This window comes from Phasianus colchicus, chromosome 8 (genome assembly GCF_987193195.1).
Source record: "Phasianus colchicus chromosome 8, bPhaCol1.hap1.1, whole genome shotgun sequence".
In the NCBI taxonomy this organism is placed as follows: domain Eukaryota; kingdom Metazoa; phylum Chordata; class Aves; order Galliformes; family Phasianidae; genus Phasianus; species Phasianus colchicus.
In genome coordinates this window covers 938,775-998,204 of record NC_143443.1, presented here as the reverse complement: position 1 = coordinate 998,204, position 59,430 = coordinate 938,775, and the positions used below count along the sequence as shown (strand labels likewise).

The 59,430-nt window shown below is 54.1% G+C and overlaps 10 protein-coding genes across 13 annotated transcripts; 9 read left to right on the top strand and 1 right to left on the bottom strand.

Annotated features, from left to right (window-relative positions):
• The first annotated feature begins 1,700 nt into the window (after positions 1 to 1,700).
• Positions 1,701 to 4,949, top strand: LOC149916970 (uncharacterized). Its single transcript, XM_090144639.1, has 4 exons — positions 1,701 to 1,727; positions 2,045 to 2,185; positions 3,359 to 3,972; positions 4,838 to 4,949. Exons 1-4 carry the CDS (start codon positions 1,701 to 1,703, stop codon positions 4,947 to 4,949), a joined length of 894 nt encoding a protein of 297 aa, XP_090000765.1.
• Positions 4,950 to 6,075: 1,126 nt separating this feature from the next.
• Positions 6,076 to 7,473, bottom strand: LOC149916969 (angiogenin-like). 4 transcript variants are annotated; one of them, XM_090144658.1, is made up of 2 exons: positions 7,350 to 7,473; positions 6,076 to 6,833 (listed from the first exon to the last, which is right to left on the bottom strand). In XM_090144658.1, the coding sequence occupies exon 2, from the start codon at positions 6,825 to 6,827 to the stop codon at positions 6,408 to 6,410; it is 420 nt and encodes a 139-aa protein (XP_090000784.1). In that variant the 5' UTR covers positions 6,828 to 6,833; positions 7,350 to 7,473; the 3' UTR covers positions 6,076 to 6,407. The 4 variants fall into 4 exon arrangements, with proteins under 4 accessions (XP_090000784.1, XP_090000783.1, XP_090000785.1 ...); XM_090144657.1 differs by having other exon boundaries at positions 7,361 to 7,447; XM_090144659.1 differs by having other exon boundaries at positions 6,076 to 6,829; positions 7,350 to 7,432.
• Positions 7,474 to 22,704: 15,231 nt separating this feature from the next.
• Positions 22,705 to 23,034, top strand: LOC149916968 (beta-keratin-related protein). Its single transcript, XM_090144638.1, has one exon. It carries the CDS (start codon positions 22,705 to 22,707, stop codon positions 23,032 to 23,034), a length of 330 nt encoding a protein of 109 aa, XP_090000764.1.
• Positions 23,035 to 27,813: 4,779 nt separating this feature from the next.
• LOC149916967 (beta-keratin-related protein) lies at positions 27,814 to 28,143 on the top strand. Its single transcript, XM_090144687.1, has one exon. It carries the CDS (start codon positions 27,814 to 27,816, stop codon positions 28,141 to 28,143), a length of 330 nt encoding a protein of 109 aa, XP_090000813.1.
• Positions 28,144 to 32,922: 4,779 nt separating this feature from the next.
• On the top strand, positions 32,923 to 33,252 carry LOC149916966 (beta-keratin-related protein). The gene has a single exon (XM_090144686.1). It carries the CDS (start codon positions 32,923 to 32,925, stop codon positions 33,250 to 33,252), a length of 330 nt encoding a protein of 109 aa, XP_090000812.1.
• Positions 33,253 to 38,031: 4,779 nt separating this feature from the next.
• Positions 38,032 to 38,361, top strand: LOC149916965 (beta-keratin-related protein). Its single transcript, XM_090144685.1, has one exon. The coding sequence runs from the start codon at positions 38,032 to 38,034 to the stop codon at positions 38,359 to 38,361; it is 330 nt and encodes a 109-aa protein (XP_090000811.1).
• Positions 38,362 to 43,140: 4,779 nt separating this feature from the next.
• Positions 43,141 to 43,470, top strand: LOC149916964 (beta-keratin-related protein). Its single transcript, XM_090144684.1, has one exon. The coding sequence runs from the start codon at positions 43,141 to 43,143 to the stop codon at positions 43,468 to 43,470; it is 330 nt and encodes a 109-aa protein (XP_090000810.1).
• A 4,779-nt stretch (positions 43,471 to 48,249) lies between these two features.
• On the top strand, positions 48,250 to 48,579 carry LOC149916963 (beta-keratin-related protein). Its single transcript, XM_090144683.1, has one exon. It carries the CDS (start codon positions 48,250 to 48,252, stop codon positions 48,577 to 48,579), a length of 330 nt encoding a protein of 109 aa, XP_090000809.1.
• A 4,779-nt stretch (positions 48,580 to 53,358) lies between these two features.
• Positions 53,359 to 53,688, top strand: LOC149916962 (beta-keratin-related protein). The gene has a single exon (XM_090144682.1). The coding sequence runs from the start codon at positions 53,359 to 53,361 to the stop codon at positions 53,686 to 53,688; it is 330 nt and encodes a 109-aa protein (XP_090000808.1).
• Positions 53,689 to 58,467: 4,779 nt separating this feature from the next.
• LOC149916961 (beta-keratin-related protein) lies at positions 58,468 to 58,797 on the top strand. The gene has a single exon (XM_090144681.1). The coding sequence runs from the start codon at positions 58,468 to 58,470 to the stop codon at positions 58,795 to 58,797; it is 330 nt and encodes a 109-aa protein (XP_090000807.1).
• The last annotated feature ends 633 nt before the right edge of the window (positions 58,798 to 59,430 follow it).

Here is a 59,430-nt window from a genome sequence, read left to right as displayed (position 1 = left end):
ATCCAGAAGGAGTGGTGAACCACATTTCATTTTTCTGTGAAGCCTGAAAACCATCCCTCGTGACTCCCTGCTTTTGGATCCATCCAAGGCTGATGACTGTGTGTTATCTGCTTCCCTAATAAGATATCACCTGGCAAAAACTGGAGACTCAGACTGAGGGTCCCAAAACACCATGCTAGTGCACAGGTCACTGGCTGTGGTGAGTGCCAGAGCCTGGCCTTTGCAGTGCTAGGTGATGGAGACAGCACTTGTGAAAGAGGTGACCAGCTAAATGACTTACTCAGCCTTGTGGTTGACCTGAAGGAGGAGGTGAAGAGGCTGAAGACCAGAAAGGAATGTGAGAGGGAGTTTGATTGGTGGTCCCAGTCCCTATCAGCTCCGAGATCTTAGCAGCCAGCTGAGGCTCCACATGGAGCACGTCACCCCTTGCCACCTTGCAAACAGGTGGTAGAGGGGAACCGGCAGGCAGGCAGCGTTCCTGCTGCAGTGAGCCCCCTGTCCTCTCCTCCCCCTAGCAACAAGAGTGAAGAATTGGGGGGTGTGGGGCAGTGGCAAAAGCAGCGTAACTCTCTCCCAAATAGGCATCAAGATGATATTCACCAGATAATGGTGGACCCCCTGCAGTGCCATTGCCAAGCAGAGCAAGGCAATTTGAGAGGAGGAGAGTGGAAACATACCAGCTTGGCAAAGTGGGCGTCCCCCATCCCAACCATCCTCGATTCCCCAGGTGCCTCTGTGAAATAGATTTGAGGCCCTGGAACTTGAGGGAGAGGTGAGTGAGGGTGTGGAGAGAGGTCTACCTGTGAGGTTGCCTCGGGTGAAGTGGTCGACCCCACGCCTCAAGACTGCCTCCACCTGGCAGGACAGAAGGGTGGTTATCATAGGTGACTCCCTTCTGAGAGGAACGGAAGGCCCTGTATGTCAGCCTGACCCTACCCATAGGGAGGTGTGCTGCCTCCCTGGGGCACAGGTCAGGGACATTTTTAGGAGACTTCATGGACTGATTCACCCTTCTATTTATTACCCATTATTTTTAGTTCAGGCTGGCAGTGACGAAGTCGCTGAGAAAAGCCTGGGGGCTATCAAAAAAGACTTCAGGGGTCTGGGGCGGATAGTTGATGGAACAGGCATGCAGGTGGTGTTTTCTTCTGTACCTTCAGTGGCAGGGAAGGATACTGAGAGGATCCAAAAAAACTCACCTCATAAATAAATGGCTTAGAGGTGCAAGCACAGATTTTTGTTTTTTTTTGACAATTTACTCAGCACCTGGCATGGTGGCTGCAGATGGAAGTAGCCTGTCTCCAAGGGGTAAGAGGATCCTAGCTGAGGAACTGGCAGGACTCATTGAAAGCTCTTTAAACTAGGTATGAAGGGAGAAGGGGACAAAACGAGGGCCACTGGGGTTGAGCAGGTAGTTTGAGGGCTCATACCAAACTTGATGTGCGAAGAGGGTGCAGTACAAAGGGATGGATTAGGGCAGGGGGATGCTGGGGATGCTGCTGTTCTAGGGGATCCTAGATCCTCTACGAAGGCAGTGAGATATAAAGCCCAGCTGAAGTGCCTTTATACCAAGGCACACAGCTTGGGAAATAAGCAGGACAAGTTGGAAACCGTGATGCACTTGGAAAGCTATGACCTTGTTGCTATCACAGAAACATGGTGGGATGACTCCCATAACTGGAATACCTCCCCTGAGGGGTATGGGCTCTTTAGAAGGGATAGACAAGGTAGGAAGGGTGGGGAGTTGCCCTCTATGTCAGAGAGTGGATAGAGTGTGAGGAGGTCGCTCTGAGGAACAGGTTGAGAGCCTGTGGGTTAGAATTAGGGCAGGACTAATAAAGGCCAGCTGGTGATAGGGGTATACTACAGGCCACCTGATCAATGGGAGGCTTTCTTGCTTCAGATGCAGGAGGCATTGTGCTCACAGGCCCTCATCCTGGTGGGAGACTTCAACCATCCGGATATCTGTTGGAAAGACCACACTGTGGGCTGCAAGAGGTCTAGGAGGCTCCTGGAATCCACTGATGACAACTTTCTGTTTCAGGTATTGAACAGACTGACGAGAGGTGAAGCGTTGCTGGACACGCTACTCACCAGTGTGGAGGAGATCATTAAAGGTGTTGAGGTTGGAGGCTGCCTGGGCTGCATTGACCATGCCCTGGTTGAGTTTGTTATCTCGAGGAATGTGGGCCTGCCAAAGAGTGGGGTCAGGACTCTGAACTTCGGAAGAGTGAACTTTAAGCTGTTCAAGGAATTGTTGGCCAAGATCCCCTGGGATGCTGTCCTTAAAGATGTTGAGGAGAGCTGGCTACTCTTCAAGAATGTCTTTCTGAGTGCACAAGAGCTCTCCATTCCTCTGAATAAGAAAGTGGGCAGAGGAGGTAGGAAATCGGCATGAACCTGCTGGGCATACCGAGGGCAAAGAAAGGTGCATACTGGAAACAAGGGTGTGTCACCTGGGAAGAATACAGGGGCTCCATCTGGACTTGCAGATATGGGATCAGGAAAGCCAAGGCACAGGCGGAATTGAACTTGTCGAGGGACACGAAAAACAATAGGAAGACTTTCTACAGGTACATTGGCCAGAAGAGACAGACCAAAATGAGTGTACTTCCTCTGGTAAATGTAAAAGGAGAACTGGCTTCAATGGATGAAGGCTGAGGTACTGAATGAGTTTTTTGCCTCGGTTTACACTGGCAGCCAGAATTCCAGTATTTCTCACATCCCTGAGCCCTGCATCCCTAGACCTCTAGGTGGGGACCGGCGCAGTAAATCCCCCCCCACACTGTAAGGGCAGAGCAAGTCTGAGACTGCCTCATGAGACTAAATGTGTCCAAGTCTATGGGGCCGGATGGCGTGCATCCCAGGGTTCTGAAGGAGCTGGCTGAGCTGATTGCTGAGCCCCTCTCCATCATGTTTGAAAAGTTGTGGCTGTCAGGTGAGGTCCCAGATGACTGGAGGAAGGGTCACATCACTCCCATTTACAAGAAAGGGAGCAAGGAGGACCCAGGGAACTACGGGCTGGTGAGTCTCACCTCTGCCTGGGAAGATCATGGAACAGATCCTCCTGGACGACATGCTTGATCATACAAGTGTGATCTGAGACAGCCAGCACGATTTCACCAGGGGAAGGTCATGCTTAATCAACCTGGTGGCCTTCTGTGATGGAGTGACGGCATTGGTGGACAAGGGAAAGGTGACCGATGTCATTTACCTGGACTTGAGCAAGGCCTTTGACATGGTCCCCCACCACATCCTTATCTCCAAATTGGAGGGTTGTGGATTTGATGGGTGGACCACTCGATGGATAAGAAATTGGTTAAAAGGCTGCAGACAGAGGGTGGTGGTTAATGGTCAGGGGTCTGCCTTGGGACCTACATTCTTTAACATCTTTATCAATGACATCAACGATGGAATCGAGTGCACCCTCAGCAAGTTTGCTGACGACACCAAGCTGAATGGTGCGGTTGACATGGTAGAAGGAAGGGATGCCATTCAGAGGGACCTCAACAGACTAGAAAGGTGGACCCGGGTGAACGTAGTGAGATTCAGCATAGCAAAGTGCAAGATTTTGCACTTGGGCCGGAGGAATCCAAGGCATTTATACAGACTGGAAGGAGTAGTCCTTGAGAGCAGCCCTGCGGAGAAGGACCTGGGGATCCTGATGGATGAAAAGCTTAACATGAGCCAGCAGTGTGCTGTTGCAGCTCAGAAAGCAAATGGTATCCTGGGCTCCATCAGAAGAGGGGTGGCCAACAAGGACAGGGAGGTGATTGTCTCTCTCTACTCTGCTCTTATGATGCCCCATCTGCAGTACTGCATCCAGGTCTGGAGTCCCCAGTACAAGAAAGACAGAGAGCTGTTGGAGAGAGTCCAGAGGAGAGCCACAAAGATGATCAGGGGACTGGAGCACCTCCCCTACGAAGAGAGGCTGATGGAGCTGGGCTTGTTCAGCCTGGAGAAAAGAAGGCTGTGGGGTGACCTTATTGCAGCCTTCCAGTATCTAAAGGGAGCCTATGAACAGGAAGGGAGTCAACTCTTTGAAAGGGTAGATAACAGCAGGACAAGAGGAAATGGTTTTAAGTTGAGGGAGGGGAGATATGGGTTGGATGTCAGGGGGAAGTTCTTTACTATGAGAATGGTGAGGTGCTGGAACAGCTGCCCAGAGAGGCTGTGGATGCCCCGTCCCTGGAGGTGTTCAAGGCCAAATTGGATGGGCCCCTGAGCAACCTGGTCTAGTATTAGATGTGGAGGTTGGTGGCGCTGCATGTGGCAGGCGGGTTGGGCATTTATGATCCCTGAGGTCCCTTCCAACCTGGGCCATTCTGTGATTCTGTGATTCTGTAAAAAGCAGCAATGCTGGCTGCTCCTGGGAACTCACTGTACACACCCCCACTGTCCTGGTGTGAAAACCAGGAGACCACCCCCCCACAGATTTGGCCCTGCATAGCTGCAGCTTTCAGCTGGGCAGCTCGAGATGTGGCCTCAGTGGGCTGTGGCATGAATTGCTGCCTATGCTTCTGCATTGCAGCAATGCTACTGGACTACCTGCATGTTGCTTGTAGCGCGGCCGTCCAAATCCCAGATCCCACTGACACAACACCTCCACATCAGCCCTGAGCGGCTCAGCAGAAGATCACGACCTTGAGTCTTTCTGTCTTGAGGTATGATCCTCAGACCTGGTGAGGCCACATCTCGAGCACTATGTACAGATTCCTTGCCCATTCCAGGAGTTCCTTAAAGTATGGATGCTGACTGTGGGAACATCAATTACTCTTCTGAAGGAAGTGGCTGAGCTGGGCAAAATGCTAAAAAGATTCTACGATTCTTCACTCAGTGTGGCCCAGGCAAGCCAGCATGGCTGCCTCTCTGACCCCACCAATCCTCCAAGCTTTCCTGTTGTCTTGGTCAGCTTGTGGAAACTTGCCAGCATACATGGTGGCACCTAGTGTGCAGTGACAGCCTTCTCAGGGGTTGTTCCTGCAAGGGTGCTTGGATTCCCGAGACCTAAGAAGACGTAGAAGCAAGAATTCCCCTTTGGTCCTCTTCCACGGAACATAACCCCAAAGACTTCTCTCAGCTTACACTGACCCAAAAATGGAACATATATCACAGCATCATATAACAGCTTGGGATGGAAGGGACTATAAAGGTCATATTTCCACACCCGCTTCCGTGGGCAGGATTAACAACCACTAAATCAGATATAACATCAGGCTGCCCAGGGCCCCATCTAACCTGGCTCTGAACACGTCCAGAGATGAGACATCCACAACTTCTCTGATCAACCTGTTCAAATGCCTCACCACACTGTGGGTACATAATTACCCCTAACGTCTAAATATCCCCTCTACTAATTTAAACCTTTTCCCCCTTGTCCTATCACTATCAGGCCACGTAAAAACTCTCTCCATCTCCTGGTTATGAGCTCCTTTGAAACACTGACAGACCACAGTGAAGTCTTCTCCCAGAAGCCTTCACTTATCCAGGTTGCAAAGCCAAGCTCTCTCAGCCCGACTTCATAAGAAAGCTTCAGGCTTCTGAATATTTCTCCTTCATACTTCTGGACTCTCCTGCAGCACTCTGTTTTTTTACCTACACATACTGTGTGGAAAGAGAAGGCGATGATTAGGATATTAGGATCCTGTTAGGATAGGAGCACGCTTGTAAAGGCATTCATCAAGATAAAGTTTAGAAAGTGACACAGGCAAAAGTGGCTCACCCTTTCCAAAGACAGGTGAAGTCTGGAGAAGGGCACAATCTCCAAAAAGAGATACTGATAACTGGGCTGCTAACCCTTAAATGGGGGTGAGGCTGAGCTTGCACCTGAGCTCCCTGTGTTAGCCACGCTGCCTCACCTGGTGCTCAACCATTTTTTTCAGGCCATGACCTTTCAGATCCCATACACACACAGTGAAGTTTCATTAAGTCCAATTTCAGGGGCTCTGTTAAGCAGACTGGAACTTGCAGAGACTAGGCCCAGCTATCTTGAATGCTATTTATATATTAAACTTGTTGCATGGGTACTTTAGGGTACTTTCTGATGACTATTCCAATAAGACTTTATTTGCAAATATTGATGAAGAGCTCTCATTTTTATTTTGTTTTGTTTTGTTCTATGCAAGTAAAAGCTGTGAAGGGAGTGGCAGTGGGGCTGTATACAGCCATCTCAAGAGGGTTAGAGGTGGCCCAGTGTTGCTAGAAGAGACTCTGGCAATTAGGGGGAGCCATTGGGACTTAGGAGGCTCCCAAGGCTGTAGAGGGTAGTGAGGTAAAGGAGCAGCATTCAGGATGCCAGATTTTTGACTCCTTCTTCTCTGAGCCCAAGAGCAGTGGACAGAGTGAGGACAGCCTCAGGGTTAGTCAGGGACACTCAAAAGGATAAGAGATATCCCAAGGGGCAAGTGTTATTGGAAGGTGCTATCCAGAACCACAGGAAGGTCTCCTGCACATTTCACGCGGACCCGATGGTTGAACTGATTCCCAGAGTATGTGCAGGTTGGATGACTCCTGATCAGGTTACAGACTGTGACAGGAAAGTGCTGCCCCGATGTACAAAGGGAATCATCAGGCTGGTTTGTGCAGACGGAGGTCAGATCAGCTGGCTCCGTATGCACAAAGGTGTTGTGGGTTACGCATCTTCCAGGGAAACTCATGCCACGCCGCATCATCATGACATTGCAATAATCATTAACATCTGAGCTTGGTGTCCTGGGGAAGTCCACGTGCCTCTGCAAGAAATCTTGGTAGGTTGGAGCACCACTGCACATAGACACTGTCAGGGCTAGGAGCAGGATAGCCGTCCACCACAGGGAGCTCATGGCCATGGCTGCCTAGGAAGGGAATTGTAAGAGAAACTCACTGCTCCGTGAGAGTGCCAGGTAACTCAGGTGCTCCTGCTGCACCCAACACAATCTACCACTCCCTAGGACACTCTCCTGTACCTCACATACACTCTTGTCTCCACAGGGGAATGAGACAAACAAAGACCACCTTGACACCTGTTCCTCCCAAAGGTAAATGACCCTGCCCCATTCTATGTACACAAGAAAGCCTAACTCCAACCTGGCTTACAACCATAAAGTATTCTCTAATTATCCAGAGCTAATTCAAGCTATTAAAGAGGTAGAACACCTCTTTTTGATCCTCTGCAGGGCTTCCAGTAGAATGGGGATGCTACACATATAAGCTAATTCCCACCCCTTTATCAATCCTCTTTCACATCCCTTGTCCATTCAAACACATAGACATGCCCCAGCTACATATTCCACTGTCCTCAACGTCTCAGCCCACCCCATGAGAGAAATGAGAGACACCTCATTTCCCCAGATCCCTCGTATCCCGCCCACCTGAGACTCACGTTGCCTCTCTTTGGGTATTTGCAAGGATCTGTGCCAGTCTCTCCTAAGGGTCGTCCTGCCTTGACCATTCTCTCCCTCTGGTAATAGCTCAGGGTATCAGCTGTGACTTTTATTTAGTACTGTGTGACAGGAAACTCTTAAATGAGGAGGAGTCAGGAAAACCACAGCACAGAGAGGAATTACACAAGAGGCGGCACGTGGGGGTTGAAGGATCGGATAGAAATTTAGAACTTATTGGCCCTGCTACTTTGGAAGAACTCCAAGGACCTGGTAGCCCTAACAAACCGTGATGGCCATAGTCAGAGACAAGGTGGCATTGGGTCATGCCCCAGGACAATGCCCTGCATCCATCCTTCCCCATGCTGCTCTACTTAGGGCTGGTTGTCTGGTCAGCTGGTGATGTGGCAGTGTCGAGTCAATGAGATCTGGGATTTGGATGGCCATGCTGCAAGCAACATGCAGGTTGGCCCAGCAGCACTGCTGCAAAGCAGATGCATAGGCAGCTCTTCACGTCACAGCCCTAAGGCTGCTGTCCATGCTCAAAGCTGCAGCTATGCAAGGCCAAGCAGAGGTTTCACCCCGTTTTCACAGCCGGAGGTGGGAGTGAGTACTACAAGTCCTCAGGAACTGCTGGCACTGTCCTTCTAGTCAGGTATGGTCAATGGCTACATTGCCTCTCTCCTCACTTGTCTTCCTGCATCATCCGAGCTGCTGACATCTCTTCTGTTTTCGAATATTGGGCACCAGGTGAAAAAGCGTTCTTGTCCAGAGAAGTGGAGAGCCTTGTTTTCCTGGAAGTGGCTACCCAACAGAGTGGAGCAGTGGAAGAATTCCTTCTGATCCTTTACTTGACCATGCAGCTTTTGCTTTCCCTTGTAAACAGTCTAATTATTAGCACATGAGAATTAGATGAGGATGAGGAAGATAGGACCCTTGTATTTGCTTGGAGCAGAAAGAGGAGTCTCCTCCTTGTTCCTCACTCCCCCTAACCAACAGATATGAAGCACTGTGTATGGACCATTTAGTGTATATTGGAGTATGTAGTATATATTTACTACACAATGTGGAGTAGTGGATGAATTCTTTCTTTTCCTTTTCTTGACTGCACAGCTTTAGCTTAACCTAGTAAACAGTCTTCTTCTCAACTCATGAATTCTTGCACATTCGCCTTTTCAATTCCATCCCCTGTTCCACTTAGGAAGCGTTATCTAGCACCTGAGTGGTACACAGCTGCATGCCAAGGTTAGCGCAAGATGGAGACACTGACACTCTTAAGCACAGAACTACAAACGGAAAATCCTTCTTGGCAGTGCACAGTTTCTCTCTGCCTCGTGCTTCACCCTGTTTCTGAGAGCCCCTGATGATCAGCAACACAGAAGTTATATAGCATACACAGGTTGGCTACAGCCCAGTCACAGTCATACATTTACCCATAATTGGCCCAAAGCCCCTTAAAGATAGTCCTTCTTCTTAATGCATAGCAAGATTCTGTCAGTGTATCTGTATGTTCCACCGAACGTGGTTTGGGCTGTTGCTGATCTTTTCCTGCTATAAGCTCAGTTCTGGTATCTGTGGGTTAGTTATCAGTCAAGGTCGTTATGATCAGCAATGTGATGGCTTCATTCCCTTCCTTCCCTACGCATCACACAGTGTGCACTGAAACTAGAGCAAAGTTCGCCAAGTAGAGCTAGAGCTTCATACAAAAATGATGAACGGGCTTCAAATTCCACCTGTCTTCACACTGGAGAGCAGATTCCAGCTTGGAGCAGAGGAGCAGGGGGCAGCCTCATGGCACACGTTGCCCATTCCCTGTCAGTCCCTGTGCCGTCCTGGAGTGAGGTTCTTCTCTAGAGGCACGAATAAAGTCACCAGTTCTGCACAGTGAGGCCTTTGTCCCATCTTCCTTAGCTGGGGTGAAGGTGGTCCCTTCCACCATGTCCCCCTTAGCAGTGTTGGTGTGTCTGTGGGTGAATCAGGCAGTGTCTATGCTCAGGGCTCAGATGTTTGTCCAGCAGGCCTTCCTGAACCTGAGCAGGCTAAACGGCTCCAGTTCAGGAGCCATCATTCAGTCACATCTGTCAATGCTATCTGTGTGCTTTTCCTTAAACATCTTTGATTTTATGGGGACCTCGAGTACGCCTGCATAGAAATCTAGCATTTCCATTTCACACAGCCGTGCTGTTCTCATGACATCCTAGGGACTCCAAGTTCTCCCTGTTTGACTGTCTTCCAGAATCTTTCTGTGTATCCTACAACATTCCAGGGCCATTCTGTGCATGCCCAGGCTTCATAGTGGAGGGAGGTCAGCTCAGCCTTTGCTGGCAGCAGCTGGTCAATGGCCTCTCCTTGGGAATCTGAACCCCAGAGGAGGGAGTAGCATCTCCCAATTGCAGGGGATGTCAGGCACACTCAGAAGCGCTGCTTCCTCTTCAAAGGCGGCCAGCACAACACAGAAAGCATCTCTGTGCTGACCTCTGCCACTTTCCCGGACAAGACTGCTCTTTCAGCTGGTGGTCTCCATTCAAAGCCAGCAGAGATGGAGCAGGGTCAGAGGCTATACAGTCACAGCACCATTTGTGCTGGTCTGGCTGATACTCAGGAATCTGCTTCTCAGCCAGGACCAAGACCTCTTTTCCTCATGAGGACACAGCTGATAGAGGAGACCAGGAGATCTCTGTTGGGATGAGGAGAAACACAGGACTGGACCACTTCATTCAGGGAAATGAGCACCACCCTGACTTTTTGTTGCTCTCATCTTCCTGCTTGGGATTGGCAGGGGCAAAGGCACGCTGCATCCCTTTTGTGGCCAAAAGATATTGATGTCCTTGCAGCAGCAGTTAACACAGACCGCAAAGTTCAAGTTCGTTTCCACAACTACCCAACCACATCAACGCCTTTTTATATGCAGAAGTACTAAATTACCAGGACGTAGCAGAATGCAGCTCAGTGCTGGGTGGCGTGCAACAGTGACATCTCCTACCTCTTTGTTTCGGAGTTCACTTGGACAGAGGCAAGAAGCGCTTCTGAAGGAACAGGAAATCACTGCTCCTTGCTGGAGAGCTGCAGTCATCAGCACACTGCTGAGCCTCAACATTATGTCCTGACCCCTCACCTTTCCTTCTATAAAAATGTGAGGCACTTATTCCTCAAATCACCACAGGCATTTTCATTCTGCCCATTAAAAGAAGGGCAGAACCATGGTGTCCCTCTGCACGAGGCCAAACAACAGTTCCTTGTGGCCCCACTGCATTTTCTGGCCTGAAAACATGATGCCCAGGTGCTTCTGCACTGCTTGCTCCAGAGAGGTACCTGTTCTTCCAAAGCCCCTTTATCAAGGTGCCCTGTTTCAATGGAGAAATGTGCACCGTGAGGGTGAGATGTGAAAGTTGCTCTGGTGAGTCAAGCATCAGTGCAGTTTGGGGGACTTATATGATGACCTACGGAATTACCTGGCCTAAGGATACATAACAGTTTGTAGTGTTCTGTAATATGCTGTGACAGGGAAACTTTGTTAACCAAAGAGTTCTTTTATTTACAGATACCCACAAATCACCAAAAGCAAGTATATTACGAGTAGTAAGGTAACTGTCTCTACTGAGAGAGACAAAAGGCTACTGCAGATATTACTATCAGGCAAATACATGCATGGTAGATTTTAAAAGTACGGGACAAGGCCATGACAACGGGAAATAGTACAAAGGCAATTACATGTAGTGAAATCCATAACAAAGGAACAAATAAAGATTGGTGGCCAGCAGGAGGTGATTGTCCCCCTCTACTTGGCTCTTGTGAGTCCCCATCTGCAGTACTGCATCCAGGCCTGGGGTCCTCAGTAGAGGAAGAACATGCAGCTCTTGGAGCACGTCCAGAGGAGGGCACTAAGATGATCAGAGGGCTGGAGCAGCTCTCCTATGAGAAGATGTTGAGGAACTGGGCTTGTTTAACTTGGAGAAGAGAAGGCTCTGGGGAGACCTCATTGTGGCCTTCCACTATTTGAAAGGAGTGTATAAACGGGGGTGGGGAGGACGGCTGTTTACGAGGGTGGATAGTGATAGCACAAAGGGAAATGGTTTTAAACTGAGACAGGGGAGGTTTAGGTTGGATATTAGGAGGAAGTTTTTCACACAGAGGGTGGTGAGGCACTGTTCACAGGTTGCCCAAGGAGGCTGTGGATGCCTCATCCCTGGAGGCATTCAAGCCCAGGCTGGATGTGTCTCTGGGCAGCCTGGTCTGGTGGTTGGCGATGCTGCACATTGCAGGAGGGTTGAAACTAGATGGTCATTGTGGTCCTTTTCAACCCAGGCCATTCTATGATTCTAGGATTCTATGATTGGTATAAAGATGCTGAAGAGCGTCAGCCCCAGTACAGACCCCTGAACAACATCACATGTCACTGATATCAATTTGAAAGTTAATCCTTTGACCTGTACTCTTTGGGATACCATCTTACAACAGTTCATCATCCATCAAATGGCTCACCTAGTGGGACCGACCCTGCTCCCCTGTTCCCACCTTCTGATGCGTCCAACTTATGGCGGTGTGAAGAGTAGGTTCCAATGAAGACTATTTAAAAAATAGAGCAACTCTTGAGTAGCTCACCCTTCTCCTTCTCCACTGTAACCAGCCTGCTTGAATTGCGCACTAGCAAGAGTACACCTTGAACTTTTCTGCTTGATGCAACTTATAAATCTTTCCTGCTCTTCCTTGCACCCTTTGCCATCTCCAGTTCCAGTTGGGCCTTGGACTTCCTGACCCAGTACCTACACAGCCTAGCAGCATCCCTAGCAGCAGGGTACCTGTCCCTGCCTCCACTGCCTGTATTTATTTTTTCCCGGCTATCCAATTTGACCAGGAGGCTGTGGTTTAGCCACACCAGTCTCTTGCTTTCACTTCCGTACTTCTTATACCTGCGGATGGAGAGCTCTTGTGCCCTAAGGAAAGCTTCCTTTAAGATCTTCCAGCTCCCTTGTCCTGGAGGACGGACTCGCAGTGGGTTGTTTTGTTGACAGCTCTCTGAAGAGCTGCACGCTCGCTTTCCTACAAAGTAATGTCCTGATTTTACTCTGTTTGTCCCATACTCATCAGTAATGTAACCTTCACCATTGCATGGTCACTACAGTTGAGGCAGCCTCCAGTTTTGATGTCACCAAAGAGTTATCTAGTACTGGTTAGCAACAGGTCTGGTATTGCCTCCTCCCCTTGTGGTGCTGCCTATTACTTGAGATCAAGAGCTTACACTCAGTGCATTCCAGGATCCTCATGGGTCATGTACAGCTTGCCATGTCAGCACATGTCAGTGTTGTTGAAGTAATCCAGCAGGATGAGAGCCTGTGAAGAAGCTGCCTTCCTCCAAGCTGGAGGAAGAAGACTTCATTAACAGGTTCCACTTAATCAAGCAGCCTGCAGTAGACAGCATCCACAAGGCTTCTTTTGTTGCTTTGATCTCTAAGCTTTGATCCATAAGCTTTCAGCTTGTTCATGGTCATTCTTCAAGATGTTCACTTCCCTGCAGGGAGGAGTCACCTACAACTAATTCCCATCTCTTCTTCTTCATGGACGTAGCCTTGATACAAGGGAAGGTTTAGCTGGATTTGGGTTTGTTGGTTCCTCTAATACAAATGGGCTGTTATCACCCACAGAGGCATTCCAGCTCCAGAGCCTCATACCTGCTGTACAGAAGCACCTGAGGGAGTGGAATGGGCAAGGAGATGTTTAATTGCGGCCCCGAGGGTGAACTTGCCTCTATCCACTCCTTTCCTTCAGCCTGGCAGGGAGAGGTCGCAGGCTGCCTTGGATCTTGTCTTTTTTGTTGCTGTAGTTCACATTCCTGCAAAGGCAGGGCGTGTTTCCACTACTCCTTCCCTGTTTTGCACCTCATGACACTTTTTAATCTACATGTTTCATTGTGTAACTTGCCAACAGGCTGAGAAGATTGTCCACCTGCTCTTCTCTGTTGGAAGCCTGAATAGCTCTGTAGTTGCCTGGGAGTTTGGTTTGGGTTTTGACATCCCTTTGGATGAGTGTATGTACCCTGGCTCTTCTTCCAGTGCTGGTAGGCTGTGTCAGACTACCATGACTGGAGTCTCTATTCTTAGAGGGTAATAATCTTGTACTTAGAGGATAATGACCCAGTACTTAGTGGGCTATAATCACCAATTGATCTTACCTCTGTAATCCTCAAGATTCTCACCTTCCCTGCATGTCCGCCATATACTAACTGCTGCACAAACTGCCATGCCATGTCCTTACTGCCACACCACACATTTGCTTCCTGCCCAGGTCGCTCGTGCTCCCTAGGGGCTGCCTTTGCATGCATCAGAGCTGCCTCTCCTCATGGACTTGGCACTTCCCTTTCAGGGCAGATATCAGTGCTCTGTCCTATTTATAAGCCCCCCTTCAATACTGGAATACTACAACAAGGTTTCTGCAAGCCATTCCCGTCTGCAGGCTGAACAAACACAGCTCCCTCAGCCATTCTTCAGAAGAGAGATTCTCCATCCTTCTGACCGTCTTTATGGCCTTCATCTGGATCTATTTCAGCAGTTCCATGTCCTTCTGGTGCTGAGGGCCTCAGGCCAGGATGCAGTACTCCAGATGAGGCCTCACGAGGACAGAGTAGAGTAGAGGGAGACATCATCTCCTTTGCCCTGCTGCCTTTCCTCTTTTGATGCAGCCCAGGATATCAATGGCCACCTGGTTAGCAGGCACACAGTGCTGGCTCGTGTCAAGCTATTTATCCATCAGAACCCCAAAGTCCTTTTTTCTGGGCTTCTCCCACTCTATACATATATCTGGGATTGCCCTGACACAAGCGCAATACCTTGCACTTGCCTTTGTCAAATCTCATTTAGGTTCATGTGGATCCACTTCTCAAGCTGGTTGAGGTCTCTCTCAATGGCACATCTTCCTGCTATCGTATCAACTGCACCACTTATACTGGTGTTGTCTTCAAAATGGCTGAGAGGGCACTGTCTTACCGTATCAGTTATGGATAGAGATGACAAGGAGTACTGGTGCCAGGATGGGCCACTGAGGACATCACTTGTCCCTGGCCTCCACCTGGACATGCAGACATTGACCACAACCTCTGGCTGCTACCATCCAAACTTTCAAATCCATATTTCTCTACTTCACAGATAAGCATGTGGTGTGAGACCATAACAAAGGTCTTGCAGAAGTCCAAGACACTGGTCAGTAGTATTCTTATCTGATGCAGTTATTCCATCACAGAAGATCAGCAGATAGGTCAGGTGTGATTTACCCTTACTGAAGCTCTTCTAGTTCTATCAGATCATCTCTTTGCTATGCAGAGAGAAAGTTACAAAGGGAATACATACAAAAAGTAGTTTCTCAATATTATAGGTATCCAAGAATGGCCAAAATACCTTATTTGGCAGCAGCTGACACAGGATGCCGGGGAGCATTCGTGAGATGAGAGTTGAGAAGTGGAAGAACTGGTAACAAAGACCAGTATTAGGTACTACCTCAGGACTTTTAAATCCAGAAGACCATACAAGTGCACTAGGTAACTGCCAGGTGTGTACCCAATAAAACACTGAACCCAAATGTTTTCCATAGTGATCGTTCATTAAAAAGATGATTTTTACCAGGGAAACAAAACTTTATACTAGATGTGGGGTGTACCATGCTGCCAAAATTGATGCCAGTTAATTTATCTCTACGTGGTATTTGTCAGAATACTAGTGCAAAAACCACAGTTTAAATACAGACACTTGTGCACCTGAATCTAGTAGTAATTAAGTAATGGGAACCTACTATTGTCCTTTGACTGCTCTTTCACCAAGAGGAGCATGACAGCATTTCAAGGCACTGCCAAGTGGTCGGGCAAGATGCCAATGGCTGTGACAACACTGTGCAAAAAGCTGCATTTCTGCAGGAACGAGGACGTGAGGTTGTGCCTAGAGCCCTTAGCATGTCTCAGTTCTTTTCCCTCAGTATCCCTGATGCCAGCGTGTGGACGGATGACTCAGAGCGAGGTGGAGCAGAAGCTCCTTACAGTGGCTCAGCACCTCCTGGTCAGTCACAAGTGGCCTGCTAGAGCCACCTTGCAATTCAAAGGCACTACCTGCGCTTCTCTGACCATTGCCAAGAGAGAGGAAGCCAGGTTCTCTGGGTGCACGGCCGGAAAAACAAGCGACTAGGGAAAGGGCCAAAGGCCGATGTGGTCTGGCAAGGGAATGCTGAAGCAGTCCCACTTGGTGGCGGCCCACTTCCAGGCATGACTCAGCAGCCTCCCTCATTCAGCAGGGCCTTCTGGCGCTCCAGCCTCTCCTCAGGCGTTCAATGAGTAAATCCAGTTTGGTAAGGCACAGCCCGTGCCCTGCCCACAGAAAACACTCTGACCTTGCCCGAATAAGGGAAACAGCTGGAAGCCTTTGCAGGTCAGGAAAGCGTGTGCGTCATCACGGCCGGAGGGGAGGGAGCAGAGACTCGCCATGGAGCGGCCTGACCCACTCCAGCTGCACTCTCGCTGTCTCCCTCCCTGCATACGCGCAATGAAGTTTCTCTCCAGATCACGGGGGGGCTGGGCTGAACATCACCCTCCACTCTCAGCCGGGCATCTGAGTCTCCTGTGCAGACGCTTGCCTGTGCTCTGAGCTCCTCCGTAGCCTGCCGGCACCGCTCTTGCTCAGGGTCAGGCTGAGCCCGTCAGTGCAAGACGCTTGTGTGCTCCCTTCTGCAGTGCTCCACGCGCAAAGTCCTACCAAGCGGGGGCCATGAGCTTCGGGAAGGGGAGAATATGTACAGCGCCTGCGCACGGCCTGATTCTTCTGCAAGTCTTCACCAGCAATGGCAACGAGACCTCTCACGAGCATCGGCCTGAGGAAGAAACAGAAGTGCTATCAACCAGATCGCTTCAGCCTTACGCAGCGTGACAAGGGAGCTAAGCATTTCGGGTGAAGGAGGAATGCCTTTCATCTACCAGCAGAGCTTGGGAAGCCAAAATTACCCTTTCTGAAGGCGCTTTGTGTTTTTGCCACTTCAGCTCCCCCGGGGCCATCGGGCTCAGTATAAATAGGTGCCTCGTTTCCCAGCTACTCTATTCCCTGCTTGGGCCTTGCTCTCCTCTGTGAAGCCAGTAAGTCTGCGTTTGCTTTGCCTTCCGTCTGCTCACTGGTCAGAACGCCTCCCGAGGAGGGGGCTGCGTGCATTTTTCCTGCCTTGTCCTCCGCAAGCGGTCTGGGACTGTCAACCATGCGTGTCGGTATTCGGGGAGGGGAACGGGGCAGCGTGGCTTTTTCACCTGAAACGGGGCATTGGAGGGTTCCTTTGAAAGCCATTTGCGGCCCTGGCTGTGCGGCCAGAAATTTCTAACCGGTGCCTTGGCCTCTTCTTCCACCATCCTTGAGGCAGCGATGCACCTTTTGCATTAGTAGCACGGCTTGGAATTCCCTCACGAGAGCTCGTCCCACCAGAGACGTCTTAGTACGACGTGGCTTCTGTCTTCAGTAGCCTTGCTGCGCTTTGCTTGCACTTGTCTCCTTCGGAAAGAAGCAGGGGGAGTGAGGGGGGCAGAAGGGCAGAGCTGTCGGAGGAGAAGGAGAGCTCTTTTTAGAGGGAAAAGCTGTTGAGGGAACAAGTTGAGCTCTTGCCTCTGGAAGAATAAGTAACCACCAGCAGGGAAGAAGGGCTCACGAGCAGGACCTGCACAGATGGATGCTGAGAGTGATGCTTTTCTGTTGTACCCTAGAACATCTTTCTTTCCCCGACTGAGGCAATAGCAGCAAGGCTAAACTCATCCCCCCCTGAAAGAGTCGGCATCCTCTTCATCATACCTACCTCAGGATGTGCTGGGATGAGGAGCCTCATCTCATCTCATCTCACAGCTGAACATTCCAGGCCAGCCTTCAAGGCTGACTAGAACGATGGTTGTGGGTTGTGAGGGAAACGTCCTTGCGCTCTGGACACGGACCCTTGGTCACGGAGCAAGCGCGGCTTGGAGAGGGCCTGCACTGGGCATGCTGGGGGAGGGAGAAGACCGGCTGGACAGGAGCTTCACTTGGACAGGAGGAGCTTCCCTCTCTGGCATCATCCCTAAATTACCCACAAATACCCACCCCAAGCCTACCCAAATACTCACAGACAGCCCCTCAGCAGCCGCGGCAGGGCCTTTGACTCTTGGCTCGTGACACCCGAGCGCGCTGAGAGACAGCTCGAGCCCTCAGCTCTCTCTCGCCTCCATCTTGCAGAGTCACCTCCTCCTCCGCCAGACATGTCGTGCTACAGCCCGTGCCAGACAGCCGCCTGCGGCCCAGCCCCGCTTGCCAACAGCTGCAACGAGCCGTGTGTTCTTCGTTGTGCCGACTCCAGCGTTGCGATCCAGCCCCCACCAGTCGTGGTGACGCTGCCGGGCCCAATCCTCAGCTCCTTCCCTCAGAGCACAGCCGTGGGATCCACAGCGTCCGCTGCTGTGGGGAGCTCTCTCAGCGCTGGCAGCGTGCCCATCGGTGCTGGGGGCTCCCTGGGCCTGGGGGGCTTTGGATGGTCAGGGCTGGGCCGTGGGCTCTGTGGCACTCTGGGACGTGGCAATCTCTTCTGCTAAAGCCTGTGGATCACCTGCCTGTGCATGAGCACCGCGGGCCTTGAAGGCAGCCCCGGAGCCGGCCCTGAGGGCACGGCCACGGTCTGCAGAGGAGCCGAGTTCCCACCAACTTCTCCTCCTCATCGCCCGCCCTCTTTCCCCTGCTTACTATCCGTGGTCTTCTGCTAGCACTGAGCTTTACAGAATGTCCAAAGGGCATTGCTGAAGCTCTCAGCTGTTGCACGTTCCTCTCCTTTTCTCATTAAAGACATTGAGCATCCGCTTTGGAAACGAGTCTCCTCTCATTCTTCCTCCTTCCCCAACCCCCGACAGCCCAGTATGCAACACACTTTGTCCTCTGGCAACACTCTGGGGGACTCTGTAGTTCTGGGCTTTGATAGTGCACTGTCTTCCACTCCTCGCACGGGACACAAGATCATTTCATGCGGAGAGCTGTCTGGGAAGGACAATCAGCGCTCACTGGCGTCACTCAGGAGCCACGCAGCAAAGTGTGAGGGGAGAGCGCATTTTCTGTGAAATGTTCCTGGGCTGCTTTAACTGCTGCAGGGACATCAGAACCTCCTGGGTTAGTAAGAACCGATGCTGGCTCAGGCTACTTGGGTAGGAAACGTTTCTCTAGCAAGCCAGAAAGTCAACTCAAGGAATATCACCCATGCACAAGACAGTCAGCTTTCCAACTCCTTCCCCACAAGGGCCCAAGCCAGCTGTCCCGTGACACACACGGAAAGCCGGGAGGCGTGAAACAGGCTATCTCCCGCACTCCATTCTGGGAGGGAGAAAGACACTGAGTCTGTTTAGCGTCTCCTTCACAAAGAGGAGAATTGGACCAAGGAAGAAACGCCTGAGCTTGACAAAGCTAGTTGGAAAGGACCAAATTCTCTTTCGCATCCAAGCCGAGTAACATCCAGCTCTTCCCAGGACAATCGCAAGCCTACGGTTGAGAAGGCAAGAGCGTGGCTGGAACAGGATCGGTGGAACGGTGCCTGGGAGAGATGAGCATGAAAGTGCTTCTGCTCCCTGCTCCACGGCCTCTGGATTGCTCCGTTTGTTTTGTTTTGTTTTGTGTTCCTGTGTGTGTGTGTGTGTGTTGTGCAGGAGAAAAATCAACCAAGCGGAGCAGAAAGAGTAACAGAAGTAACACAGAGTCGCAGAACTGTGGAGGCTTGAAGGGACCTCTTGAGACTTGTCAGTCCAAGGCACCTGCTGAAGCAAGATCAACTTGAGCTGGTCGGTGGGGACGTAGTCCAGTCAGGTTTCAGTATCTCAAAGGATGACAACTCCACAACTTCTCGCGGCCATCCTTCCCATTCTTTGGCCACCCTCACTTTAAAGCAGTGGCTTTTGGTGTTGAGATGGACGTCCGCAACTATCGCTCGGCTGTGACACAGCTCCATTTCATTAAGGGACCAACTTAAATGCCTCGCTACAAATGCACGGCTCAGAAGAAATAAGCAGGGGGGAATGGAAATTTTTAGCCCACGCTCAGGACTACGAGATCGTAGGCCTCCGCGAGACGTGATGGGATGGCTTTCATGACCCGAGTGCAGACACAGGCAGGGAAGGAGAGGAGGCAAGGGAGCCCTCTGTGTTACAGAAGGGCTTGACTGGATGCAACTTAGTTGTCGTGATGAAAGGGGCCAAGCGTCGCAGCGCAGGAGTCAGGCAAAAGGCCAACGTGGCCAAAATTGTGACAGGACACTGTGATCGGCCACCCAACTGGCACAAAGAAGCAGGTGGAAGAGTCTACCCAACAAAGAGAAGGAGAGAGAACAGATGTACTACTGACGGTAAAAGAATGTCAGATAAAGGTCAGGCTGGACAGGGCTCTGAGCACCCCATCGAGCTTTGGATGTCCCTGTTGATTGCAGTGGACTTGGACTAGATGACCTTTCAAGGTCCCTTCCAACTCAAATGATTCTATGATCCTATCACTCACTGATGAATTAAGTCCAGGCTTCTCCGTCTGACTTTGCTACAAGGGAAGGTCGTGGAGCACATTGTCTCGAGTGCCATCACACGGCACGTCGAGGACAACCCAATGATCACACCCACTCAGCACCCCTTTCCACGCACGGCAGCTCCTGCTTCACTAACCTGAGCTCCTTCCAGTTCTCCTAGAAGGCCAGCACGGTGGGCGAGGAAAAGGCTGTGGAGGTTGTTTAGCCGCACTTCAGCAAAGCGTTTGACGCTGATACAAGGGGAAGACTAGCTTGGAAGGAGAGCAACCCACCATGGGAACAGAAGCCAACTACTCTCAAACCACCTTCCTTCCTAAACATTCTGCGTGAGATGGGAGGACGGGCATCAGGGCCCGTTGCTGCCGAACTCCTCTGACTGCTCTTTCACCAAGAGGAGCATGACAGCATTTCAAGGCACTGCCAAGTGGTCGGGCAAGATGCCAATGGCTGTGACAACACTGTGCAAAAAGCTGCATTTCTGCAGGAACGAGGACGTGAGGTTGTGCCTAGAGCCCTTAGCATGTCTCAGTTCTTTTCCCTCAGTATCCCTGATGCCAGCGTGTGGACGGATGACTCAGAGCGAGGTGGAGCAGAAGCTCCTTACAGTGGCTCAGCACCTCCTGGTCAGTCACAAGTGGCCTGCTAGAGCCACCTTGCAATTCAAAGGCACTACCTGCGCTTCTCTGACCATTGCCAAGAGAGAGGAAGCCAGGTTCTCTGGGTGCACGGCCAGAAAAACAAGCGACTAGGGAAAGGGCCAAAGGCCGATGTGGTCTGGCAAGGGAATGCTGAAGCAGTCCCACTTGGTGGCGGCCCACTTCCAGGCATGACTCAGCAGCCTCCCTCATTCAGCAGGGCCTTCTGGCGCTCCAGCCTCTCCTCAGGCGTTCAATGAGTAAATCCAGTTTGGTAAGGCACAGCCCGTGCCCTGCCCACAGAAAACACTCTGACCTTGCCCGAATAAGGGAAACAGCTGGAAGCCTTTGCAGGTCAGGAAAGCGTGTGCGTCATCACGGCCGGAGGGGAGGGAGCAGAGACTCGCCATGGAGCGGCCTGACCCACTCCAGCTGCACTCTCGCTGTCTCCCTCCCTGCATACGCGCAATGAAGTTTCTCTCCAGATCACGGGGGGGCTGGGCTGAACATCACCCTCCACTCTCAGCCGGGCATCTGAGTCTCCTGTGCAGACGCTTGCCTGTGCTCTGAGCTCCTCCGTAGCCTGCCGGCACCGCTCTTGCTCAGGGTCAGGCTGAGCCCGTCAGTGCAAGACGCTTGTGTGCTCCCTTCTGCAGTGCTCCACGCGCAAAGTCCTACCAAGCGGGGGCCATGAGCTTCGGGAAGGGGAGAATATGTACAGCGCCTGCGCACGGCCTGATTCTTCTGCAAGTCTTCACCAGCAATGGCAACGAGACCTCTCACGAGCATCGGCCTGAGGAAGAAACAGAAGTGCTATCAACCAGATCGCTTCAGCCTTACGCAGCGTGACAAGGGAGCTAAGCATTTCGGGTGAAGGAGGAATGCCTTTCATCTACCAGCAGAGCTTGGGAAGCCAAAATTACCCTTTCTGAAGGCGCTTTGTGTTTTTGCCACTTCAGCTCCCCCGGGGCCATCGGGCTCAGTATAAATAGGTGCCTCGTTTCCCAGCTACTCTATTCCCTGCTTGGGCCTTGCTCTCCTCTGTGAAGCCAGTAAGTCTGCGTTTGCTTTGCCTTCCGTCTGCTCACTGGTCAGAACGCCTCCCGAGGAGGGGGCTGCGTGCATTTTTCCTGCCTTGTCCTCCGCAAGCGGTCTGGGACTGTCAACCATGCGTGTCGGTATTCGGGGAGGGGAACGGGGCAGCGTGGCTTTTTCACCTGAAACGGGGCATTGGAGGGTTCCTTTGAAAGCCATTTGCGGCCCTGGCTGTGCGGCCAGAAATTTCTAACCGGTGCCTTGGCCTCTTCTTCCACCATCCTTGAGGCAGCGATGCACCTTTTGCATTAGTAGCACGGCTTGGAATTCCCTCACGAGAGCTCGTCCCACCAGAGACGTCTTAGTACGACGTGGCTTCTGTCTTCAGTAGCCTTGCTGCGCTTTGCTTGCACTTGTCTCCTTCGGAAAGAAGCAGGGGGAGTGAGGGGGGCAGAAGGGCAGAGCTGTCGGAGGAGAAGGAGAGCTCTTTTTAGAGGGAAAAGCTGTTGAGGGAACAAGTTGAGCTCTTGCCTCTGGAAGAATAAGTAACCACCAGCAGGGAAGAAGGGCTCACGAGCAGGACCTGCACAGATGGATGCTGAGAGTGATGCTTTTCTGTTGTACCCTAGAACATCTTTCTTTCCCCGACTGAGGCAATAGCAGCAAGGCTAAACTCATCCCCCCCTGAAAGAGTCGGCATCCTCTTCATCATACCTACCTCAGGATGTGCTGGGATGAGGAGCCTCATCTCATCTCATCTCACAGCTGAACATTCCAGGCCAGCCTTCAAGGCTGACTAGAACGATGGTTGTGGGTTGTGAGGGAAACGTCCTTGCGCTCTGGACACGGACCCTTGGTCACGGAGCAAGCGCGGCTTGGAGAGGGCCTGCACTGGGCATGCTGGGGGAGGGAGAAGACCGGCTGGACAGGAGCTTCACTTGGACAGGAGGAGCTTCCCTCTCTGGCATCATCCCTAAATTACCCACAAATACCCACCCCAAGCCTACCCAAATACTCACAGACAGCCCCTCAGCAGCCGCGGCAGGGCCTTTGACTCTTGGCTCGTGACACCCGAGCGCGCTGAGAGACAGCTCGAGCCCTCAGCTCTCTCTCGCCTCCATCTTGCAGAGTCACCTCCTCCTCCGCCAGACATGTCGTGCTACAGCCCGTGCCAGACAGCCGCCTGCGGCCCAGCCCCGCTTGCCAACAGCTGCAACGAGCCGTGTGTTCTTCGTTGTGCCGACTCCAGCGTTGCGATCCAGCCCCCACCAGTCGTGGTGACGCTGCCGGGCCCAATCCTCAGCTCCTTCCCTCAGAGCACAGCCGTGGGATCCACAGCGTCCGCTGCCGTGGGGAGCTCTCTCAGCGCTGGCAGCGTGCCCATCGGTGCTGGGGGCTCCCTGGGCCTGGGGGGCTTTGGATGGTCAGGGCTGGGCCGTGGGCTCTGTGGCACTCTGGGACGTGGCAATCTCTTCTGCTAAAGCCTGTGGATCACCTGCCTGTGCATGAGCACCGCGGGCCTTGAAGGCAGCCCCGGAGCCGGCCCTGAGGGCACGGCCACGGTCTGCAGAGGAGCCGAGTTCCCACCAACTTCTCCTCCTCATCGCCCGCCCTCTTTCCCCTGCTTACTATCCGTGGTCTTCTGCTAGCACTGAGCTTTACAGAATGTCCAAAGGGCATTGCTGAAGCTCTCAGCTGTTGCACGTTCCTCTCCTTTTCTCATTAAAGACATTGAGCATCCGCTTTGGAAACGAGTCTCCTCTCATTCTTCCTCCTTCCCCAACCCCCGACAGCCCAGTATGCAACACACTTTGTCCTCTGGCAACACTCTGGGGGACTCTGTAGTTCTGGGCTTTGATAGTGCACTGTCTTCCACTCCTCGCACGGGACACAAGATCATTTCATGCGGAGAGCTGTCTGGGAAGGACAATCAGCGCTCACTGGCGTCACTCAGGAGCCACGCAGCAAAGTGTGAGGGGAGAGCGCATTTTCTGTGAAATGTTCCTGGGCTGCTTTAACTGCTGCAGGGACATCAGAACCTCCTGGGTTAGTAAGAACCGATGCTGGCTCAGGCTACTTGGGTAGGAAACGTTTCTCTAGCAAGCCAGAAAGTCAACTCAAGGAATATCACCCATGCACAAGACAGTCAGCTTTCCAACTCCTTCCCCACAAGGGCCCAAGCCAGCTGTCCCGTGACACACACGGAAAGCCGGGAGGCGTGAAACAGGCTATCTCCCGCACTCCATTCTGGGAGGGAGAAAGACACTGAGTCTGTTTAGCGTCTCCTTCACAAAGAGGAGAATTGGACCAAGGAAGAAACGCCTGAGCTTGACAAAGCTAGTTGGAAAGGACCAAATTCTCTTTCGCATCCAAGCCGAGTAACATCCAGCTCTTCCCAGGACAATCGCAAGCCTACGGTTGAGAAGGCAAGAGCGTGGCTAAAACAGGATCGGTGGAACGGTGCCTGGGAGAGATGAGCATGAAAGTGCTTCTGCTCCCTGCTCCACGGCCTCTGGATTGCTCCGTTTGTTTTGTTTTGTTTTGTGTTCCTGTGTGTGTGTGTGTGTGTTGTGCAGGAGAAAAATCAACCAAGCGGAGCAGAAAGAGTAACAGAAGTAACACAGAGTCGCAGAACTGTGGAGGCTTGAAGGGACCTCTTGAGACTTGTCAGTCCAAGGCACCTGCTGAAGCAAGATCAACTTGAGCTGGTCGGTGGGGACGTAGTCCAGTCAGGTTTCAGTATCTCAAAGGATGACAACTCCACAACTTCTCGCGGCCATCCTTCCCATTCTTTGGCCACCCTCACTTTAAAGCAGTGGCTTTTGGTGTTGAGATGGACGTCCGCAACTATCGCTCGGCTGTGACACAGCTCCATTTCATTAAGGGACCAACTTAAATGCCTCGCTACAAATGCACGGGTCAGAAGAAATAAGCAGGGGGGAATGGAAATTTTTAGCCCACGCTCAGGACTACGAGATCGTAGGCCTCCGCGAGACGTGATGGGATGGCTTTCATGACCCGAGTGCAGACACAGGCAGGGAAGGAGAGGAGGCAAGGGAGCCCTCTGTGTTACAGAAGGGCTTGACTGGATGCAACTTAGTTGTCGTGATGAAAGGGGCCAAGCGTCGCAGCGCAGGAGTCAGGCAAAAGGCCAACGTGGCCAAAATTGTGACAGGACACTGTGATCGGCCACCCAACTGGCACAAAGAAGCAGGTGGAAGAGTCTACCCAACAAAGAGAAGGAGAGAGAACAGATGTACTACTGACGGTAAAAGAATGTCAGATAAAGGTCAGGCTGGACAGGGCTCTGAGCACCCCATCGAGCTTTGGATGTCCCTGTTGATTGCAGTGGACTTGGACTAGATGACCTTTCAAGGTCCCTTCCAACTCAAATGATTCTATGATCCTATCACTCACTGATGAATTAAGTCCAGGCTTCTCCGTCTGACTTTGCTACAAGGGAAGGTCGTGGAGCACATTGTCTCGAGTGCCATCACACGGCACGTCGAGGACAACCCAATGATCACACCCACTCAGCACCCCTTTCCACGCACGGCAGCTCCTGCTTCACTAACCTGAGCTCCTTCCAGTTCTCCTAGAAGGCCAGCACGGTGGGCGAGGAAAAGGCTGTGGAGGTTGTTTAGCCGCACTTCAGCAAAGCGTTTGACGCTGATACAAGGGGAAGACTAGCTTGGAAGGAGAGCAACCCACCATGGGAACAGAAGCCAACTACTCTCAAACCACCTTCCTTCCTAAACATTCTGCGTGAGATGGGAGGACGGGCATCAGGGCCCGTTGCTGCCGAACTCCTCTGACTGCTCTTTCACCAAGAGGAGCATGACAGCATTTCAAGGCACTGCCAAGTGGTCGGGCAAGATGCCAATGGCTGTGACAACACTGTGCAAAAAGCTGCATTTCTGCAGGAACGAGGACGTGAGGTTGTGCCTAGAGCCCTTAGCATGTCTCAGTTCTTTTCCCTCAGTATCCCTGATGCCAGCGTGTGGACGGATGACTCAGAGCGAGGTGGAGCAGAAGCTCCTTACAGTGGCTCAGCACCTCCTGGTCAGTCACAAGTGGCCTGCTAGAGCCACCTTGCAATTCAAAGGCACTACCTGCGCTTCTCTGACCATTGCCAAGAGAGAGGAAGCCAGGTTCTCTGGGTGCACGGCCAGAAAAACAAGCGACTAGGGAAAGGGCCAAAGGCCGATGTGGTCTGGCAAGGGAATGCTGAAGCAGTCCCACTTGGTGGCGGCCCACTTCCAGGCATGACTCAGCAGCCTCCCTCATTCAGCAGGGCCTTCTGGCGCTCCAGCCTCTCCTCAGGCGTTCAATGAGTAAATCCAGTTTGGTAAGGCACAGCCCGTGCCCTGCCCACAGAAAACACTCTGACCTTGCCCGAATAAGGGAAACAGCTGGAAGCCTTTGCAGGTCAGGAAAGCGTGTGCGTCATCACGGCCGGAGGGGAGGGAGCAGAGACTCGCCATGGAGCGGCCTGACCCACTCCAGCTGCACTCTCGCTGTCTCCCTCCCTGCATACGCGCAATGAAGTTTCTCTCCAGATCACGGGGGGGCTGGGCTGAACATCACCCTCCACTCTCAGCCGGGCATCTGAGTCTCCTGTGCAGACGCTTGCCTGTGCTCTGAGCTCCTCCGTAGCCTGCCGGCACCGCTCTTGCTCAGGGTCAGGCTGAGCCCGTCAGTGCAAGACGCTTGTGTGCTCCCTTCTGCAGTGCTCCACGCGCAAAGTCCTACCAAGCGGGGGCCATGAGCTTCGGGAAGGGGAGAATATGTACAGCGCCTGCGCACGGCCTGATTCTTCTGCAAGTCTTCACCAGCAATGGCAACGAGACCTCTCACGAGCATCGGCCTGAGGAAGAAACAGAAGTGCTATCAACCAGATTGCTTCAGCCTTACGCAGCGTGACAAGGGAGCTAAGCATTTCGGGTGAAGGAGGAATGCCTTTCATCTACCAGCAGAGCTTGGGAAGCCAAAATTACCCTTTCTGAAGGCGCTTTGTGTTTTTGCCACTTCAGCTCCCCTGGGGCCATCGGGCTCAGTATAAATAGGTGCCTCGTTTCCCAGCTACTCTATTCCCTGCTTGGGCCTTGCTCTCCTCTGTGAAGCCAGTAAGTCTGCGTTTGCTTTGCCTTCCGTCTGCTCACTGGTCAGAACGCCTCCCGAGGAGGGGGCTGCGTGCATTTTTCCTGCCTTGTCCTCCGCAAGCGGTCTGGGACTGTCAACCATGCGTGTCGGTATTCGGGGAGGGGAACGGGGCAGCGTGGCTTTTTCACCTGAAACGGGGCATTGGAGGGTTCCTTTGAAAGCCATTTGCGGCCCTGGCTGTGCGGCCAGAAATTTCTAACCGGTGCCTTGGCCTCTTCTTCCACCATCCTTGAGGCAGCGATGCACCTTTTGCATTAGTAGCACGGCTTGGAATTCCCTCACGAGAGCTCGTCCCACCGGAGACGTCTTAGTACGACGTGGCTTCTGTCTTCAGTAGCCTTGCTGCGCTTTGCTTGCACTTGTCTCCTTCGGAAAGAAGCAGGGGGAGTGAGGGGGGCAGAAGGGCAGAGCTGTCGGAGGAGAAGGAGAGCTCTTTTTAGAGGGAAAAGCCGTTGAGGGAACAAGTTGAGCTCTTGCCTCTGGAAGAATAAGTAACCACCAGCAGGGAAGAAGGGCTCACGAGCAGGACCTGCACAGATGGATGCTGAGAGTGATGCTTTTCTGTTGTACCCTAGAACATCTTTCTTTCCCCGACTGAGGCAATAGCAGCAAGGCTAAACTCATCCCCCCCTGAAAGAGTCGGCATCCTCTTCATCATACCTACCTCAGGATGTGCTGGGATGAGGAGCCTCATCTCATCTCATCTCACAGCTGAACATTCCAGGCCAGCCTTCAAGGCTGACTAGAACGATGGTTGTGGGTTGTGAGGGAAACGTCCTTGCGCTCTGGACACGGACCCTTGGTCACGGAGCAAGCGCGGCTTGGAGAGGGCCTGCACTGGGCATGCTGGGGGAGGGAGAAGACCGGCTGGACAGGAGCTTCACTTGGACAGGAGGAGCTTCCCTCTCTGGCATCATCCCTAAATTACCCACAAATACCCACCCCAAGCCTACCCAAATACTCACAGACAGCCCCTCAGCAGCCGCGGCAGGGCCTTTGACTCTTGGCTCGTGACACCCGAGCGCGCTGAGAGACAGCTCGAGCCCTCAGCTCTCTCTCGCCTCCATCTTGCAGAGTCACCTCCTCCTCCGCCAGACATGTCGTGCTACAGCCCGTGCCAGACAGCCGCCTGCGGCCCAGCCCCGCTTGCCAACAGCTGCAACGAGCCGTGTGTTCTTCGTTGTGCCGACTCCAGCGTTGCGATCCAGCCCCCACCAGTCGTGGTGACGCTGCCGGGCCCAATCCTCAGCTCCTTCCCTCAGAGCACAGCCGTGGGATCCACAGCGTCCGCTGCCGTGGGGAGCTCTCTCAGCGCTGGCAGCGTGCCCATCGGTGCTGGGGGCTCCCTGGGCCTGGGGGGCTTTGGATGGTCAGGGCTGGGCCGTGGGCTCTGTGGCACTCTGGGACGTGGCAATCTCTTCTGCTAAAGCCTGTGGATCACCTGCCTGTGCATGAGCACCGCGGGCCTTGAAGGCAGCCCCGGAGCCGGCCCTGAGGGCACGGCCACGGTCTGCAGAGGAGCCGAGTTCCCACCAACTTCTCCTCCTCATCGCCCGCCCTCTTTCCCCTGCTTACTATCCGTGGTCTTCTGCTAGCACTGAGCTTTACAGAATGTCCAAAGGGCATTGCTGAAGCTCTCAGCTGTTGCACGTTCCTCTCCTTTTCTCATTAAAGACATTGAGCATCCGCTTTGGAAACGAGTCTCCTCTCATTCTTCCTCCTTCCCCAACCCCCGACAGCCCAGTATGCAACACACTTTGTCCTCTGGCAACACTCTGGGGGACTCTGTAGTTCTGGGCTTTGATAGTGCACTGTCTTCCACTCCTCGCACGGGACACAAGATCATTTCATGCGGAGAGCTGTCTGGGAAGGACAATCAGCGCTCACTGGCGTCACTCAGGAGCCACGCAGCAAAGTGTGAGGGGAGAGCGCATTTTCTGTGAAATGTTCCTGGGCTGCTTTAACTGCTGCAGGGACATCAGAACCTCCTGGGTTAGTAAGAACCGATGCTGGCTCAGGCTACTTGGGTAGGAAACGTTTCTCTAGCAAGCCAGAAAGTCAACTCAAGGAATATCACCCATGCACAAGACAGTCAGCTTTCCAACTCCTTCCCCACAAGGGCCCAAGCCAGCTGTCCCGTGACACACACGGAAAGCCGGGAGGCGTGAAACAGGCTATCTCCCGCACTCCATTCTGGGAGGGAGAAAGACACTGAGTCTGTTTAGCGTCTCCTTCACAAAGAGGAGAATTGGACCAAGGAAGAAACGCCTGAGCTTGACAAAGCTAGTTGGAAAGGACCAAATTCTCTTTCGCATCCAAGCCGAGTAACATCCAGCTCTTCCCAGGACAATCGCAAGCCTACGGTTGAGAAGGCAAGAGCGTGGCTAAAACAGGATCGGTGGAACGGTGCCTGGGAGAGATGAGCATGAAAGTGCTTCTGCTCCCTGCTCCACGGCCTCTGGATTGCTCCGTTTGTTTTGTTTTGTTTTGTGTTCCTGTGTGTGTGTGTGTGTGTTGTGCAGGAGAAAAATCAACCAAGCGGAGCAGAAAGAGTAACAGAAGTAACACAGAGTCGCAGAACTGTGGAGGCTTGAAGGGACCTCTTGAGACTTGTCAGTCCAAGGCACCTGCTGAAGCAAGATCAACTTGAGCTGGTCGGTGGGGACGTAGTCCAGTCAGGTTTCAGTATCTCAAAGGATGACAACTCCACAACTTCTCGCGGCCATCCTTCCCATTCTTTGGCCACCCTCACTTTAAAGCAGTGGCTTTTGGTGTTGAGATGGACGTCCGCAACTATCGCTCGGCTGTGACACAGCTCCATTTCATTAAGGGACCAACTTAAATGCCTCGCTACAAATGCACGGGTCAGAAGAAATAAGCAGGGGGGAATGGAAATTTTTAGCCCACGCTCAGGACTACGAGATCGTAGGCCTCCGCGAGACGTGATGGGATGGCTTTCATGACCCGAGTGCAGACACAGGCAGGGAAGGAGAGGAGGCAAGGGAGCCCTCTGTGTTACAGAAGGGCTTGACTGGATGCAACTTAGTTGTCGTGATGAAAGGGGCCAAGCGTCGCAGCGCAGGAGTCAGGCAAAAGGCCAACGTGGCCAAAATTGTGACAGGACACTGTGATCGGCCACCCAACTGGCACAAAGAAGCAGGTGGAAGAGTCTACCCAACAAAGAGAAGGAGAGAGAACAGATGTACTACTGACGGTAAAAGAATGTCAGATAAAGGTCAGGCTGGACAGGGCTCTGAGCACCCCATCGAGCTTTGGATGTCCCTGTTGATTGCAGTGGACTTGGACTAGATGACCTTTCAAGGTCCCTTCCAACTCAAATGATTCTATGATCCTATCACTCACTGATGAATTAAGTCCAGGCTTCTCCGTCTGACTTTGCTACAAGGGAAGGTCGTGGAGCACATTGTCTCGAGTGCCATCACACGGCACGTCGAGGACAACCCAATGATCACACCCACTCAGCACCCCTTTCCACGCACGGCAGCTCCTGCTTCACTAACCTGAGCTCCTTCCAGTTCTCCTAGAAGGCCAGCACGGTGGGCGAGGAAAAGGCTGTGGAGGTTGTTTAGCCGCACTTCAGCAAAGCGTTTGACGCTGATACAAGGGGAAGACTAGCTTGGAAGGAGAGCAACCCACCATGGGAACAGAAGCCAACTACTCTCAAACCACCTTCCTTCCTAAACATTCTGCGTGAGATGGGAGGACGGGCATCAGGGCCCGTTGCTGCCGAACTCCTCTGACTGCTCTTTCACCAAGAGGAGCATGACAGCATTTCAAGGCACTGCCAAGTGGTCGGGCAAGATGCCAATGGCTGTGACAACACTGTGCAAAAAGCTGCATTTCTGCAGGAACGAGGACGTGAGGTTGTGCCTAGAGCCCTTAGCATGTCTCAGTTCTTTTCCCTCAGTATCCCTGATGCCAGCGTGTGGACGGATGACTCAGAGCGAGGTGGAGCAGAAGCTCCTTACAGTGGCTCAGCACCTCCTGGTCAGTCACAAGTGGCCTGCTAGAGCCACCTTGCAATTCAAAGGCACTACCTGCGCTTCTCTGACCATTGCCAAGAGAGAGGAAGCCAGGTTCTCTGGGTGCACGGCCAGAAAAACAAGCGACTAGGGAAAGGGCCAAAGGCCGATGTGGTCTGGCAAGGGAATGCTGAAGCAGTCCCACTTGGTGGCGGCCCACTTCCAGGCATGACTCAGCAGCCTCCCTCATTCAGCAGGGCCTTCTGGCGCTCCAGCCTCTCCTCAGGCGTTCAATGAGTAAATCCAGTTTGGTAAGGCACAGCCCGTGCCCTGCCCACAGAAAACACTCTGACCTTGCCCGAATAAGGGAAACAGCTGGAAGCCTTTGCAGGTCAGGAAAGCGTGTGCGTCATCACGGCCGGAGGGGAGGGAGCAGAGACTCGCCATGGAGCGGCCTGACCCACTCCAGCTGCACTCTCGCTGTCTCCCTCCCTGCATACGCGCAATGAAGTTTCTCTCCAGATCACGGGGGGGCTGGGCTGAACATCACCCTCCACTCTCAGCCGGGCATCTGAGTCTCCTGTGCAGACGCTTGCCTGTGCTCTGAGCTCCTCCGTAGCCTGCCGGCACCGCTCTTGCTCAGGGTCAGGCTGAGCCCGTCAGTGCAAGACGCTTGTGTGCTCCCTTCTGCAGTGCTCCACGCGCAAAGTCCTACCAAGCGGGGGCCATGAGCTTCGGGAAGGGGAGAATATGTACAGCGCCTGCGCACGGCCTGATTCTTCTGCAAGTCTTCACCAGCAATGGCAACGAGACCTCTCACGAGCATCGGCCTGAGGAAGAAACAGAAGTGCTATCAACCAGATTGCTTCAGCCTTACGCAGCGTGACAAGGGAGCTAAGCATTTCGGGTGAAGGAGGAATGCCTTTCATCTACCAGCAGAGCTTGGGAAGCCAAAATTACCCTTTCTGAAGGCGCTTTGTGTTTTTGCCACTTCAGCTCCCCTGGGGCCATCGGGCTCAGTATAAATAGGTGCCTCGTTTCCCAGCTACTCTATTCCCTGCTTGGGCCTTGCTCTCCTCTGTGAAGCCAGTAAGTCTGCGTTTGCTTTGCCTTCCGTCTGCTCACTGGTCAGAACGCCTCCCGAGGAGGGGGCTGCGTGCATTTTTCCTGCCTTGTCCTCCGCAAGCGGTCTGGGACTGTCAACCATGCGTGTCGGTATTCGGGGAGGGGAACGGGGCAGCGTGGCTTTTTCACCTGAAACGGGGCATTGGAGGGTTCCTTTGAAAGCCATTTGCGGCCCTGGCTGTGCGGCCAGAAATTTCTAACCGGTGCCTTGGCCTCTTCTTCCACCATCCTTGAGGCAGCGATGCACCTTTTGCATTAGTAGCACGGCTTGGAATTCCCTCACGAGAGCTCGTCCCACCGGAGACGTCTTAGTACGACGTGGCTTCTGTCTTCAGTAGCCTTGCTGCGCTTTGCTTGCACTTGTCTCCTTCGGAAAGAAGCAGGGGGAGTGAGGGGGGCAGAAGGGCAGAGCTGTCGGAGGAGAAGGAGAGCTCTTTTTAGAGGGAAAAGCCGTTGAGGGAACAAGTTGAGCTCTTGCCTCTGGAAGAATAAGTAACCACCAGCAGGGAAGAAGGGCTCACAAGCAGGACCTGCACAGATGGATGCTGAGAGTGATGCTTTTCTGTTGTACCCTAGAACATCTTTCTTTCCCCGACTGAGGCAATAGCAGCAAGGCTAAACTCATCCCCCCCTGAAAGAGTCGGCATCCTCTTCATCATACCTACCTCAGGATGTGCTGGGATGAGGAGCCTCATCTCATCTCATCTCACAGCTGAACATTCCAGGCCAGCCTTCAAGGCTGACTAGAACGATGGTTGTGGGTTGTGAGGGAAACGTCCTTGCGCTCTGGACACGGACCCTTGGTCACGGAGCAAGCGCGGCTTGGAGAGGGCCTGCACTGGGCATGCTGGGGGAGGGAGAAGACCGGCTGGACAGGAGCTTCACTTGGACAGGAGGAGCTTCCCTCTCTGGCATCATCCCTAAATTACCCACAAATACCCACCCCAAGCCTACCCAAATACTCACAGACAGCCCCTCAGCAGCCGCGGCAGGGCCTTTGACTCTTGGCTCGTGACACCCGAGCGCGCTGAGAGACAGCTCGAGCCCTCAGCTCTCTCTCGCCTCCATCTTGCAGAGTCACCTCCTCCTCCGCCAGACATGTCGTGCTACAGCCCGTGCCAGACAGCCGCCTGCGGCCCAGCCCCGCTTGCCAACAGCTGCAACGAGCCGTGTGTTCTTCGTTGTGCCGACTCCAGCGTTGCGATCCAGCCCCCACCAGTCGTGGTGACGCTGCCGGGCCCAATCCTCAGCTCCTTCCCTCAGAGCACAGCCGTGGGATCCACAGCGTCCGCTGCCGTGGGGAGCTCTCTCAGCGCTGGCAGCGTGCCCATCGGTGCTGGGGGCTCCCTGGGCCTGGGGGGCTTTGGATGGTCAGGGCTGGGCCGTGGGCTCTGTGGCACTCTGGGACGTGGCAATCTCTTCTGCTAAAGCCTGTGGATCACCTGCCTGTGCATGAGCACCGCGGGCCTTGAAGGCAGCCCCGGAGCCGGCCCTGAGGGCACGGCCACGGTCTGCAGAGGAGCCGAGTTCCCACCAACTTCTCCTCCTCATCGCCCGCCCTCTTTCCCCTGCTTACTATCCGTGGTCTTCTGCTAGCACTGAGCTTTACAGAATGTCCAAAGGGCATTGCTGAAGCTCTCAGCTGTTGCACGTTCCTCTCCTTTTCTCATTAAAGACATTGAGCATCCGCTTTGGAAACGAGTCTCCTCTCATTCTTCCTCCTTCCCCAACCCCCGACAGCCCAGTATGCAACACACTTTGTCCTCTGGCAACACTCTGGGGGACTCTGTAGTTCTGGGCTTTGATAGTGCACTGTCTTCCACTCCTCGCACGGGACACAAGATCATTTCATGCGGAGAGCTGTCTGGGAAGGACAATCAGCGCTCACTGGCGTCACTCAGGAGCCACGCAGCAAAGTGTGAGGGGAGAGCGCATTTTCTGTGAAATGTTCCTGGGCTGCTTTAACTGCTGCAGGGACATCAGAACCTCCTGGGTTAGTAAGAACCGATGCTGGCTCAGGCTACTTGGGTAGGAAACGTTTCTCTAGCAAGCCAGAAAGTCAACTCAAGGAATATCACCCATGCACAAGACAGTCAGCTTTCCAACTCCTTCCCCACAAGGGCCCAAGCCAGCTGTCCCGTGACACACACGGAAAGCCGGGAGGCGTGAAACAGGCTATCTCCCGCACTCCATTCTGGGAGGGAGAAAGACACTGAGTCTGTTTAGCGTCTCCTTCACAAAGAGGAGAATTGGACCAAGGAAGAAACGCCTGAGCTTGACAAAGCTAGTTGGAAAGGACCAAATTCTCTTTCGCATCCAAGCCGAGTAACATCCAGCTCTTCCCAGGACAATCGCAAGCCTACGGTTGAGAAGGCAAGAGCGTGGCTGGAACAGGATCGGTGGAACGGTGCCTGGGAGAGATGAGCATGAAAGTGCTTCTGCTCCCTGCTCCACGGCCTCTGGATTGCTCCGTTTGTTTTGTTTTGTTTTGTGTTCCTGTGTGTGTGTGTGTGTGTTGTGCAGGAGAAAAATCAACCAAGCGGAGCAGAAAGAGTAACAGAAGTAACACAGAGTCGCAGAACTGTGGAGGCTTGAAGGGACCTCTTGAGACTTGTCAGTCCAAGGCACCTGCTGAAGCAAGATCAACTTGAGCTGGTCGGTGGGGACGTAGTCCAGTCAGGTTTCAGTATCTCAAAGGATGACAACTCCACAACTTCTCGCGGCCATCCTTCCCATTCTTTGGCCACCCTCACTTTAAAGCAGTGGCTTTTGGTGTTGAGATGGACGTCCGCAACTATCGCTCGGCTGCGACACAGCTCCATTTCATTAAGGGACCAACTTAAATGCCTCGCTACAAATGCACGGCTCAGAAGAAATAAGCAGGGGGGAATGGAAATTTTTAGCCCACGCTCAGGACTACGAGATCGTAGGCCTCCGCGAGACGTGATGGGATGGCTTTCATGACCCGAGTGCAGACACAGGCAGGGAAGGAGAGGAGGCAAGGGAGCCCTCTGTGTTACAGAAGGGCTTGACTGGATGCAACTTAGTTGTCGTGATGAAAGGGGCCAAGCGTCGCAGCGCAGGAGTCAGGCAAAAGGCCAACGTGGCCAAAATTGTGACAGGACACTGTGATCGGCCACCCAACTGGCACAAAGAAGCAGGTGGAAGAGTCTACCCAACAAAGAGAAGGAGAGAGAACAGATGTACTACTGACGGTAAAAGAATGTCAGATAAAGGTCAGGCTGGACAGGGCTCTGAGCACCCCATCGAGCTTTGGATGTCCCTGTTGATTGCAGTGGACTTGGACTAGATGACCTTTCAAGGTCCCTTCCAACTCAAATGATTCTATGATCCTATCACTCACTGATGAATTAAGTCCAGGCTTCTCCGTCTGACTTTGCTACAAGGGAAGGTCGTGGAGCACATTGTCTCGAGTGCCATCACACGGCACGTCGAGGACAACCCAATGATCACACCCACTCAGCACCCCTTTCCACGCACGGCAGCTCCTGCTTCACTAACCTGAGCTCCTTCCAGTTCTCCTAGAAGGCCAGCACGGTGGGCGAGGAAAAGGCTGTGGAGGTTGTTTAGCCGCACTTCAGCAAAGCGTTTGACGCTGATACAAGGGGAAGACTAGCTTGGAAGGAGAGCAACCCACCATGGGAACAGAAGCCAACTACTCTCAAACCACCTTCCTTCCTAAACATTCTGCGTGAGATGGGAGGACGGGCATCAGGGCCCGTTGCTGCCGAACTCCTCTGACTGCTCTTTCACCAAGAGGAGCATGACAGCATTTCAAGGCACTGCCAAGTGGTCGGGCAAGATGCCAATGGCTGTGACAACACTGTGCAAAAAGCTGCATTTCTGCAGGAACGAGGACGTGAGGTTGTGCCTAGAGCCCTTAGCATGTCTCAGTTCTTTTCCCTCAGTATCCCTGATGCCAGCGTGTGGACGGATGACTCAGAGCGAGGTGGAGCAGAAGCTCCTTACAGTGGCTCAGCACCTCCTGGTCAGTCACAAGTGGCCTGCTAGAGCCACCTTGCAATTCAAAGGCACTACCTGCGCTTCTCTGACCATTGCCAAGAGAGAGGAAGCCAGGTTCTCTGGGTGCACGGCCGGAAAAACAAGCGACTAGGGAAAGGGCCAAAGGCCGATGTGGTCTGGCAAGGGAATGCTGAAGCAGTCCCACTTGGTGGCGGCCCACTTCCAGGCATGACTCAGCAGCCTCCCTCATTCAGCAGGGCCTTCTGGCGCTCCAGCCTCTCCTCAGGCGTTCAATGAGTAAATCCAGTTTGGTAAGGCACAGCCCGTGCCCTGCCCACAGAAAACACTCTGACCTTGCCCGAATAAGGGAAACAGCTGGAAGCCTTTGCAGGTCAGGAAAGCGTGTGCGTCATCACGGCCGGAGGGGAGGGAGCAGAGACTCGCCATGGAGCGGCCTGACCCACTCCAGCTGCACTCTCGCTGTCTCCCTCCCTGCATACGTGCAATGAAGTTTCTCTCCAGATCACGGGGGGGCTGGGCTGAACATCACCCTCCACTCTCAGCCGGGCATCTGAGTCTCCTGTGCAGACGCTTGCCTGTGCTCTGAGCTCCTCCGTAGCCTGCCGGCACCGCTCTTGCTCAGGGTCAGGCTGAGCCCGTCAGTGCAAGACGCTTGTGTGCTCCCTTCTGCAGTGCTCCACGCGCAAAGTCCTACCAAGCGGGGGCCATGAGCTTCGGGAAGGGGAGAATATGTACAGCGCCTGCGCACGGCCTGATTCTTCTGCAAGTCTTCACCAGCAATGGCAACGAGACCTCTCACGAGCATCGGCCTGAGGAAGAAACAGAACTGCTATCAACCAGATCGCTTCAGCCTTACGCAGCGTGACAAGGGAGCTAAGCATTTCGGGTGAAGGAGGAATGCCTTTCATCTACCAGCAGAGCTTGGGAAGCCAAAATTACCCTTTCTGAAGGCGCTTTGTGTTTTTGCCACTTCAGCTCCCCCGGGGCCATCGGGCTCAGTATAAATAGGTGCCTCGTTTCCCAGCTACTCTATTCCCTGCTTGGGCCTTGCTCTCCTCTGTGAAGCCAGTAAGTCTGCGTTTGCTTTGCCTTCCGTCTGCTCACTGGTCAGAACGCCTCCCGAGGAGGGGGCTGCGTGCATTTTTCCTGCCTTGTCCTCCGCAAGCGGTCTGGGACTGTCAACCATGCGTGTCGGTATTCGGGGAGGGGAACGGGGCAGCGTGGCTTTTTCACCTGAAACGGGGCATTGGAGGGTTCCTTTGAAAGCCATTTGCGGCCCTGGCTGTGCGGCCAGAAATTTCTAACCGGTGCCTTGGCCTCTTCTTCCACCATCCTTGAGGCAGCGATGCACCTTTTGCATTAGTAGCACGGCTTGGAATTCCCTCACGAGAGCTCGTCCCACCGGAGACGTCTTAGTACGACGTGGCTTCTGTCTTCAGTAGCCTTGCTGCGCTTTGCTTGCACTTGTCTCCTTCGGAAAGAAGCAGGGGGAGTGAGGGGGGCAGAAGGGCAGAGCTGTCGGAGGAGAAGGAGAGCTCTTTTTAGAGGGAAAAGCCGTTGAGGGAACAAGTTGAGCTCTTGCCTCTGGAAGAATAAGTAACCACCAGCAGGGAAGAAGGGCTCACGAGCAGGACCTGCACAGATGGATGCTGAGAGTGATGCTTTTCTGTTGTACCCTAGAACATCTTTCTTTCCCCGACTGAGGCAATAGCAGCAAGGCTAAACTCATCCCCCCCTGAAAGAGTCGGCATCCTCTTCATCATACCTACCTCAGGATGTGCTGGGATGAGGAGCCTCATCTCATCTCATCTCACAGCTGAACATTCCAGGCCAGCCTTCAAGGCTGACTAGAACGATGGTTGTGGGTTGTGAGGGAAACGTCCTTGCGCTCTGGACACGGACCCTTGGTCACGGAGCAAGCGCGGCTTGGAGAGGGCCTGCACTGGGCATGCTGGGGGAGGGAGAAGACCGGCTGGACAGGAGCTTCACTTGGACAGGAGGAGCTTCCCTCTCTGGCATCATCCCTAAATTACCCACAAATACCCACCCCAAGCCTACCCAAATACTCACAGACAGCCCCTCAGCAGCCGCGGCAGGGCCTTTGACTCTTGGCTCGTGACACCCGAGCGCGCTGAGAGACAGCTCGAGCCCTCAGCTCTCTCTCGCCTCCATCTTGCAGAGTCACCTCCTCCTCCGCCAGACATGTCGTGCTACAGCCCGTGCCAGACAGCCGCCTGCGGCCCAGCCCCGCTTGCCAACAGCTGCAACGAGCCGTGTGTTCTTCGTTGTGCCGACTCCAGCGTTGCGATCCAGCCCCCACCAGTCGTGGTGACGCTGCCGGGCCCAATCCTCAGCTCCTTCCCTCAGAGCACAGCCGTGGGATCCACAGCGTCCGCTGCCGTGGGGAGCTCTCTCAGCGCTGGCAGCGTGCCCATCGGTGCTGGGGGCTCCCTGGGCCTGGGGGGCTTTGGATGGTCAGGGCTGGGCCGTGGGCTCTGTGGCACTCTGGGACGTGGCAATCTCTTCTGCTAAAGCCTGTGGATCACCTGCCTGTGCATGAGCACCGCGGGCCTTGAAGGCAGCCCCGGAGCCGGCCCTGAGGGCACGGCCACGGTCTGCAGAGGAGCCGAGTTCCCACCAACTTCTCCTCCTCATCGCCCGCCCTCTTTCCCCTGCTTACTATCCGTGGTCTTCTGCTAGCACTGAGCTTTACAGAATGTCCAAAGGGCATTGCTGAAGCTCTCAGCTGTTGCACGTTCCTCTCCTTTTCTCATTAAAGACATTGAGCATCCGCTTTGGAAACGAGTCTCCTCTCATTCTTCCTCCTTCCCCAACCCCCGACAGCCCAGTATGCAACACACTTTGTCCTCTGGCAACACTCTGGGGGACTCTGTAGTTCTGGGCTTTGATAGTGCACTGTCTTCCACTCCTCGCACGGGACACAAGATCATTTCATGCGGAGAGCTGTCTGGGAAGGACAATCAGCGCTCACTGGCGTCACTCAGGAGCCACGCAGCAAAGTGTGAGGGGAGAGCGCATTTTCTGTGAAATGTTCCTGGGCTGCTTTAACTGCTGCAGGGACATCAGAACCTCCTGGGTTAGTAAGAACCGATGCTGGCTCAGGCTACTTGGGTAGGAAACGTTTCTCTAGCAAGCCAGAAAGTCAACTCAAGGAATATCACCCATGCACAAGACAGTCAGCTTTCCAACTCCTTCCCCACAAGGGCCCAAGCCAGCTGTCCCGTGACACACACGGAAAGCCGGGAGGCGTGAAACAGGCTATCTCCCGCACTCCATTCTGGGAGGGAGAAAGACACTGAGTCTGTTTAGCGTCTCCTTCACAAAGAGGAGAATTGGACCAAGGAAGAAACGCCTGAGCTTGACAAAGCTAGTTGGAAAGGACCAAATTCTCTTTTGCATCCAAGCCGAGTAACATCCAGCTCTTCCCAGGACAATCGCAAGCCTACGGTTGAGAAGGCAAGAGCGTGGCTGGAACAGGATCGGTGGAACGGTGCCTGGGAGAGATGAGCATGAAAGTGCTTCTGCTCCCTGCTCCACGGCCTCTGGATTGCTCCGTTTGTTTTGTTTTGTTTTGTGTTCCTGTGTGTGTGTGTGTGTGTTGTGCAGGAGAAAAATCAACCAAGCGGAGCAGAAAGAGTAACAGAAGTAACACAGAGTCGCAGAACTGTGGAGGCTTGAAGGGACCTCTTGAGACTTGTCAGTCCAAGGCACCTGCTGAAGCAAGATCAACTTGAGCTGGTCGGTGGGGACGTAGTCCAGTCAGGTTTCAGTATCTCAAAGGATGACAACTCCACAACTTCTCGCGGCCATCCTTCCCATTCTTTGGCCACCCTCACTTTAAAGCAGTGGCTTTTGGTGTTGAGATGGACGTCCGCAACTATCGCTCGGCTGCGACACAGCTCCATTTCATTAAGGGACCAACTTAAATGCCTCGCTACAAATGCACGGGTCAGAAGAAATAAGCAGGGGGGAATGGAAATTTTTAGCCCACGCTCAGGACTACGAGATCGTAGGCCTCCGCGAGACGTGATGGGATGGCTTTCATGACCCGAGTGCAGACACAGGCAGGGAAGGAGAGGAGGCAAGGGAGCCCTCTGTGTTACAGAAGGGCTTGACTGGATGCAACTTAGTTGTCGTGATGAAAGGGGCCAAGCGTCGCAGCGCAGGAGTCAGGCAAAAGGCCAACGTGGCCAAAATTGTGACAGGACACTGTGATCGGCCACCCAACTGGCACAAAGAAGCAGGTGGAAGAGTCTACCCAACAAAGAGAAGGAGAGAGAACAGATGTACTACTGACGGTAAAAGAATGTCAGATAAAGGTCAGGCTGGACAGGGCTCTGAGCACCCCATCGAGCTTTGGATGTCCCTGTTGATTGCAGTGGACTTGGACTAGATGACCTTTCAAGGTCCCTTCCAACTCAAATGATTCTATGATCCTATCACTCACTGATGAATTAAGTCCAGGCTTCTCCGTCTGACTTTGCTACAAGGGAAGGTCGTGGAGCACATTGTCTCGAGTGCCATCACACGGCACGTCGAGGACAACCCAATGATCACACCCACTCAGCACCCCTTTCCACGCACGGCAGCTCCTGCTTCACTAACCTGAGCTCCTTCCAGTTCTCCTAGAAGGCCAGCACGGTGGGCGAGGAAAAGGCTGTGGAGGTTGTTTAGCCGCACTTCAGCAAAGCGTTTGACGCTGATACAAGGGGAAGACTAGCTTGGAAGGAGAGCAACCCACCATGGGAACAGAAGCCAACTACTCTCAAACCACCTTCCTTCCTAAACATTCTGCGTGAGATGGGAGGACGGGCATCAGGGCCCGTTGCTGCCGAACTCCTCTGACTGCTCTTTCACCAAGAGGAGCATGACAGCATTTCAAGGCACTGCCAAGTGGTCGGGCAAGATGCCAATGGCTGTGACAACACTGTGCAAAAAGCTGCATTTCTGCAGGAACGAGGACGTGAGGTTGTGCCTAGAGCCCTTAGCATGTCTCAGTTCTTTTCCCTCAGTATCCCTGATGCCAGCGTGTGGACGGATGACTCAGAGCGAGGTGGAGCAGAAGCTCCTTACAGTGGCTCAGCACCTCCTGGTCAGTCACAAGTGGCCTGCTAGAGCCACCTTGCAATTCAAAGGCACTACCTGCGCTTCTCTGACCATTGCCAAGAGAGAGGAAGCCAGGTTCTCTGGGTGCACGGCCGGAAAAACAAGCGACTAGGGAAAGGGCCAAAGGCCGATGTGGTCTGGCAAGGGAATGCTGAAGCAGTCCCACTTGGTGGCGGCCCACTTCCAGGCATGACTCAGCAGCCTCCCTCATTCAGCAGGGCCTTCTGGCGCTCCAGCCTCTCCTCAGGCGTTCAATGAGTAAATCCAGTTTGGTAAGGCACAGCCCGTGCCCTGCCCACAGAAAACACTCTGACCTTGCCCGAATAAGGGAAACAGCTGGAAGCCTTTGCAGGTCAGGAAAGCGTGTGCGTCATCACGGCCGGAGGGGAGGGAGCAGAGACTCGCCATGGAGCGGCCTGACCCACTCCAGCTGCACTCTCGCTGTCTCCCTCCCTGCATACGTGCAATGAAGTTTCTCTCCAGATCACGGGGGGGCTGGGCTGAACATCACCCTCCACTCTCAGCCGGGCATCTGAGTCTCCTGTGCAGACGCTTGCCTGTGCTCTGAGCTCCTCCGTAGCCTGCCGGCACCGCTCTTGCTCAGGGTCAGGCTGAGCCCGTCAGTGCAAGACGCTTGTGTGCTCCCTTCTGCAGTGCTCCACGCGCAAAGTCCTACCAAGCGGGGGCCATGAGCTTCGGGAAGGGGAGAATATGTACAGCGCCTGCGCACGGCCTGATTCTTCTGCAAGTCTTCACCAGCAATGGCAACGAGACCTCTCACGAGCATCGGCCTGAGGAAGAAACAGAAGTGCTATCAACCAGATCGCTTCAGCCTTACGCAGCGTGACAAGGGAGCTAAGCATTTCGGGTGAAGGAGGAATGCCTTTCATCTACCAGCAGAGCTTGGGAAGCCAAAATTACCCTTTCTGAAGGCGCTTTGTGTTTTTGCCACTTCAGCTCCCCCGGGGCCATCGGGCTCAGTATAAATAGGTGCCTCGTTTCCCAGCTACTCTATTCCCTGCTTGGGCCTTGCTCTCCTCTGTGAAGCCAGTAAGTCTGCGTTTGCTTTGCCTTCCGTCTGCTCACTGGTCAGAACGCCTCCCGAGGAGGGGGCTGCGTGCATTTTTCCTGCCTTGTCCTCCGCAAGCGGTCTGGGACTGTCAACCATGCGTGTCGGTATTCGGGGAGGGGAACGGGGCAGCGTGGCTTTTTCACCTGAAACGGGGCATTGGAGGGTTCCTTTGAAAGCCATTTGCGGCCCTGGCTGTGCGGCCACAAATTTCTAACCGGTGCCTTGGCCTCTTCTTCCACCATCCTTGAGGCAGCGATGCACCTTTTGCATTAGTAGCACGGCTTGGAATTCCCTCACGAGAGCTCGTCCCACCGGAGACGTCTTAGTACGACGTGGCTTCTGTCTTCAGTAGCCTTGCTGCGCTTTGCTTGCACTTGTCTCCTTCGGAAAGAAGCAGGGGGAGTGAGGGGGGCAGAAGGGCAGAGCTGTCGGAGGAGAAGGAGAGCTCTTTTTAGAGGGAAAAGCCGTTGAGGGAACAAGTTGAGCTCTTGCCTCTGGAAGAATAAGTAACCACCAGCAGGGAAGAAGGGCTCACGAGCAGGACCTGCACAGATGGATGCTGAGAGTGATGCTTTTCTGTTGTACCCTAGAACATCTTTCTTTCCCCGACTGAGGCAATAGCAGCAAGGCTAAACTCATCCCCCCCTGAAAGAGTCGGCATCCTCTTCATCATACCTACCTCAGGATGTGCTGGGATGAGGAGCCTCATCTCATCTCATCTCACAGCTGAACATTCCAGGCCAGCCTTCAAGGCTGACTAGAACGATGGTTGTGGGTTGTGAGGGAAACGTCCTTGCGCTCTGGACACGGACCCTTGGTCACGGAGCAAGCGCGGCTTGGAGAGGGCCTGCACTGGGCATGCTGGGGGAGGGAGAAGACCGGCTGGACAGGAGCTTCACTTGGACAGGAGGAGCTTCCCTCTCTGGCATCATCCCTAAATTACCCACAAATACCCACCCCAAGCCTACCCAAATACTCACAGACAGCCCCTCAGCAGCCGCGGCAGGGCCTTTGACTCTTGGCTCGTGACACCCGAGCGCGCTGAGAGACAGCTCGAGCCCTCAGCTCTCTCTCGCCTCCATCTTGCAGAGTCACCTCCTCCTCCGCCAGACATGTCGTGCTACAGCCCGTGCCAGACAGCCGCCTGCGGCCCAGCCCCGCTTGCCAACAGCTGCAACGAGCCGTGTGTTCTTCGTTGTGCCGACTCCAGCGTTGCGATCCAGCCCCCACCAGTCGTGGTGACGCTGCCGGGCCCAATCCTCAGCTCCTTCCCTCAGAGCACAGCCGTGGGATCCACAGCGTCCGCTGCCGTGGGGAGCTCTCTCAGCGCTGGCAGCGTGCCCATCGGTGCTGGGGGCTCCCTGGGCCTGGGGGGCTTTGGATGGTCAGGGCTGGGCCGTGGGCTCTGTGGCACTCTGGGACGTGGCAATCTCTTCTGCTAAAGCCTGTGGATCACCTGCCTGTGCATGAGCACCGCGGGCCTTGAAGGCAGCCCCGGAGCCGGCCCTGAGGGCACGGCCACGGTCTGCAGAGGAGCCGAGTTCCCACCAACTTCTCCTCCTCATCGCCCGCCCTCTTTCCCCTGCTTACTATCCGTGGTCTTCTGCTAGCACTGAGCTTTACAGAATGTCCAAAGGGCATTGCTGAAGCTCTCAGCTGTTGCACGTTCCTCTCCTTTTCTCATTAAAGACATTGAGCATCCGCTTTGGAAACGAGTCTCCTCTCATTCTTCCTCCTTCCCCAACCCCCGACAGCCCAGTATGCAACACACTTTGTCCTCTGGCAACACTCTGGGGGACTCTGTAGTTCTGGGCTTTGATAGTGCACTGTCTTCCACTCCTCGCACGGGACACAAGATCATTTCATGCGGAGAGCTGTCTGGGAAGGACAATCAGCGCTCACTGGCGTCACTCAGGAGCCACGCAGCAAAGTGTGAGGGGAGAGCGCATTTTCTGTGAAATGTTCCTGGGCTGCTTTAACTGCTGCAGGGACATCAGAACCTCCTGGGTTAGTAAGAACCGATGCTGGCTCAGGCTACTTGGGTAGGAAACGTTTCTCTAGCAAGCCAGAAAGTCAACTCAAGGAATATCACCCATGCACAAGACAGTCAGCTTTCCAACTCCTTCCCCACAAGGGCCCAAGCCAGCTGTCCCGTGACACACACGGAAAGCCGGGAGGCGTGAAACAGGCTATCTCCCGCACTCCATTCTGGGAGGGAGAAAGACACTGAGTCTGTTTAGCGTCTCCTTCACAAAGAGGAGAATTGGACCAAGGAAGAAACGCCTGAGCTTGACAAAGCTAGTTGGAAAGGACCAAATTCTCTTTCGCATCCAAGCCGAGTAACATCCAGCTCTTCCCAGGACAATCGCAAGCCTACGGTTGAGAAGGCAAGAGCGTGGCTGGAACAGGATCGGTGGAACGGTGCCTGGGAGAGATGAGCATGAAAGTGCTTCTGCTCCCTGCTCCACGGCCTCTGGATTGCTCCGTTTGTTTTGTTTTGTTTTGTGTTCCTGTGTGTGTGTGTGTGTGTTGTGCAGGAGAAAAATCAACCAAGCGGAGCAGAAAGAGTAACAGAAGTAACACAGAGTCGCAGAACTGTGGAGGCTTGAAGGGACCTCTTGAGACTTGTCAGTCCAAGGCACCTGCTGAAGCAAGATCAACTTGAGCTGGTCGGTGGGGACGTAGTCCAGTCAGGTTTCAGTATCTCAAAGGATGACAACTCCACAACTTCTCGCGGCCATCCTTCCCATTCTTTGGCCACCCTCACTTTAAAGCAGTGGCTTTTGGTGTTGAGATGGACGTCCGCAACTATCGCTCGGCTGCGACACAGCTCCATTTCATTAAGGGACCAACTTAAATGCCTCGCTACAAATGCACGGGTCAGAAGAAATAAGCAGGGGGGAATGGAAATTTTTAGCCCACGCTCAGGACTACGAGATCGTAGGCCTCCGCGAGACGTGATGGGATGGCTTTCATGACCCGAGTGCAGACACAGGCAGGGAAGGAGAGGAGGCAAGGGAGCCCTCTGTGTTACAGAAGGGCTTGACTGGATGCAACTTAGTTGTCGTGATGAAAGGGGCCAAGCGTCGCAGCGCAGGAGTCAGGCAAAAGGCCAACGTGGCCAAAATTGTGACAGGACACTGTGATCGGCCACCCAACTGGCACAAAGAAGCAGGTGGAAGACTCTACCCAACAAAGAGAAGGAGAGAGAACAAATGTACTACTGACGGTAAAAGAATGTCAGATAAAGGTCAGGCTGGACAGGGCTCTGAGCACCCCATCGAGCTTTGGATGTCCCTGTTGATTGCAGTGGACTTGGACTAGATGACCTTTCAAGGTCCCTTCCAACTCAAATGATTCTATGATCCTATCACTCACTGATGAATTAAGTCCAGGCTTCTCCGTCTGACTTTGCTACAAGGGAAGGTCGTGGAGCACATTGTCTCGAGTGCCATCACACGGCACGTGGAGGACAACCCAATGATCACACCCACTCAGCACCCCTTTCCACGCACGGCAGCTCCTGCTTCACTAACCTGAGCTCCTTCCAGTTCTCCTAGAAGGCCAGCACGGTGGGCGAGGAAAAGGCTGTGGAGGTTGTTTAGCCGCACTTCAGCAAAGCGTTTGACGCTGATACAAGGGGAAGACTAGCTTGGAAGGAGAGCAACCCACCATGGGAACAGAAGCCAACTACTCTCAAACCACCTTCCTTCCTCAACATTCTGCGTGAGATGGGAGGACGGGCATCAGGGCCCGTTGCTGCCGAACTCCTCTGACTGCTCTTTCACCAAGAGGAGCATGACAGCATTTCAAGGCACTGCCAAGTGGTCGGGCAAGATGCCAATGGCTGTGACAACACTGTGCAAAAAGCTGCATTTCTGCAGGAACGAGGACGTGAGGTTGTGCCTAGAGCCCTTAGCATGTCTCAGTTCTTTTCCCTCAGTATCCCTGATGCCAGCGTGTGGACGGATGACTCAGAGCGAGGTGGAGCAGAAGCTCCTTACAGTGGCTCAGCACCTCCTGGTCAGTCACAAGTGGCCTGCTAGAGCCACCTTGCAATTCAAAGGCACTACCTGCGCTTCTCTGACCATTGCCAAGAGAGAGGAAGCCAGGTTCTCTGGGTGCACGGCCGGAAAAACAAGCGACTAGGGAAAGGGCCAAAGGCCGATGTGGTCTGGCAAGGGAATGCTGAAGCAGTCCCACTTGGTGGCGGCCCACTTCCAGGCATGACTCAGCAGCCTCCCTCATTCAGCAGGGCCTTCTGGCGCTCCAGCCTCTCCTCAGGCGTTCAATGAGTAAATCCAGTTTGGTAAGGCACAGCCCGTGCCCTGCCCACAGAAAACACTCTGACCTTGCCCGAATAAGGGAAACAGCTGGAAGCCTTTGCAGGTCAGGAAAGCGTGTGCGTCATCACGGCCGGAGGGGAGGGAGCAGAGACTCGCCATGGAGCGGCCTGACCCACTCCAGCTGCACTCTCGCTGTCTCCCTCCCTGCATATGCGCAATGAAGTTTCTCTCCAGATCACGGGGGGGCTGGGCTGAACATCACCCTCCACTCTCAGCCGGGCATCTGAGTCTCCTGTGCAGACGCTTGCCTGTGCTCTGAGCTCCTCCGTAGCCTGCCGGCACCGCTCTTGCTCAGGGTCAGGCTGAGCCCGTCAGTGCAAGACGCTTGTGTGCTCCCTTCTGCAGTGCTCCACGCGCAAAGTCCTACCAAGCGGGGGCCATGAGCTTCGGGAAGGGGAGAATATGTACAGCGCCTGCGCACGGCCTGATTCTTCTGCAAGTCTTCACCAGCAATGGCAACGAGACCTCTCACGAGCATCGGCCTGAGGAAGAAACAGAAGTGCTATCAACCAGATCGCTTCAGCCTTACGCAGCGTGACAAGGGAGCTAAGCATTTCGGGTGAAGGAGGAATGCCTTTCATCTACCAGCAGAGCTTGGGAAGCCAAAATTACCCTTTCTGAAGGCGCTTTGTGTTTTTGCCACTTCAGCTCCCCCGGGGCCATCGGGCTCAGTATAAATAGGTGCCTCGTTTCCCAGCTACTCTATTCCCTGCTTGGGCCTTGCTCTCCTCTGTGAAGCCAGTAAGTCTGCGTTTGCTTTGCCTTCCGTCTGCTCACTGGTCAGAACGCCTCCCGAGGAGGGGGCTGCGTGCATTTTTCCTGCCTTGTCCTCCGCAAGCGGTCTGGGACTGTCAACCATGCGTGTCGGTATTCGGGGAGGGGAACGGGGCAGCGTGGCTTTTTCACCTGAAACGGGGCATTGGAGGGTTCCTTTGAAAGCCATTTGCGGCCCTGGCTGTGCGGCCACAAATTTCTAACCGGTGCCTTGGCCTCTTCTTCCACCATCCTTGAGGCAGCGATGCACCTTTTGCATTAGTAGCACGGCTTGGAATTCCCTCACGAGAGCTCGTCCCACCGGAGACGTCTTAGTACGACGTGGCTTCTGTCTTCAGTAGCCTTGCTGCGCTTTGCTTGCACTTGTCTCCTTCGGAAAGAAGCAGGGGGAGTGAGGGGGGCAGAAGGGCAGAGCTGTCGGAGGAGAAGGAGAGCTCTTTTTAGAGGGAAAAGCCGTTGAGGGAACAAGTTGAGCTCTTGCCTCTGGAAGAATAAGTAACCACCAGCAGGGAAGAAGGGCTCACGAGCAGGACCTGCACAGGTGGATGCTGAGAGTGATGCTTTTCTGTTGTACCCTAGAACATCTTTCTTTCCCCGACTGAGGCAATAGCAGCAAGGCTAAACTCATCCCCCCCTGAAAGAGTCGGCATCCTCTTCATCATACCTACCTCAGGATGTGCTGGGATGAGGAGCCTCATCTCATCTCATCTCACAGCTGAACATTCCAGGCCAGCCTTCAAGGCTGACTAGAACGATGGTTGTGGGTTGTGAGGGAAACGTCCTTGCGCTCTGGACACGGACCCTTGGTCACGGAGCAAGCGCGGCTTGGAGAGGGCCTGCACTGGGCATGCTGGGGGAGGGAGAAGACCGGCTGGACAGGAGCTTCACTTGGACAGGAGGAGCTTCCCTCTCTGGCATCATCCCTAAATTACCCACAAATACCCACCCCAAGCCTACCCAAATACTCACAGACAGCCCCTCAGCAGCCGCGGCAGGGCCTTTGACTCTTGGCTCGTGACACCCGAGCGCGCTGAGAGACAGCTCGAGCCCTCAGCTCTCTCTCGCCTCCATCTTGCAGAGTCACCTCCTCCTCCGCCAGACATGTCGTGCTACAGCCCGTGCCAGACAGCCGCCTGCGGCCCAGCCCCGCTTGCCAACAGCTGCAACGAGCCGTGTGTTCTTCGTTGTGCCGACTCCAGCGTTGCGATCCAGCCCCCACCAGTCGTGGTGACGCTGCCGGGCCCAATCCTCAGCTCCTTCCCTCAGAGCACAGCCGTGGGATCCACAGCGTCCGCTGCCGTGGGGAGCTCTCTCAGCGCTGGCAGCGTGCCCATCGGTGCTGGGGGCTCCCTAGGCCTGGGGGGCTTTGGATGGTCAGGGCTGGGCCGTGGGCTCTGTGGCACTCTGGGACGTGGCAATCTCTTCTGCTAAAGCCTGTGGATCACCTGCCTGTGCATGAGCACCGCGGGCCTTGAAGGCAGCCCCGGAGCCGGCCCTGAGGGCACGGCCACGGTCTGCAGAGGAGCCGAGTTCCCACCAACTTCTCCTCCTCATCGCCCGCCCTCTTTCCCCTGCTTACTATCCGTGGTCTTCTGCTAGCACTGAGCTTTACAGAATGTCCAAAGGGCATTGCTGAAGCTCTCAGCTGTTGCACGTTCCTCTCCTTTTCTCATTAAAGACATTGAGCATCCGCTTTGGAAACGAGTCTCCTCTCATTCTTCCTCCTTCCCCAACCCCCGACAGCCCAGTATGCAACACACTTTGTCCTCTGGCAACACTCTGGGGGACTCTGTAGTTCTGGGCTTTGATAGTGCACTGTCTTCCACTCCTCGCACGGGACACAAGATCATTTCATGCGGAGAGCTGTCTGGGAAGGACAATCAGCGCTCACTGGCGTCACTCAGGAGCCACGCAGCAAAGTGTGAGGGGAGAGCGCATTTTCTGTGAAATGTTCCTGGGCTGCTTTAACTGCTGCAGGGACATCAGAACCTCCTGGGTTAGTAAGAACCGATGCTGGCTCAGGCTACTTGGGTAGGAAACGTTTCTCTAGCAAGCCAGAAAGTCAACTCAAGGAATATCACCCATGCACAAGACAGTCAGCTTTCCAACTCCTTCCCCACAAGGGCCCAAGCCAGCTGTCCCGTGACACACACGGAAAGCCGGGAGGCGTGAAACAGGCTATCTCCCGCACTCCATTCTGGGAGGGAGAAAGACACTGAGTCTGTTTAGCGTCTCCTTCACAAAGAGGAGAATTGGACCAAGGAAGAAACGCCTGAGCTTGACAAAGCTAGTTGGAAAGGACCAAATTCTCTTTTGCATCCAAGCCGAGTAACATCCAGCTCTTCCCAGGACAATCGCAAGCCTACGGTTGAGAAGGCAAGAGCGTGGCTGGAACAGGATCGGTGGAACGGTGCCTGGGAGAGATGAGCATGAAAGTGCTTCTGCTCCCTGCTCCACGGCCTCTGGATTGCTCCGTTTGTTTTGTTTTGTTTTGTGTTCCTGTGTGTGTGTGTGTGTGTTGTGCAGGAGAAAAATCAACCAAGCGGAGCAGAAAGAGTAACAGAAGTAACACAGAGTCGCAGAACTGTGGAGGCTTGAAGGGACCTCTTGAGACTTGTCAGTCCAAGGCACCTGCTGAAGCAAGATCAACTTGAGCTGGTCGGTGGGGACGTAGTCCAGTCAGGTTTCAGTATCTCAAAGGATGACAACTCCACAACTTCTCGCGGCCATCCTTCCCATTCTTTGGCCACCCTCACTTTAAAGCAGTGGCTTTTGGTGTTGAGATGGACGTCCGCAACTATCGCTCGGCTGCGACACAGCTCCATTTCATTAAGGGACCAACTTAAATGCCTCGCTACAAATGCACGGGTCAGAAGAAATAAGCAGGGGGGAATGGAAATTTTTAGCCCACGCTCAGGACTACGAGATCGTAGGCCTCCGCGAGACGTGATGGGATGGCTTTCATGACCCGAGTGCAGACACAGGCAGGGAAGGAGAGGAGGCAAGGGAGCCCTCTGTGTTACAGAAGGGCTTGACTGGATGCAACTTAGTTGTCGTGATGAAAGGGGCCAAGCGTCGCAGCGCAGGAGTCAGGCAAAAGGCCAACGTGGCCAAAATTGTGACAGGACACTGTGATCGGCCACCCAACTGGCACAAAGAAGCAGGTGGAAGAGTCTACCCAACAAAGAGAAGGAGAGAGAACAAATGTACTACTGACGGTAAAAGAATGTCAGATAAAGGTCAGGCTGGACAGGGCTCTGAGCACCCCATCGAGCTTTGGATGTCCCTGTTGATTGCAGTGGACTTGGACTAGATGACCTTTCAAGGTCCCTTCCAACTCAAATGATTCTATGATCCTATCACTCACTGATGAATTAAGTCCAGGCTTCTCCGTCTGACTTTGCTACAAGGGAAGGTCGTGGAGCACATTGTCTCGAGTGCCATCACACGGCACGTCGAGGACAACCCAATGATCACACCCACTCAGCACCCCTTTCCACGCACGGCAGCTCCTGCTTCACTAACCTGAGCTCCTTCCAGTTCTCCTAGAAGGCCAGCACGGTGGGCGAGGAAAAGGCTGTGGAGGTTGTTTAGCCGCACTTCAGCAAAGCGTTTGACGCTGATACAAGGGGAAGACTAGCTTGGAAGGAGAGCAACCCACCATGGGAACAGAAGCCAACTACTCTCAAACCACCTTCCTTCCTAAACATTCTGCGTGAGATGGGAGGACGGGCATCAGGGCCCGTTGCTGCCGAACTCCTCTGACTGCTCTTTCACCAAGAGGAGCATGACAGCATTTCAAGGCACTGCCAAGTGGTCGGGCAAGATGCCAATGGCTGTGACAACACTGTGCAAAAAGCTGCATTTCTGCAGGAACGAGGACGTGAGGTTGTGCCTAGAGCCCTTAGCATGTCTCAGTTCTTTTCCCTCAGTATCCCTGATGCCAGCGTGTGGACGGATGACTCAGAGCGAGGTGGAGCAGAAGTTCCTTACAGTGGCTCAGCACCTCCTGGTCAGTCACAAGTGGCCTGCTAGAGCCACCTTGCAATTCAAAGGCACTACCTGCGCTTCTCTGACCATTGCCAAGAGAGAGGAAGCCAGGTTCTCTGGGTGCACGGCCGGAAAAACAAGCGACTAGGGAAAGGGCCAAAGGCCGATGTGGTCTGGCAAGGGAATGCTGAAGCAGTCCCACTTGGTGGCGGCCCACTTCCAGGCATGACTCAGCAGCCTCCCTCATTCAGCAGGGCCTTCTGGTGCTCCAGCCTCTCCTCAGGCGTTCAATGAGTAAATCCAGTTTGGTAAGGCACAGCCCGTGCCCTGCCCACAGAAAACACTCTGACCTTGCCCGAATAAGGGAAACAGCTGGAAGCCTTTGCAGGTCAGGAAAGCGTGTGCGTCATCACGGCCGGAGGGGAGGGAGCAGAGACTCGCCATGGAGCGGCCTGACCCACTCCAGCTGCACTCTCGCTGTCTCCCTCCCTGCATACGTGCAATGAAGTTTCTCTCCAGATCACGGGGGGGCTGGGCTGAACATCACCCTCCACTCTCAGCCGGGCATCTGAGTCTCCTGTGCAGACGCTTGCCTGTGCTCTGAGCTCCTCCGTAGCCTGCCGGCACCGCTCTTGCTCAGGGTCAGGCTGAGCCCGTCAGTGCAAGACGCTTGTGTGCTCCCTTCTGCAGTGCTCCACGCGCAAAGTCCTACCAAGCGGGGGCCATGAGCTTCGGGAAGGGGAGAATATGTACAGCGCCTGCGCACGGCCTGATTCTTCTGCAAGTCTTCACCAGCAATGGCAACGAGACCTCTCACGAGCATCGGCCTGAGGAAGAAACAGAAGTGCTATCAACCAGATCGCTTCAGCCTTACGCAGCGTGACAAGGGAGCTAAGCATTTCGGGTGAAGGAGGAATGCCTTTCATCTACCAGCAGAGCTTGGGAAGCCAAAATTACCCTTTCTGAAGGCGCTTTGTGTTTTTGCCACTTCAGCTCCCCCGGGGCCATCGGGCTCAGTATAAATAGGTGCCTCGTTTCCCAGCTACTCTATTCCCTGCTTGGGCCTTGCTCTCCTCTGTGAAGCCAGTAAGTCTGCGTTTGCTTTGCCTTCCGTCTGCTCACTGGTCAGAACGCCTCCCGAGGAGGGGGCTGCGTGCATTTTTCCTGCCTTGTCCTCCGCAAGCGGTCTGGGACTGTCAACCATGCGTGTCGGTATTCGGGGAGGGGAACGGGGCAGCGTGGCTTTTTCACCTGAAACGGGGCATTGGAGGGTTCCTTTGAAAGCCATTTGCGGCCCTGGCTGTGCGGCCAGAAATTTCTAACCGGTGCCTTGGCCTCTTCTTCCACCATCCTTGAGGCAGCGATGCACCTTTTGCATTAGTAGCACGGCTTGGAATTCCCTCACGAGAGCTCGTCCCACCGGAGACGTCTTAGTACGACGTGGCTTCTGTCTTCAGTAGCCTTGCTGCGCTTTGCTTGCACTTGTCTCCTTCGGAAAGAAGCAGGGGGAGTGAGGGGGGCAGAAGGGCAGAGCTGTCGGAGGAGAAGGAGAGCTCTTTTTAGAGGGAAAAGCCGTTGAGGGAACAAGTTGAGCTCTTGCCTCTGGAAGAATAAGTAACCACCAGCAGGGAAGAAGGGCTCACGAGCAGGACCTGCACAGATGGATGCTGAGAGTGATGCTTTTCTGTTGTACCCTAGAACATCTTTCTTTCCCCGACTGAGGCAATAGCAGCAAGGCTAAACTCATCCCCCCCTGAAAGAGTCGGCATCCTCTTCATCATACCTACCTCAGGATGTGCTGGGATGAGGAGCCTCATCTCATCTCATCTCACAGCTGAACATTCCAGGCCAGCCTTCAAGGCTGACTAGAACGATGGTTGTGGGTTGTGAGGGAAACGTCCTTGCGCTCTGGACACGGACCCTTGGTCACGGAGCAAGCGCGGCTTGGAGAGGCCCTGCACTGGGCATGCTGGGGGAGGGAGAAGACCGGCTGGACAGGAGCTTCACTTGGACAGGAGGAGCTTCCCTCTCTGGCATCATCCCTAAATTACCCACAAATACCCACCCCAAGCCTACCCAAATACTCACAGACAGCCCCTCAGCAGCCGCGGCAGGGCCTTTGACTCTTGGCTCGTGACACCCGAGCGCGCTGAGAGACAGCTCGAGCCCTCAGCTCTCTCTCGCCTCCATCTTGCAGAGTCACCTCCTCCTCCGCCAGACATGTCGTGCTACAGCCCGTGCCAGACAGCCGCCTGCGGCCCAGCCCCGCTTGCCAACAGCTGCAACGAGCCGTGTGTTCTTCGTTGTGCCGACTCCAGCGTTGCGATCCAGCCCCCACCAGTCGTGGTGACGCTGCCGGGCCCAATCCTCAGCTCCTTCCCTCAGAGCACAGCCGTGGGATCCACAGCGTCCGCTGCCGTGGGGAGCTCTCTCAGCGCTGGCAGCGTGCCCATCGGTGCTGGGGGCTCCCTGGGCCTGGGGGGCTTTGGATGGTCAGGGCTGGGCCGTGGGCTCTGTGGCACTCTGGGACGTGGCAATCTCTTCTGCTAAAGCCTGTGGATCACCTGCCTGTGCATGAGCACCGCGGGCCTTGAAGGCAGCCCCGGAGCCGGCCCTGAGGGCACGGCCACGGTCTGCAGAGGAGCCGAGTTCCCACCAACTTCTCCTCCTCATCGCCCGCCCTCTTTCCCCTGCTTACTATCCGTGGTCTTCTGCTAGCACTGAGCTTTACAGAATGTCCAAAGGGCATTGCTGAAGCTCTCAGCTGTTGCACGTTCCTCTCCTTTTCTCATTAAAGACATTGAGCATCCGCTTTGGAAACGAGTCTCCTCTCATTCTTCCTCCTTCCCCAACCCCCGACAGCCCAGTATGCAACACACTTTGTCCTCTGGCAACACTCTGGGGGACTCTGTAGTTCTGGGCTTTGATAGTGCACTGTCTTCCACTCCTCGCACGGGACACAAGATCATTTCATGCGGAGAGCTGTCTGGGAAGGACAATCAGCGCTCACTGGCGTCACTCAGGAGCCACGCAGCAAAGTGTGAGGGGAGAGCGCATTTTCTGTGAAATGTTCCTGGGCTGCTTTAACTGCTGCAGGGACATCAGAACCTCCTGGGTTAGTAAGAACCGATGCTGGCTCAGGCTACTTGGGTAGGAAACGTTTCTCTAGCAAGCCAGAAAGTCAACTCAAGGAATATCACCCATGCACAAGACAGTCAGCTTTCCAACTCCTTCCCCACAAGGGCCCAAGCCAGCTGTCCCGTGACACACACGGAAAGCCGGGAGGCGTGAAACAGGCTATCTCCCGCACTCCATTCTGGGAGGGAGAAAGACACTGAGTCTGTTTAGCGTCTCCTTCACAAAGAGGAGAATTGGACCAAGGAAGAAACGCCTGAGCTTGACAAAGCTAGTTGGAAAGGACCAAATTCTCTTTTGCATCCAAGCCGAGTAACATCCAGCTCTTCCCAGGACAATCGCAAGCCTACGGTTGAGAAGGCAAGAGCGTGGCTGGAACAGGATCGGTGGAACGGTGCCTGGGAGAGATGAGCATGAAAGTGCTTCTGCTCCCTGCTCCACGGCCTCTGGATTGCTCCGTTTGTTTTGTTTTGTTTTGTGTTCCTGTGTGTGTGTGTGTGTGTTGTGCAGGAGAAAAATCAACCAAGCGGAGCAGAAAGAGTAACAGAAGTAACACAGAGTCGCAGAACTGTGGAGGCTTGAAGGGACCTCTTGAGACTTGTCAGTCCAAGGCACCTGCTGAAGCAAGATCAACTTGAGCTGGTCGGTGGGGACGTAGTCCAGTCAGGTTTCAGTATCTCAAAGGATGACAACTCCACAACTTCTCGCGGCCATCCTTCCCATTCTTTGGCCACCCTCACTTTAAAGCAGTGGCTTTTGGTGTTGAGATGGACGTCCGCAACTATCGCTCGGCTGCGACACAGCTCCATTTCATTAAGGGACCAACTTAAATGCCTCGCTACAAATGCACGGGTCAGAAGAAATAAGCAGGGGGGAATGGAAATTTTTAGCCCACGCTCAGGACTACGAGATCGTAGGCCTCCGCGAGACGTGATGGGATGGCTTTCATGACCCGAGTGCAGACACAGGCAGGGAAGGAGAGGAGGCAAGGGAGCCCTCTGTGTTACAGAAGGGCTTGACTGGATGCAACTTAGTTGTCGTGATGAAAGGGGCCAAGCGTCGCAGCGCAGGAGTCAGGCAAAAGGCCAACGTGGCCAAAATTGTGACAGGACACTGTGATCGGCCACCCAACTGGCACAAAGAAGCAGGTGGAAGAGTCTACCCAACAAAGAGAAGGAGAGAGAACAAATGTACTACTGACGGTAAAAGAATGTCAGATAAAGGTCAGGCTGGACAGGGCTCTGAGCACCCCATCGAGCTTTGGATGTCCCTGTTGATTGCAGTGGACTTGGACTAGATGACCTTTCAAGGTCCCTTCCAACTCAAATGATTCTATGATCCTATCACTCACTGATGAATTAAGTCCAGGCTTCTCCGTCTGACTTTGCTACAAGGGAAGGTCGTGGAGCACATTGTCTCGAGTGCCATCACACGGCACGTCGAGGACAACCCAATGATCACACCCACTCAGCACCCCTTTCCACGCACGGCAGCTCCTGCTTCACTAACCTGAGCTCCTTCCAGTTCTCCTAGAAGGCCAGCACGGTGGGCGAGGAAAAGGCTGTGGAGGTTGTTTAGCCGCACTTCAGCAAAGCGTTTGACGCTGATACAAGGGGAAGACTAGCTTGGAAGGAGAGCAACCCACCATGGGAACAGAAGCCAACTACTCTCAAACCACCTTCCTTCCTAAACATTCTGCGTGAGATGGGAGGACGGGCATCAGGGCCCGTTGCTGCCGAACTCCTCTGACTGCTCTTTCACCAAGAGGAGCATGACAGCATTTCAAGGCACTGCCAAGTGGTCGGGCAAGATGCCAATGGCTGTGACAACACTGTGCAAAAAGCTGCATTTCTGCAGGAACGAGGACGTGAGGTTGTGCCTAGAGCCCTTAGCATGTCTCAGTTCTTTTCCCTCAGTATCCCTGATGCCAGCGTGTGGACGGATGACTCAGAGCGAGGTGGAGCAGAAGTTCCTTACAGTGGCTCAGCACCTCCTGGTCAGTCACAAGTGGCCTGCTAGAGCCACCTTGCAATTCAAAGGCACTACCTGCGCTTCTCTGACCATTGCCAAGAGAGAGGAAGCCAGGTTCTCTGGGTGCACGGCCGGAAAAACAAGCGACTAGGGAAAGGGCCAAAGGCCGATGTGGTCTGGCAAGGGAATGCTGAAGCAGTCCCACTTGGTGGCGGCCCACTTCCAGGCATGACTCAGCAGCCTCCCTCATTCAGCAGGGCCTTCTGGTGCTCCAGCCTCTCCTCAGGCGTTCAATGAGTAAATCCAGTTTGGTAAGGCACAGCCCGTGCCCTGCCCACAGAAAACACTCTGACCTTGCCCGAATAAGGGAAACAGCTGGAAGCCTTTGCAGGTCAGGAAAGCGTGTGCGTCATCACGGCCGGAGGGGAGGGAGCAGAGACTCGCCATGGAGCGGCCTGACCCACTCCAGCTGCACTCTCGCTGTCTCCCTCCCTGCATACGTGCAATGAAGTTTCTCTCCAGATCACGGGGGGGCTGGGCTGAACATCACCCTCCACTCTCAGCCGGGCATCTGAGTCTCCTGTGCAGACGCTTGCCTGTGCTCTGAGCTCCTCCGTAGCCTGCCGGCACCGCTCTTGCTCAGGGTCAGGCTGAGCCCGTCAGTGCAAGACGCTTGTGTGCTCCCTTCTGCAGTGCTCCACGCGCAAAGTCCTACCAAGCGGGGGCCATGAGCTTCGGGAAGGGGAGAATATGTACAGCGCCTGCGCACGGCCTGATTCTTCTGCAAGTCTTCACCAGCAATGGCAACGAGACCTCTCACGAGCATCGGCCTGAGGAAGAAACAGAAGTGCTATCAACCAGATCGCTTCAGCCTTACGCAGCGTGACAAGGGAGCTAAGCATTTCGGGTGAAGGAGGAATGCCTTTCATCTACCAGCAGAGCTTGGGAAGCCAAAATTACCCTTTCTGAAGGCGCTTTGTGTTTTTGCCACTTCAGCTCCCCCGGGGCCATCGGGCTCAGTATAAATAGGTGCCTCGTTTCCCAGCTACTCTATTCCCTGCTTGGGCCTTGCTCTCCTCTGTGAAGCCAGTAAGTCTGCGTTTGCTTTGCCTTCCGTCTGCTCACTGGTCAGAACGCCTCCCGAGGAGGGGGCTGCGTGCATTTTTCCTGCCTTGTCCTCCGCAAGCGGTCTGGGACTGTCAACCATGCGTGTCGGTATTCGGGGAGGGGAACGGGGCAGCGTGGCTTTTTCACCTGAAACGGGGCATTGGAGGGTTCCTTTGAAAGCCATTTGCGGCCCTGGCTGTGCGGCCAGAAATTTCTAACCGGTGCCTTGGCCTCTTCTTCCACCATCCTTGAGGCAGCGATGCACCTTTTGCATTAGTAGCACGGCTTGGAATTCCCTCACGAGAGCTCGTCCCACCGGAGACGTCTTAGTACGACGTGGCTTCTGTCTTCAGTAGCCTTGCTGCGCTTTGCTTGCACTTGTCTCCTTCGGAAAGAAGCAGGGGGAGTGAGGGGGGCAGAAGGGCAGAGCTGTCGGAGGAGAAGGAGAGCTCTTTTTAGAGGGAAAAGCCGTTGAGGGAACAAGTTGAGCTCTTGCCTCTGGAAGAATAAGTAACCACCAGCAGGGAAGAAGGGCTCACGAGCAGGACCTGCACAGATGGATGCTGAGAGTGATGCTTTTCTGTTGTACCCTAGAACATCTTTCTTTCCCCGACTGAGGCAATAGCAGCAAGGCTAAACTCATCCCCCCCTGAAAGAGTCGGCATCCTCTTCATCATACCTACCTCAGGATGTGCTGGGATGAGGAGCCTCATCTCATCTCATCTCACAGCTGAACATTCCAGGCCAGCCTTCAAGGCTGACTAGAACGATGGTTGTGGGTTGTGAGGGAAACGTCCTTGCGCTCTGGACACGGACCCTTGGTCACGGAGCAAGCGCGGCTTGGAGAGGCCCTGCACTGGGCATGCTGGGGGAGGGAGAAGACCGGCTGGACAGGAGCTTCACTTGGACAGGAGGAGCTTCCCTCTCTGGCATCATCCCTAAATTACCCACAAATACCCACCCCAAGCCTACCCAAATACTCACAGACAGCCCCTCAGCAGCCGCGGCAGGGCCTTTGACTCTTGGCTCGTGACACCCGAGCGCGCTGAGAGACAGCTCGAGCCCTCAGCTCTCTCTCGCCTCCATCTTGCAGAGTCACCTCCTCCTCCGCCAGACATGTCGTGCTACAGCCCGTGCCAGACAGCCGCCTGCGGCCCAGCCCCGCTTGCCAACAGCTGCAACGAGCCGTGTGTTCTTCGTTGTGCCGACTCCAGCGTTGCGATCCAGCCCCCACCAGTCGTGGTGACGCTGCCGGGCCCAATCCTCAGCTCCTTCCCTCAGAGCACAGCCGTGGGATCCACAGCGTCCGCTGCCGTGGGGAGCTCTCTCAGCGCTGGCAGCGTGCCCATCGGTGCTGGGGGCTCCCTGGGCCTGGGGGGCTTTGGATGGTCAGGGCTGGGCCGTGGGCTCTGTGGCACTCTGGGACGTGGCAATCTCTTCTGCTAAAGCCTGTGGATCACCTGCCTGTGCATGAGCACCGCGGGCCTTGAAGGCAGCCCCGGAGCCGGCCCTGAGGGCACGGCCACGGTCTGCAGAGGAGCCGAGTTCCCACCAACTTCTCCTCCTCATCGCCCGCCCTCTTTCCCCTGCTTACTATCCGTGGTCTTCTGCTAGCACTGAGCTTTACAGAATGTCCAAAGGGCATTGCTGAAGCTCTCAGCTGTTGCACGTTCCTCTCCTTTTCTCATTAAAGACATTGAGCATCCGCTTTGGAAACGAGTCTCCTCTCATTCTTCCTCCTTCCCCAACCCCCGACAGCCCAGTATGCAACACACTTTGTCCTCTGGCAACACTCTGGGGGACTCTGTAGTTCTGGGCTTTGATAGTGCACTGTCTTCCACTCCTCGCACGGGACACAAGATCATTTCATGCGGAGAGCTGTCTGGGAAGGACAATCAGCGCTCACTGGCGTCACTCAGGAGCCACGCAGCAAAGTGTGAGGGGAGAGCGCATTTTCTGTGAAATGTTCCTGGGCTGCTTTAACTGCTGCAGGGACATCAGAACCTCCTGGGTTAGTAAGAACCGATGCTGGCTCAGGCTACTTGGGTAGGAAACGTTTCTCTAGCAAGCCAGAAAGTC

Coding starts and splice junctions, on each gene's coding strand:
- LOC149916970 (XM_090144639.1), top strand. CDS start 1,701: ATGGGCTCTTTAGAAGGGATAGACAAG. Junction 1,728..2,044: donor CTTTAGAAGGGATAGACAAG/GTAGGAAGGGTG, acceptor TTTCTGTTTCAG/GTATTGAACAGACTGACGAG. Junction 2,186..3,358: donor AGTTTGTTATCTCGAGGAAT/GTGGGCCTGCCA, acceptor GTTAATGGTCAG/GGGTCTGCCTTGGGACCTAC.
- LOC149916969 (XM_090144657.1), bottom strand. CDS start 7,429: ATGGTCAAGGCAGGACGACCCTTAGGAGAGACTGGCACAGATCCTTGC. Junction 6,834..7,360: donor AATACCCAAAGAGAGGCAAC/GTGAGTCTCAGG, acceptor TTCCCTTCCTAG/GCAGCCATGGCCATGAGCTC.
- LOC149916968 (XM_090144638.1), top strand. CDS start 22,705: ATGTCGTGCTACAGCCCGTGCCAGACAGCCGCCTGCGGCCCAGCCCCG.
- LOC149916967 (XM_090144687.1), top strand. CDS start 27,814: ATGTCGTGCTACAGCCCGTGCCAGACAGCCGCCTGCGGCCCAGCCCCG.
- LOC149916966 (XM_090144686.1), top strand. CDS start 32,923: ATGTCGTGCTACAGCCCGTGCCAGACAGCCGCCTGCGGCCCAGCCCCG.
- LOC149916965 (XM_090144685.1), top strand. CDS start 38,032: ATGTCGTGCTACAGCCCGTGCCAGACAGCCGCCTGCGGCCCAGCCCCG.
- LOC149916964 (XM_090144684.1), top strand. CDS start 43,141: ATGTCGTGCTACAGCCCGTGCCAGACAGCCGCCTGCGGCCCAGCCCCG.
- LOC149916963 (XM_090144683.1), top strand. CDS start 48,250: ATGTCGTGCTACAGCCCGTGCCAGACAGCCGCCTGCGGCCCAGCCCCG.
- LOC149916962 (XM_090144682.1), top strand. CDS start 53,359: ATGTCGTGCTACAGCCCGTGCCAGACAGCCGCCTGCGGCCCAGCCCCG.
- LOC149916961 (XM_090144681.1), top strand. CDS start 58,468: ATGTCGTGCTACAGCCCGTGCCAGACAGCCGCCTGCGGCCCAGCCCCG.